The 60948-nt window shown below is 49.2% G+C and overlaps 3 long non-coding RNA genes across 3 annotated transcripts; 1 reads left to right on the top strand and 2 right to left on the bottom strand.

Moving 5' to 3' along the window:
* Positions 1 to 1323: 1323 nt before the first annotated feature.
* Positions 1324 to 9141, top strand: LOC112653825 (uncharacterized). The gene is made up of 3 exons (XR_003132559.3): positions 1324 to 1711; positions 2160 to 2278; positions 9017 to 9141. It is a non-coding gene; the product is annotated as an uncharacterized LOC112653825 (long non-coding RNA).
* Positions 9142 to 32480: 23339 nt separating this feature from the next.
* On the bottom strand, positions 32481 to 38050 carry LOC112654030 (uncharacterized). The gene is made up of 3 exons (XR_003132658.3): positions 36459 to 38050; positions 35953 to 36149; positions 32481 to 32617 (listed from the first exon to the last, which is right to left on the bottom strand). It is a non-coding gene; the product is annotated as an uncharacterized LOC112654030 (long non-coding RNA).
* Positions 38051 to 39507: 1457 nt separating this feature from the next.
* Positions 39508 to 60568, bottom strand: LOC118354290 (uncharacterized). The gene is made up of 4 exons (XR_004814532.2): positions 60319 to 60568; positions 58153 to 59154; positions 54423 to 54522; positions 39508 to 40761 (listed from the first exon to the last, which is right to left on the bottom strand). It is a non-coding gene; the product is annotated as an uncharacterized LOC118354290 (long non-coding RNA).
* Positions 60569 to 60948: the final 380 nt, after the last annotated feature.

Raw genomic sequence — 60948 nt, forward strand, 5'->3', positions numbered from 1 at the left:
CCTCCAGAAATGAACCCAAAATCCTTTCAGTGGCCTGTGGGACCCTATGTCATCCGCCCCCACTGTCTCCCCGCTCTTCCGCCCTCAGCCCCCTCCCCAAGCCAGTCCAGCCACACTGATTTCCAGATTTTCCTTGAAAATGGCAGGTGCATTCCTGCCTCAGGTATTTTAGTTTCTTTGGTTGAAACACTTTGTACCCAGATATTTGTATGACTCACTCCCTCACCTCCTTTAGGTCTTGGCTCAAGTGCCACCGTCTCTGGGAAGCCTTCCCTGCTTGCTCAATTGAAAATCATAACTCTCTAGCACATTCCAACTTAATTTTTCTCCATAGCCCCCATGATCATTGGACACACTGTATGACTATCTGTAACCTGTTTTCTTTTTTCTTTACTAGATTTTAAGCTTTACAAGAGCAGACATTTTCTGGTTAGTTTGCTTTCCCCCTACCTCCTGGCCCATGTTCTAATAAATAATATCTTTTGAAAGAACAAATTTTTGGTGGGATAGATAAATGGAAAGATGGGTGGGTACATGATTGAATGATCATTAATTAATGAATATATTAGGTCATTTCGTTTTAAATTATATGTAAAAAAGTAAATCGTGTCAAAATATCCTACCCAGATTTCAGGGCAAGTTAGTATAAGAACCAATCTCGATGCTAGGCTATCGGACCAAAAAGCCAGTGCTCTTTCTCTGATGCTAATTTCAAAACACCCTCTAAAAAAATAAAAAATAAAAAAATAAAAAAATAAAAAATAAACCACCCTCTAGATTAAACTTCAAGTTTGGGAAAGGATTAGGATTAAGTGGCTTGGGTGAATAATCACCTCTTTGTGCACAGAAGTTATGACAAGTAAGCAAGTAAAAATAATTAGGCCAAAATATGTATCCTAATCAGTACCAGGACACAAAACAGATGAGAATTCCCACCAACTAACTAGAAGAAAAGGGAGAGACATAGAAAAAAAAAAAAAAAAAGAAGAAGAAGAAGAAGAAGAAAGAAAGAAAACTACACCCTGAGGAATGAGTTTTCTCATTTGGCTTTCTATACCGATGAAAATTAATCGAATTCACCATGCTTTATTTTATTCCACACTGTATGGATGGAGACGGAGCAACTAAGCCTCATGCTCTCCAATTTCTGATCAATAATATTTCATGGCCTTTCAGGATGAAGTAGACTCCGCAGCTGGTTTCTCGGAGACGTGACAGATAAGGAAGAGAAGCGGACAGATGGCTTTAAGGCAGATGCCTGCCTGGGAAGACGTGGTCTGCAGAGAACGCGTCAGATCTTATCATTTCACGACAGCACGATCGTTCGTTATGGGGGCGAAAGGGAGAGGATGTACTGGTCTGAATCTTTTGCTCTGTCGCTCGGAGGACAGAGGCAGGAAGCCTGTAGCCGGGATAGCTGTGGTGTAGACAGGGATGCTACCCCTGCCCACCCGCCCTAGACATTAGTCTACCCTCTTTGCCGCCCCTACTCTCCCCAGAGCTGCTCTTAGACCCGTGTTAGCCTCGGGCTTGGAACCAGGGAGTTCGTCTGGTTGGGAAGGAAGCCTAGAAACTATGGAAACCACTACTGTTTCAAAACCAGGTGGAGTGTGCAAGGCCCTGTACTGAACAGGCACCTGGGAGGAACCGGACGGACAGGTTCGTGGGGGCGAGCAGGCTTCCAAGCCAAGGATGGAGAGATGGCAAGACAGTGAGTACGCCGACTGACCGTGTCGCGTTTCGTTTTTTTGTTTTTTTAAACATCCTGTGACTTTGTATTGGGAACTAACAGAAGTGGGGAGACCTGACCAAGGGTACGACTAAATTTTCTTATCCCCAAAATTTACTGAAAGAGCCCAAAGTTGAAAGGATACAGAATATGGCCTCTCTCAAAACCATGCTCTGGGACACCAACTTTAGTCCAAATTTCCAAATTTTCATTAAGAAAAAAAAAAAAAAAGCTTTTAGGCTATGGCGTTGGTTTTTCCACATATAAATGCACCTATTCTGTACTCTGTGTTGATCACCGAGGGGCGCTCATCTCCCCAGCCCCACACGCAGACGTGCTTCCTGTTGCACGTGGTTGGGTTCTGTCTTGTGCTCTGTCTGCATTTCCACCTCCCCCGTCACTCAAGACTCTCCTCCCACTACATCCACAGATCCGGAGCTCAGTTCGGCTGCGTCCTCACTCCCGTGGAGGAGTCCCATTTCAGGCGACCACTGCTCTTGCAGCTGTGACAAGGGCCCCCATCCCAGAGCTAATCGTTCAGGCATTAGTGTAAGTGTTTATCCTTCTGGAACATTCTCCATCGCTTTGCTCTGGACAAGGCTTCATGGTAGGTCTCCTCCTACCTTTTACCCCTGTGGGTGGCCCTGGCCAGCCCGTGGACCTTACCCGAAGGCCCAGCTGGTGGGTCATCCTGCTGGAAGCTGTCAGGGCTTCCCTGGGCTGGCCCTTAACCCCCCACACCCCTACCCCCCATCTCCTTTCCTACCTCCCCTCCAGGTGCCTTGCCTCTCATTCATCATTACGAGAGGAGGTGCGTTGCTTCCAAAAAGGTCACGTCTCATGAGGGAGGACAGAGGATCCCTCCTGCCCATAGTGTTATCATCTTTGTCACAAAGATCTGAACTCAGATGAGAAACGGGTGCTGCTCGCCAGGGGCAGCGGCTGTGGGGTCAGCCCTGGGCTCTCGGGCGGCCGGGCTCTCTAACCTCAGCCCGGGGGGGTTATCCCACAGGCTCGTGTTGGCCACCGCGAATGGAAAGCAGGCCTGGGTCAGGTTTCTCAAAGCAGGAAAGACCCACGCGGGCCCCCCGGGAAGCAGCACGCAGGACTCGGGGTGAGCCCAGCAGTCTGCACTTCCCCAAGCTCTGCGGGTGTCCAGGGGGCACATCACGCCGGGGACAGCTCTGTCCTGCGGCCCTTGCCCGACGTGGGCTTGTCATGGGAATGATTTTCAGTGGTGACGTGCCCCCAGCCAGAAGCACACGGGCGGGCATGGCCCCCAGAGCCAGGAAGGGGTGACAGCCCGGGCCCCCAAGAGAAGGGCCGCACGGTCCTTCCAGCAACCGGAGACGTGAGGGAGCCCAGGGCTTAGTCCTCTGCAGTCCCTCCTAGTCGCGTGGGTCCTTCAAGCTAGAGCTACGTATGGAGGTGCCGGGGGGCTCAGGTCATGACCCTGGGGTCCTGGGGTTGGAGCCCCTTGGGCCGCCTGCTGCCGCCTTGCCACTGCCTCCCCTGACTCACCTGTGCTCACCTGTGCTTGCTCGCTCTCTGGCTCTCTCAAATAAACAAAATCTTTAAAAGAAAGAAAAGAAAGAAAGAAAGAAAGAAAGAAAGAAAGAAAGAAAGAAAGAAAGAAAGAAAGAAAGAAAGAAAGAAGAAAGAAGAAAGAAAGAAAGAAAGAAAGAAAGAAAGAAAGAAAGAAAGAAAGAAAGAAAGAAAGAAAGAAAGAGCTACAGTCACTGCTATAATTTGTGTCTGGTAGTTGACAGAGTCTCGGCACACATTTCAGGCGCCTCTACACGTGAGTGTTCGCTACCCACACTCAGTCCCCAACGCATGCAGCCGATACGGCCATTTGTGGGTTTTGTTTTTTTTTTCTGTTAAAGAATTGCTTTATTAATACAAAATACACAAACTATTAAGTGCTAAGAAATTCAAACATCTAAGTCATAGCAAACAGGTGGCAATTCAACATCCAAGGGCACCGGGAAGCAATGTCCAGTTCCAGAAATAGGCTTGCTTGCCCTTGCTTGCCCAGTTTCTTCCTTCTAGAATGCATCAATGCCCTTGGAGGAAGATTGAAGTTGGGTTAAAATGCAGATGCCCCGGAACACCATCTAAATAAACAGGTCACCCACGACTGCAAGCGATTGTCTTGAATTATTCTCACAAGTCCCACATCTGAGAGGAGCAGGAAGGTGAGGCCGTGGGCACGCTCCCCCCCGGCGGCCTCGTCCTCCCAGGAACAGGGCGTGCGCGTCGGAGGAGCTCAACACGGCACAACCCACCCACGTCCCCACCTCGCGTGCGCGTGCAGCTGTCTGTGCCTCCGGCAAGGCCCTCCTGACCTCCACCATCTGAGGGTAAAGACCGTGGCATCAAGGGAACACGGCTCCATGGATCCCCATCTGCCCGGTAACGGATGGCGGGTCTCCAAACACCCGCGGCTCCCTGGACGCGGCCCCGGGCGACTGTAGAGCAGCGGATGGGCCCCGGCGGGCACCACAGACGCACCGTGGGGAGAAAGGGCGAGGCCGCTGGCTTCCGCAGCCCCGCTGGAGCGCCAGGAGCCCCGGCCGTCCCGCCGCACGCGGGGCCCAAGCCCTGCCTCCAGGTGCGCGAGGAAGGGTGATGAGCAGGATGACACTTAGCATCTGTGCTCCCCTGCGTGCTTCTTACCACCACCCCCTCCACCTGTTTCTCTCTGACTACTTGAGGCCTCCTGGGGCCTGCAGCGTCCCAGGCTACCGTACCCATTGGAACCCAAAATACGCTGCCCCATCACAAGGAAGGCAAATTTGTGAAAGGAGAACAAGCAAAACGTGGAACATAAGCGAAGCCGGGAGTGCGCATAATCAGACAACCAAAAACACGACTTTCCATAAAAATAACATCGCAAAAGCCCGCCTGTGCAGAGCCACCGGAGACGGCACTCTGTGATCCCGCCAGGACACTGTACCCGCTTAGCAGGTCGTCACCGCCAGGTAGATTTCCAAGATCACAGACCGGGCAGACATTTAACCGGATTTCAGTAAATATGGGCTAGAATGCCTGCTGCTGCCTAACTGCTCCGACGTTAGATGCCGGCGACACGTCCTGGGGGGGGCACGTCTTTCACTCTGGGAAGCAGAGCCCTTGGGTTGCGAGGCAGAGGGAACGCTTTCCGCCAACTGCCGCTTGGCTTTGCGCACGACTGTGTCGCCGTGACCTAAAGCCCGCAGGGCGACGAGCAGCCAGTCGGCCTCCACTGGACTCCTGGGCTGAAATCCTAGCTCTGCCCCCGAACGCCCCACTTCTTCGACTGTAAAACCGGGTAATGGTGGCACCTACCTCGGGGGGCATCGCAAGGATCAAGTGATTGAAAGACTGACACAGGGGCAGCCCCGAAAGCAGTGCCCGGTTCACAGTAGGTGCCAAATGCACATCAGCTGTTAACACTGACCATTCGGCTCTCTTCCTTCTGCGAGTGTATCCGCGATGACAAAGGCGCACGTGGGCCCCCTCAGGAATGAGAAATCTTTGTTTGGAGAGAAACCGCTCATTCAAAGACAAAACGAGGTCTGCTCGAGCACCATCCAGGGGGTTGCGGATCAACCTCATTGCACAATGTGGGTGCAGGGACACCGCCCTTGTGCCCAAATCCCAGACCTGCCACTTGGTCGTTCTGCGGCCTTGGGAAGGTTACTTCACCTCACTGCGCCTCAGTTTCTGAAGCTCTCGAGGGGTGGTGGTCACGACATGCTGCAAGGTCAGTGTAAGCGCTGGAGAAAGGCAGCGAGCACTGTGGAGCGAGCCCCATGGAAGCTCAATGCCTTTGTTCAACAGCCAAGGGGGGGGCCGCTTCCAGGGGACCTTCCGTGCCGCCAGCGTGTGAGTCAGGTGTGTGCACTAGGGCGGACCATTTCGCCTCTACCGAGGCCCCCCTCGGTGCGCTTTCCCCCTCTAAGTTTAAACCAACAAATGTCATCATTATTGTAAATAATAACAATAGTGGGGGCACACCTGGGTGCCTCAGCAGTTGAGCATCTGCCTTCGACCCAGGGCGTGACCCCGGGGTCCCAGGATCGAGTCCCACATGGGGCTCCCTGCAGGGGGCCTGCTTCTCCCCCTGCCTGTGTCTCTGCCCCTCTCTGTCTCTCATGAAAAAACAAATCAAATCCTAAAAAAAAAAAAAAACAACATCAACAGGAACCTGCAATTTAGTAGCTGCCATGTGCCAACGTGCTGCTTTGCTCCGTTGCTTGATCACAGGTGCTGCCGTACTGGCATCTCCACACGCACACATGCATGTACACACAGGTCCACCGGCACAATTTTCCAAGATTTTGGGATGCGCACCTCAAGGCCTACCCTTGGGAACCCAGGCCACCGCGGATCTCAAGGAAACCTCCCCGTCTGTGAGCTGGTGGTAAGAGCCTGGCGCTGCCGTCAGGAGCCACGCGTCTCCGCGGTCTCCGCCGGCTGCTAGGCTGCAAGGTCGCACCGCCTTGTTGACTCGGCTCAGTCTGTTCATTCAAGGTCTTCCCGTCGTTGCCGCTGACGTGAGTTTAAGCAAGAGCAGCTCAGACCCCGGAAGCTGGCGCTGTCCTGGGGTCCCTGGGTGGCCCCCACCTCCCGACCCAGCCCACCCCCTCAGTTCTAACAGGAATCCTAACAGCAGGCCCTGACGCTTTCTCCCTGTTAGTAACTCTCCTGAGTCACTCTTCACCGTGGGACGTCAGGGGCTCATGCATTAAAATCCAGGCCCCGTGGAGTCCACCTACCGGCAAAACTAAAGCCCATTAGCCTCACCTGAAATCCCAGCTCCGAGCAGGTGGAGAGAAGGCCTCGGCTCACTCAGAGCGAGCTAGCTGAGGTCCCCTGGGACAGCTCCCACATCGCCTCACGAAGCCTCCTGCAAAACCAAACACCATGCAGAGGCCACAGAAGTTATTTTTACAAGAATTATCTCCAGAGCTACAAGGTGCAATAATGGGGGAGACACAGGGGCTTGAATATTTTATGAGAAAAACGTCCTCCTCACAGTGACAGAGCTGCTCAAGCTGTAGGCCTGCACCTTCGTGGCCTCCGTTCCTCCTGGACGTTGCAGCTCCTGAGCACACGTGCAATTTCTATGTGCGCATACATATTCACGCATTCGAGGAAAATCCTTAAATAGGGAAAAAGTAGAAGAAATAATACAACAAACCACCCTGCAACGTATTAACTATTGGAAATGTTTTCCGTGCTTCAGGATTTTTTTGTTTTTTAAAACTAAAATAGATCACGTTGCAATCATCTTTGACCCTTGCCCTCTGAATCCACGAACATGAATTGGCATGTGTAGATGTCGGGTATACTCTAACACACATATATATGGCCATCAGAAAATACGTATGTATGTATGTATGTATTTATATGTATGTATATATTTATATATGTATACGTTTTTTAATTTTTTAATTTTTTTTTTATAAATTTATATTTTATTGGTGTTCAATTTGCCAACATATAGCATAACACCCAGTGCTCATCCTGTCAAGTGCCCCCGTCAGTGCCCGTCACCCAGTCACCCCAACCCCGCCCTCCTCCCCTTCCACCACCCCTAGTTCATTTCCCAGTGTTAGGAGTCTCTCATGTTCTGTCTCCCTTTCTGATATTTCCCACTCATTTTCTCTCCTTTCCCCTTTATTCCCTTTCACTATTTTTTATATTCCCTAAATGAATGAGACCATATAATGTTTGTCCGTCTCCGATTGACTTACTTCACTCAGCATCATACCCTCCAGGTCCATCCTCGTCGACGCAAATGGCGGGTATTTGTGGTTTCTAATGGCTGAGGAATATTCCATTGTATGTACATGTTTTTAAATATGTTTAGTATATATTACCATTAGAAAATATGATATAGTATATATATTTTTTTTAATTTACCCAGATAGTGTCATCCTGTACCTTTGTGCAAGTTGCTATCTCCACTCAACATCGTCAACATTTGGGTGACGTGTACATATTGACATATACAGATCTAGTTGATTCTTCTCAATTGCCCAAGGTCACAGGACACACCGGTGCTCATTTTACCACCCAGGTTCACGAGGCGAGGCACGCCAAACCACAATCAGCACACAGCCATGCCCTTGGGGGGAAAAAAAGGCGTCAGCTAGTATTTACCAAACTGTAATATGTCCACACGTGTTCATCGTGTCCCACAACTGAGCTAGATAAATTCAAGTCACAAAGGGGTTCTGACCATTGCTAAACTCATGAATGAGTCGGGAATGCGAACTTAACACTTGAAATAACTGAAAGATGATGGAAGATGATAGAATAGACTCTTAAGGGTGTTGTCTTAAGGGTGAAATCATTTCAAAGCTGGGAGAGATCACCACGGACAGGTTGCAGTTGGAGAAATCTTTCTGGAAGGGGCCGCAGTGGAGACAGGCCGTGAAGGGCAGCGAAGAGCTCGACTTGCCGTAAGAGACTAGGAAAGATCCTAGGGATTAGGGACATCATGAGAGAGGACTTGTGGGTTGGAGTAAGTATGGAGTATCCAGGCTAACCCTGAACGGAGGGGAAGACAGCTATCAGGGGAAAGGGGGGTAAACCTGGGGAGAAATCTGCACGTCGGGGGATAGAGCCTGCGTGTGACCAGTATGGAGCCTTTTCAGGATATCCACGTAGGACGGACTCTAATGGCTCTGCCTGCAGCCCCTAGAATGTTCCAGGCCCCCTCATGCCCCTGTACCCTTGGACACACTGTTCCCTCAGCCAGGAATCCCATTTCTGGTCCTTTGCCTTCCTTCCCAGGCAACTTACCCATGGAGGGAGCCTTCCCTGACAAATGCCCCCTGACGGGATGAGGTTCCCCTTATGCCTTGGGCTTCCTTCTAGCGTAGAACCTGTCGAAATGGGTTTTCGTTGTGTTTAGCTGTCTTTCTCATTCAATTATAGACTCCCCAGACAGAAAGACTTTGACTTCTTTATCTTTTTGCTCCGGGACGTACCACATTGTCAGCTGTGTAGATGTGCTCAATTATTGTTTGAACCAATGCCTTAATTAATGATTAAAGAATCATGTATATTCATGTAATTTCCCATATTTCCAAATATTCGTATGTAAATAGTACCTGCTCAGGCTAAAAAAGAATCATCATTTTGATGCCTCTTGGCTTTTAGAATACTCCCCCTTAGAAAGAAACCTATCATAAGCAGCAGCCACATAAAAAACCATAAACAATACATGAAATTAATGATGTAAATAATGGGAGGTACATCAAAGTCCTATTTGTCCCTTCTCATCTACAGAAAAGAAAAACCACGAACACTTTGATGTAAGTGACTGTGACTCTTCAATCAAGCCATCTCCAAATGGCTATATTGTTTAAAAAGAAAAAAAATTGAAATTTCCCATAAAATCTGCTCAAAAAATATTAATTTGTCCATTTATTAATTTATTCAAAAAAATACGTCTTGAGTGCTGGCCCCAGGAATACTTAGCCAATTGCGCCTACTCCTATGGAGCTTAGGGTCAAGGGGAATGGAGACACAGAGATAAAAATAATGAGTAAATAAACAAATGAAAGCATCGCCGGGTGAAGCGAGCCATGAAGGAACAAGAAACCAAGAAAGCAAATCACTGGAGGGTGGGCCAGCTCCGAGAAGTGGGGTGAGTAGGGCCGCCCGGGAAGAGCAACCCTGAGCGGGGCTCTGAGGGCCAAGAGCATTCCAGGCGGAGGCAGCGGCCTCTGCACGAGCCCCACGGACCCTACTGAGGGGTAGGGATATTTTCCTGGGACGCTGAGAAGCCGTCAAGGGCTTTGCTTTGTGGGTTCCCTTGTCCTTGGAGGTTTGCACACAGCGGGGCAACCTGCTTGCTGCGGGGCCCAGGCTGTGCCGAGGCGGCAGTGACGGCTCAGACCTGGCCCCGCTCCCGGCCGGCAGCTCACGCAGCGTCCCAGTCCCGGGCCCAGCTCGGGGCCGTGCGAGGACTGAGTTAGGGAGGCTCTAGGACGGAGCCGACACACACCAAGCGCCTTCTGTAGACTTTAATTCCGGCCTCTGCACATGTCAGGGCCTCGCATCCCCAACAAGGCCCTGCGTCAGCCGCCCCTCCTCGGGCCTCCTCTCCCACGACCCTTCCCTGTCCCACCGGCCTTCGGTCGTTGCCCAAGTGCGCCAAGTGGGCTCCCGTCTCAGAGTTTCCTCTGTTGTTGCCCCACAGCCTGGCGCGCTCTTCCCTCTGGGAGAGGCATGGCCTGTTCCCAGCGCTCATTCCCCGGCTCCCCAAACACCCCCTTAGTCAGGAGGCCCTGCCTCACACCCCATCACCGTGTCTCCTCCACCCGCTTCGGACGCTGATGAGGGCCTGACCCTCTCTTCTGTATGTCCACATCCAGCTGTCTGTGGTCTGTACCCTCTGTGGAGGCAGACTGTCCCCCGACACTGGTGTCCTCGCTACCCAAGGGGGACAAAGAGGAATGACTTAACGAATAAATCGCTAGGTGACCTCATTTAATCCCGCAGCTCCAAAGGCCATCCTCATCGTGCAGGCGAGACACCCAGGGCCGAGCGAGGCCACGCAAGTGGTGGGCGCTGGCTGCACCTGCTAGGGCCCTCACCCCGTCACCCCGTCACCCCATCACCTGCGGGACCCCCTGCACACCCACAGCGGGGAGGGAAGCTAGCCCTGCGCCCAGGCCCCGTGACATTTCTAGCACTTGACGCCGCTGGCAGGGACGGAGAGCAGGCCCTTCCGCCAGCCTGAGCCCACCCCAGGGTGGCATCCACGCCCGAGCGACCCCTCGCAGCCCCGCGGCGCTGCTTCCTTCCTCCGACGCCCGGGCCCCCGCCCGTCACCCCAGAGCCCCCGAGCCACCACTTTCACCCGCTCCCGGCTCCTCCTCTGGATCTCCTCTGCGTGCACACGCGGCGGGGCAGGCCACACTAGAATGGGGCGCCCGGAGGGGGTGCTGTCCCCCCAACCCCACCCCTGCCTTCCCTCCTCGCCAGCAGTCTTCAGGGAAAAGCCTCCCTCAGTCAGGGCCAGGACCCCATGGCGCTTCCCACCCTCCTCGGCTGCATCCTTGCTCAGCCTGCCTTGCAAGCCCCTCAGGCCTGGTTTCCCTTCCGGTACCCAGAATACGGATTTATTTTGAAGAGCACCATAGGCCGTGTCCTCTATGCTGCATCAGCCTGTCACCGCCGGCCGGGAGCCCCCGCATCCCCACTGGCCCACAGCCTGTGTACCTGGGGCCTGCGGGGGGGGGGGGCAGCCTATGCACCCGGGGCCTGCGGGGGGGGGGGCAGCCCGTGTACCTGGGGCCTGCAGGGGAGGGCGGGGGGGGGGGGACAGCCTGCAAGGCCAGATCACTCTACAGAAAGCAAGGGAAACCCAATCTCCTTTTGAGCGTAAACCTCTACTGTGTCAGCTCCTTGGAAGGAAATGTCGAAGTGGGAAATCCATGCGTCCCCCTCCCTGCATTTGCAGGAGCCAAGCGTCCTGCGGCCAGGGCAGCACCGAGGAAGGAGCGATCTTGGGCCCCGCCTCCCCCCACCTGGCCCAGCCTGTGGGTCCCCAGGCTTTGGGGCGCTGGCTCTCAAACCCAGAACTTCCTGTGTGCCTGCTCCACCCCATCCCCACCCCAGGTCGCAGCCCAAGCAGGTCCCCAGCTCTGTGCTTCTCTCGCTGCCTCAGGGCAGGTACGGGGCAAGGACCGAACCAAGAAGCCTGTGGGATTTTTGGAGTCGGGGTCCTTCACCCCGGGCCCCCTGGAGGAGGCCACCTGACAGCAGCTGCAGGGGAGCCGGGGGGAGGCGGCGCATGCAGGACAGGGTCCCCCTGGGCGGGGACCCACGCCGCTGGGCACCCGGAGAGGACCTGGGGCTGGCACCATGCAGTACAGCGGCCTCAGAGAGACGTGGCTCTGTGGGCACCCGAGGGCCCAGCAGCCTGCATCCGTGTGGCGTGGACACAGGAGCTGCCAGGTGCAGCCCCGGGAGAAGCAGGAACCCCAGGCATGGAGACGGCGTGTGCCACCAACTGACCAGGACGGGCCACGCAGGCTCCCAGATCAAGCTGGTCTTCAGAACACCCCAAGTTTCTTCTGCAAATGAGGTGCATTGGAATGAGCTCCCATATGGGTCTCGACACCCTGCTGGCCTTTTACTGTGCCTCCCCCCAGTCGTTAGTGTCTCTTCAGTGTCCCCGAGACATGCACACACCGAGTCCAGGCCCGGACAGCAACTGGCCTTGGGATCCCACGGCCACCCCCAGCCCGGAGGCTCAGTCCTGCTTCTCTGGGGGCCGAGGGACATCTTCAGGCCGCGGCTCCCTTCCATCAGGATACCATGCTCAACCATTCACTTTCTGTCACCTTCACATCACCTGGCACCTTGAGCTGAACATGCCCAGCGCTCCGTTAATGCTGTCTCCAAGAGGAAAAGCTCAGTTTTCCAAATCCTTCCGCCCCTACATGGAATCACTCTCAGGGGGCTCCTCTGTGGAATCCGCCCATCAGATCCCTCTTCCTCATCCCCACCACCGCAGTCCCATCTGAGAGGTGGCAGCCCCTGCTGCTATACCTGAGGGTGCTGCGGTGGGCACTCCGGGAGCAGGGGCGCCGACGCGCAACGATGGGGAGAACCACGTGGCCTGTATTTTATTATCCGAAATCCAGTCTGTAAGGTCCAATATTTATGATTGGAATTTATTCCCTGGAAAGAGTCTGTGTGTCTCCATTTCACCGTTTTCTAACACATACCTGTTGACTTTGCATGTAACATTGTTTTGTCCCAATGCTGACTTTCGTTGAGGCAAACCGGCACAGTCAAGAAATCTGTCACAACACCCAGCCCGTCAACCAGTCATTTGGACTCAGTTCAGCTTGGGAAGCCAACCGAGGTCAACGGCTGCCATCTAATAAAGTCAAAGGTCTCTCTAATTAACGCTGCCGCAATCCCTGATTTGCAAAAATGCACTCCAGGAGGAAAAAAAAAAAAAAGGTGGTGCTGGAATCGAGGCAGTTATTGTTTTGTGCGGAACTGCACTGGATCAGATAAGTTGCCACAAATACGTATTCCTTTTCCAGCATCGCCGCAGTCAGGGAAAGGGGTTTCTTTCAATGGATGTAAATTCATTAAATCCTATTTCAGAAACGTGAAGATGGTAGCCTTTGGTGGCTAACGGCGGGAAGCTCGGACACACTGGGTTGTAGGCACCTACACCACACGACACTGCCACGGAACAGGCATGGGAGCGTCGGGCGTTGCAAGCCTCGGAAGCAGCCTCCGCCAGCGAGGCGGGAGGCCGGCAGGGAGAGCAGATGCTGCAGGGCGAGCCGCTTCCCTCCGCTCCCCCGGGCTTGGGTGTAACAAGTGACATTTTCGATATCCATGGGGTGGGGAAAGGTAACCACTGCATTCCCAGAAGGACTCGCCACTTTTACTCATCTGCTGCTGCATACGTATGCTGTCGCAAGACGGTGCCAAAGCAGATTTCCTTGAATTTTACATGACTCCCAGTGGGGATCTATTTGCAATCCACCTTCTATTGGTTCTTCATAGTGACAATAGCTGGTACTCGTCAGTGCATCCTCCCCCCCCGCCCCCGTTGGTGCCCCCTCCCTCCCTCACCACCCTACTAGAGCAGATGCTGTATCTTGTATTTTATGTTACTCTAGAGCAACAAATGATGCGTGGGCTTTGCTTGCGGCGTGCCGCTGCTGGACCAGCTGTCCTCCGAGGGACCTCTAGCTGGACAGCATCCCACCTGTTCTATCCCAGCCCTTCGCCGCCCCCCCCCCCGACCCAGGCAGTTCACCCCCACGCCTTGTGGTCAGCATTCGAGAATCCTCTCCTGCGATTCTATTTCTACCTGTGTTACCTGAGGCAGAACCCATTACCTTAAAGTCCCATCATGTAAAACTTGCAGGTAGATGTGGGCTATCTCTTCTTTGAATGAGGTGAAGTGTTTCAGGCGATGATGGGGCCTCCACTGAGTAAGTGCTTTAACCTGGAGAACTTTTTTCTGTAGCTCATCCATTCCATCCCCTTAACAAAAGTGGGTCCTCTGAAATGATAAAACAAAACAAAAAGGTTTTGAGCATTAAAAGATGGAGACCCCCCCAAAAAAAAATAATAATAATAAAAAATAAGGACCCTGGCTATGCTAAGGGTCAGAGATCTTGATATATTATTCAGGGGGAAATTGTGACCTTTCTTCCCCATCCCTCCTCCACAATGCTCTCTTCCAAGCTCTCTTTCTTAATTTATAACTCCTGGAGTCAAATACTTTATTGTCCTTTGTCAGAGTGTCCCAGGCTTCTAAGACCATGAGAATAACAACCCTGGTCAGAAACTTGGCAGGGTTTGGAAAGGTACCTATAAATCAAGCTGCACATTTTTGATAAAATACATAAAGATAAATCGATTGGTAGACAAATGATGGCCAGATATGGATTTATTAGCAATGCAGAATTGCAAGAATATATAGCAAAACATTAGCAGCAATTGTCACTGAGGAGTATATTTCCAATGATTTTTATTATTTTATGTATGCTTTTAAAAAAATCATTTTTTTAGAGCAGTTTAAGCTCACGGCAAAATTGAGGGGAAGGTACAGAGGTTTCCCAGACATACCCTGCCTCCAATAAGCATCACCTCCCCCGATATCAGCAGCCCCCACCAGAGTAATGCAATGCATTTTTTTCTGATGACTGGACTTTAATACATGATAATCATCCAAAGTCCATAGTTTACCCCATATCCCCTCTTGGTGTTGTGCATCCCAAGGGTTTGAGAGAGTGTGCAATGACACATTCCTATCGTCATATTACATACAGGGTGTTTTTACTGCCCTAGAAATCCTCCAAGTTAACATTTCATCCCTCTCCCTGCCCCCTCCCATATAACTTTGGGGTTCCCCCCCCAATTTGCTCCAATGAGAAACTGTAGTTTATAATGAGAAAATATTTTGTAGTAAAATAAAAACAGAATTGGTCTGAAAACTCAGAAGGAAACCCCAGAGGGTGGATAAGATTCCAACCACCCCTCGGACTTCTTAGGCAATTATTCAAGAGCGATTGTAGAACCTGCTGCCAGTCTCAATTCTAGGTCTGCAGGTGGGCAGCGCCACTTCTGGGTTGGACAAAGCAGTCACAAGTCAGCCCAGATTCAGGCCGGTAGAGGCACACGCTCTGCCTCCCGAGGAGGAAGGACGTGCACACAGGCAGGGAAGGAGCTGAAGGTAGGCAGGCGTTTTTCAAGACAAGCACCGCATGTTCCCCGAGGGGTCTGATAGGGAAGGGTTGTCAGAAGTCTCAGGGTGTTGGCTTCCACCCGATTCTTTCAAGGAACTGTGGGGAGAAAGGCCTGCCTCAGAGTTGTCTTAGCCTAAGAGATTGCAGCTAAGCTTCACGTTCTCACACCCAACGGTGTCAACAGGGTGGGGGACCCCAACCTAAGCAGTAGGCAAAGGACCTCAGTAAACATTTCTCCAAGAAAGATACACATACGGCCAGTACGTGCATTAAAAAAAAAAAAAATACTGTTCTACATCATCGGTCCTCAAGGAAAATGTAAATTAAAACCACAATGAAAAAAATTTAAAAAATAAAGATAAATTAAAAAATAATAAAATAATAAATAAAAATAATAAAAATAATAATAATAAAACAATAAGATACCACCTTCCACCCACTCGGATGACGAGAACCAGAGAAAGCCACATAATAACAAATGTTGGTGAGGCCGTGGGAAAATCAGAACCACCATGATAGACACACTGAGGGTAGAAGAAGGTGAAATGCTGTGCCGTCACCTCAAAAAGTGGTCCTGCAAGTCCTTGTACAATTAAATTCCAGTTACCTTATGACCCAGCGACTTATGACTCACGACTTATGGCCTTATGGCTCCTACTCCTCAGTATGTGTACGAGGGAAATGGAAACACTTGTCCGTAGAAAACCACGTACGTACACGTTTATAGCAGCATTAGACGTGGCAGCCAGAAAGTGGAAATGATCCAAACAAAATGTGGTGTGACCGAAAGATGGAAGTTTATATGACCACAAAAAGGAATAAAGCCCTAAAAGGAATAAAGCACGCAACACGGTGGCCGAACCTCCAAAACCTTACGCTCGGGGAAGGCCGCCTGTCACCGGACACCACGTTTGACCCCGTTCATGTGGAATGTCCAGAATTGGCAAGTATAGAGACGCACAAAGTTGATTAGCAATCGCTCAGGGGCGGACGACGGATAGAAGGGTGGTGGCTAAAGAGTGCGTGTGTTACTTTTGAGGTGATGAAAATGTGCGAAAATCGTGGTGATCGCTGCACGCGTTTGTGAACATGTAACAACCACCGAACTGTACATTTAAATGGCTGACGTGTAGGATACGTGACTTACAGCTCAATTATTATCATTTTTTTTTTTAGAAAGCTGGTCAAAATCGTGAAAAATGAAAACAAAAACAGGGGGCGCGTAGTATAAATTGTCTAACACCTCCAGGTGTCTGTGGCTGGGGCAACGTGCTTGGCGTCGCCCAAGACTGGTCTTCAGAAGGATGAGCCTGGCTGGCCCTCGAGAACACATTAAAGGTAGAGGGCGCCTCCCAAGGTAGGGAAGGGAGGTGGTTCACGGAAATGGTGAAAAGCGATCTCAGGGTGTGTACACTGGACCCGCTTGAGGAACGCACCCTTCCGTAAGCAATCCCTGCGAGCAAGAAGACGCCAAATTCTGATTGCCGTGGTGAGGCCCTTTGCCCACCCTGAATCTAGACCAAAGACGGAGGAAGAGCGGGCCTCCGCAGGAAAGGTGAGGGACCAGCCCCAGGAAGGAAGGAGAAGCTGGGCGGCCACAAGCGAAACAGGCCCACTCTGAGAGCTGGTTTTGATTCCGTCTCAGGGATCTCAAAAGTCAAATGGAAACATTGGCCTCAAATTGACTAAGCCTCCCATAGGCGAGTGTGCAAGCAGAGACGTGGGTGCTGAGGGTCTCAGCGGGTGGGGCTGGTGGTCGGTGGGCAGCTTGGAAACAATCCCCGCGCCTCACCCCCTAGCGATGGTGCCAGCGATGGTGCCCTTGTGTAACCCCCTCTCCTTGACTCTGCCCAACTCGGGGACTCGCTCCTGGCGAGCAGGGCGCAGAGGTGAGGGGGGCGCCACCCTCAGGAGTAGGTGACTTCCGTCTTGGGTGCCTTCTTTGCCTTTCTTCACGTCTTGCTCACGAGCAGCAGGCGGGCTGCCGGCCCTCCCATGGGGGCCCGCGGAGGGGACTGCTGTCCCCGGCCCCACACCAGCCTCTGCCGACGCCTCCACCCCAGGCTTGGAAGACACCCCGAGCCGCGGGCCCCGGAGCCCACCTGGTCGGGCCCCGGCCTGGGGGACCCGCGCTGCCTGGGGAGCCCCCTGCAGCGCAGCACGCACTGGCGGGCCTCCAAGGCCGGGCTCCTCCTAAGGCCAGTTAGCGGGCGATCTGCTGACCCCCGGGGCCTGGGCTGCGGGCTGGGTGGCCATGTGCCCGCGAGTGCCCCCGTGTGCCCGCGTGGCCCTGCCTGCATGCATTTTGGGCAGGCCCAGGGCCTCCACCCCTCTGGAGGCTGACCTGTCCCAGCTCTGCCTAGCAGCGCACGGCCTCCTGCCCCCAGAAGCCGCTTCATCCTCCAAAGAGGACGCTGCTGCTGTGACAACGGGCCCTGAGGACGGGAGCCACCCCCCAGACCATGCCTGGTGCCCCGTGAGGCAGGAGTCGCCCCACACCACCACCACCACCGACGCGGTTATGGCCTCATCGGCATCATTTGGGCTCCCCTGTGAGCCGCCTGGCAGGGGTCAGAAGCTTCTAGAGGACCCTTCATGTCACTAATTCTATGCTTGCTCCACACCAGTAGTTGGCTCCTGTCGGTGCGCAACCCCCAGACACCAGCACCGGCTCGCTGCCGCCTTCTGTCGCCGCCCAGGCGGCCTGCACAGCCTCAGCCGAGGCCACCGCTGCACCCCTGGGACCTGGGCCGCCCCCGAGAACAGGAGCTGCCCGGAGACAGGTGCCCCGCGGCCCAGGAGCGAGCTCAGGGGGCACACACTGCACCCTGCTGCCCAGGCATCTGGGTGCAGCCCTGCCCTGGACCCGGACCCCAGACCCTGGACCCTGGCCCGGACCCTGGACCCAGACCCTGGACCCCAGACCCCGGACCCTGGACCCAGACACCAGACTCCAGACCCCAGACCCCAGACCCTGGCCCCACCGCCGGGCACCCACATGGCAGGCAGGGGACTGCAGCACCGTCCCGTCCCCCCAGTGACTGCAGCTCAGGGATCGGTAGGCCGGCGGATCCCCGGAATGACCTGTGGTCTGTGCCCCCGGCGCCCCCTCGACATAGCTCAGCTGTCAAGGAAATAGGTCCTCCCCGCGGTCTGGGGCTGGGGGACAGACACAGGCCCGGGAGGGGACAACAGGACCCCCTGGGGACAGACAGACGCCTGCTTCCAGCCCTGAAGCTTTCTCTGATCAGCTTGTCATGGGTGAGCCTTTTTCTTGCCTTTTTCTTTCTAATGGTAATTCGGCTAAACCCGCTCAATGAGCCCAGGCCGTCACATTCCTGGTCTTTCCTGGGAACCCTGGTCCCAAGGGAACCCAGGACACTTGGTCCTCAGGCGAAACTGGAACTCAAGCCTGGAAAGAGACCAAGACCCAAGACAGTTCCTGCCCCTCTGTCCTTCTGTCCTTTCCCCTCCGCGCCCTTCTCCCCCGCCCCGTTCCCCCCCCCCCCAGCTGGCCGCGGCTGTCATCCCCGCAGGGATGGGCCCCACGGGACCTGGCCCTCCAAGGACAAACATCCCCAGGTCAAAACTGCTGAGGTGACAACCCTTGCTGACTCGCATTTCCAAATTCCCGGGTGCTGGCGGGGGACACGGGGTCAGGGGTGCGGGCCTGGTCCCGGGGGCCCCGCAGGAGGGAGCCGGGGGCTGCGCTGCCCAGGGGGTGGCCGCCAAGCCCAGGGCTCTGCGCCGGCCCACAGCCCGCGTGCCCGCACCTCCTGGGGGAGCCCTGTCCTCCCTGTGAGTCCGGGGTCCCCCGCAGCCAGCGACCTCGGGGCGGGATGGCACGGGCAGGCCTGCCCTCGGGAGGCGCACACGGGGCCCACGGCGACAGGGGAAGCCCTGGCCCGACACACGTCCCCCACCTGCTCCGGGCGGGCGGCCGCCTGTCCCCGGGTCGCACGGAGGTGCCGCAGCTCACCTGGCGAGGCCCACAGGGAACCAGGGGATCAGTGACGGCGTGGTCGCTGCACTGAATGGATCCCAAGTTCCAAATGTCTTGCTAAGGTCGCTGGACCCCCAAAGGCCTAGCAAGAGTCGGTGTGCGGCCCTCAGCGGGCGGCCCGGACTCCAGCAGGCGCGGATGGGGCGCCGGGCGGGCGGGCAGGGCTCCGGGCCGCGGCGGGGACTCTTCTGAGGTCGGTGGCACAGGCCGTGAAGACCCTCTCCGGCCCGGGGGAGACAGGCACCCCACGGGGCACAGCAGGCCCTTCGAGGGATTCCTGACTCTAAGTCCTCCCATGTTGGTTTACTTCCCACTTTAGTCCACAAATCGTCTCTCTTTCACGCTCCTCTTCCTGCAAATGGTCGAGGAATTACAGGACCCAAAGTCACCACCCTTTGCACTAAGGTTTCCTTCAGTGTCAGTCACTTTTGAATCCAGTACATTGAGCTGCGGTCTTGCTATTTTTCTAAATTACCGTCTTCAACAAATGCTTCAATAAAACAGTCTTTTTATTATTCTGATGGAATTCAGCAAACAGTGTCTATGGGACTTTTGTTTTTTTGTGAAGTGCTGTGTTGCCAGGATACCCGGGGTGAAGATGTCAAAAGAAGACACATTGAAAGGACAAGCTATAGTGAATATCCCAGAATCGGCCCCTTGCATACTAATCACCCTGATGTACCCTCGGTTGTTTCTGTTTGCTATAGGAAAGATACTGGAGTCCACAGTTTCTAAATCATAAACCATCCAGAGAACAGAAAACATGTATTACTAAGGAGGGCAACACATCCCTAACGCCCTTCTTTTTCCTTTTTTCCCCTTTCTTTTAAAATGTGGCACTAAAAAAATAAAAAAATAAAAAAAATTTTAAAAATTAAAGAAAAAAATGTGGCACTAGGACCAGTAAAGACAAATTCTGCTGTTCAGTTAATGCAAGTAGGGAGATGAAAGAGAAACAGATTCCCTCACTGACAACTTCAGGAAGAATTTAAAATACAGTAAAAAGGAAAAAAAGAAAAGATGAGAAGAATTAAAGCCTTCTAACAATAGCAGAAAGACTCTGTGGTCACCTAATTACTGGAGAAGCATAGATTAAGCATTTTGTTCATAAGCATTTATTAAACACCTTCTGGGTACACAGTGTGATACTATAGCCTTAAGCTTGAACTAGATGTGTTTAAAGCCATATAGATGCACAGTCTTGTATCCAGATAAACAGAAAATAGAAGAGGCAATTCCACACGGTCAGAATAAAGAGGCTGTCGGAGAAGGACGAACATTATATGGTCTCATTCATTTGGGGAATATAAAAAATAGTGAAAGGGAATAAAGGGGAAAGGAGAAAAAATGAGTGGGAAGTACCAGAGAGGGAGACACAACATGGAAGACTCCTAACTCTGGGAAATGAACTAGGTGGTGGAAGGGGAGGTGGTGGGGGGTGGGGGTGACTGGGTGACAGGCACTGAGGGGGGCAATTGATGGGATGAGCACTGGTTGTTATGCTGTATGTTGGCAAATTGAACACCAATAAAAAATAAATGTATTTAAAAAAAAAAGAATAAAGAGGCTGGAGATTGCACTGCTAGCAACTCCCAAGGCTGTAGCAGACCACAGGCCTGAGAAGCAAAGAACAGGGTATGTGCATGTCTGTGAGGTGGGGGCCATTTAACTTTGCTCTGTTACAACACTAGCATCCTGATCACATGAATACATTGCACTATTAAATGTGCACTGGCCACACGAGGTGATGCATGAGGGATTTTGTTAATGTGGATACGATACATTAAAAAAAAAAAAAATACTTGAAGAAAAGTAGTTCAAGAAAAATTCCAGGTGAAACCAATAAGCTTGTTGGCCCTGTTGGAGGAGGCTGACCAGAGGCAAAGTTCTAGAAGCTGCTCCATGAGAATAATTATTGAATGTCCACAATAGCCAAACTGTGGGAGGAGCCTCGGTGTCCATCAACAGTTGAATGGATAAAGAAGATGTGGTCTCTGTAGACAATGGGATATTCCTCAGCCATTAGAAACGACAAATACCCACCATTGGCTTCGATGTGGATGGAACTGGAGGGTATGATGCTGAGTGAAGTAAGTCAGTCGGAGAAGGACAATCATCATATGGTCTCACTCATATGGGGAATATAAGAAATAGTGAAAGGGATTAAAGGGAAAAGGAGGGAAACTGAGTGGGGAAAATCAGAGAGGGAGACAGAACATGAGAGACTCCTAACTCTGAGAAACGAACAAGGGGTGGTGGAAGGGGAGGTGGGCGGGGGGTGGGGGTGACTGGGTGACGGGCACTGAGGGGGGCACTTGACGGGATGAGCACTGGGTATTAGACTATATGTTGGCAAACTGAATTTAAATTAAAAAAATTTTAAATCAAAATTAAAAATTAAAAGAAAGGAATAATCATTGAAGAAACTGAGGATGTTTACGCCAGGAGAAGAGAAGTTTACGGTGTTAGTGAAAATGCTGTTGAAGTTGTAGAAAGTGCCAACGTCAACTTTAAACACGTCCATCTTGACCAAAAAACGTCTGAGCTCAAAACTAGCACCGTCCTCTCCCTGGCCCACAGGGTAGACGTGTGAATGCTGGATTTTCCAAAGAAAGTCGGCGCACCGCCAAGTGGCAGCGCGAGGCCTGGGCCTGCCGGCACCCTTGCTCTCAGACGCGGCATCGTGATCCGAGGCCCGGGCCTGCCCTTGGTTCTGAGGGACTCTTCTCCCTCGGCCAGAGAGGGAGAAAGACGATCCAGAGGGCCAGTCTCTCTGCAGGGGCGAGGGTTCTGTCTCGCCAGGGACAAGTTCTGAGAGAGCCGAAGAGAGTCGGAAGTTGTCATCTGGGACCCGTGCGTTCACCTCAAGGAGACGCGAAGCAACCGCAGACCCCCAGGCCCCACGAAGTCCATTCCAAGGCTTCTGCCCGACTTGTACAATGCTCTTCCGCGGAAGCTAACAGAACACAAAAATCACTCCTTTTTAGAACTAAAGCATCTTTTCCACAATTTGTGCCGAAACATGCTGCAAATGCCAGAAGTGTAGCCCACCCGTGACTCCTTAAGCTGTTTCTAAAGGAAGAAATCTCTGCCCTTCCTCCCTTCCTGCTGCCAGCCTGGTGTCTAAAATAATTTGAATACAAAGATGAGCAAGCAAAGTTACCGTCAGGACTCCCAGAAAAACACGAGACCGTGAGAAACCATAAGAGCAATGGAATCAACTTCCAGTATTCTAGAATTATCAGTACTGAGTACAGAGGAAATCAGAATTTTTATACTGAAGTCTGGATTAACCTATATGCTAGCTTGACTAGCGTGTGCTACGCAGTGCTGTAAGGATTAATTACAACGATTATACTTTGCGCCTACTATACGTCATTAAAATGATTTTGAAAAGAATATTAAATTAGTTGTGAACTGATAACGGTGTTTTAATGTAGCTTCCCAGCTTTTCGATAAACGTAAAGAACTTTAAAAAGGTTCATACCTTGGTCCCTATAATTACTCTTTCTTAATTCTTACACTAAAGTAATAATCCCAAACGCCGACAAGGATTTGTACACAAACGTGTACTTCGTCAATTCGAAACAAACAAAATCCAATATTTGGAGAATAATTATGTGAATTTTGGAAAACCAATCCAGGGTAATTGCAACATGGTAACACTATAACATGGTGTGAGCCAAAAAATTTTTAAGAAAAGGAATGCAAAATGGTAGAAATATGACCAAATAAGATATGCCAAAACAGTGGCGGCCTGTGAATGGTACAAACGGAGACCTATTCCCCATAAAAAACTCGCACTACCTCGATGATGAGGATGACGTGTCGAAGGCTTTCACTTCTCAGGAGGTTATCTTCATTCTGGGTGAGGCAGTAAATGGGTCGTAGATACAGGAAAAAGTAGAATCTGGTTGCGTCCGGCCTGTGCATCGCGCAGACACGACACCTGTGCTGTCCTTGTCGTAATTCATGATTGAGCTGAAGCCGACTGCCTGGGAGGCGCCGTGAGGGTCACCTCTTCTCCTGCTCTGCCCAGCATGGCGATCTGGCTCATTCTGTGTGATCAGATTAATTTTTTTCCGTTATTGGAGACTCACGTCTCCCAGTACCCATAAGCCTTTGCACAGAAATGCCGTGTTTTCAGGGGAAGCGAGCTTGCTGCAAGAGAACATGAGAGAGGGGCCAGGACACAGAAAAGCATCCAAACCTCCAGACATAAAATACATTGAGAAACTTCCAGCACGCCTGGAGGAGCCGTGTGCAATCACCGCGGAGCCGAGTGGAAACGATCTCCACGCTGCGTTTAAAATCAACATTCTTGTGTCTTGCACGAGAATTACTTCTAATTCATCTCCTCTTTTCCCTATCGCCTGGCTTCTTTCACTCAAGTCTCTGCCCCATTTCCACCACAAGACTCATTTACACCACAACCAGGTATAATCCATCCCTGCCCTCACTCACCCCGGGTGAAAAACTGTCTTTAAACAGACATCGCCCCTCCTTATTGGGTTTCATGCACACGTCTGAGTGTTTTCATAAATATATTGAATTAACCCAGTTAATTCTCACGAAAACTACGAGGTGCTATTATTTCTATTCTCTGGATGATGAGACTAGGACTCAGATTTACATTGTCCTGTCGGCCACGGAAAATTCAGGGTTTCAAAGAAGCTGCTTAGCTCTAAACCTCATTGTTCAACTCTACCACAATGGGTGCCCATGGGATATTTGTTCTGGGTTCCCTAGAAATAGCAGACATCTGTCATTTACCATCTAAATTGGGACAATTTTAGAGGGAAAGGTTATTCATAATAATGCTGGAGCAATGGGCATAAATTTGGACTGGCCAAGGAAAACTGGGAATAGTTATCCTAAGTAAGGTGGGAAAAGTATGAAATATAGCCAAAGGCCTCCTACAGGCCACCCTACACACACCCATGCACATAAGAACTGTGTCACAACCTGACAAAGAAATAAAATGTTGTCAGCTGAGTGGAACTCACTTCACGGAGTCATTTTTGTGTCCCGGGAAACCATCCCTAAGAGAACACCAGCAGGGACAAGTTAACCAGTGCAGCGACTCAAAATGATTGTACTTGAGAGGAAGCCATGCTGTTGGGTTGTCATCAAAGACAGAAAACTTGAAATGGACTTTTAGTGATTTCCAAACGGGAGAGCAGGCTTCCACCAGTCATGCCGATTCCTGCTTCATAAAGCTATTTCTTGGTTAAGATTTAAGCGCTAATAAGTGTATCCTTCTGCACAAGTGGCATATACCAACCTGACATTTTTATTTGGTCCCTTCTCTCCATCACCTCTAGCTGAAAGCTCTGTGGGCAAACTGAAAACCACTGCTGGCTTTAGTGACTGGGGCCAAGGCTGGGGCCAACCCATGGCTGAGTTTCAAAGGAAAATTTGCATCTCTTCTCTTCTACCAGGAGATGACCCTCAGAGTGTCAGAAGACCTAGAATTAGCTAGAATATTACATCCAGGGAGGCCAACATCCACAAACATCAGCAACACAGTCCACCAAGAAGTCAATGGACATCTCAAGGAAACCCTGCCGTGGCCATTCCTCAAGAGGACACAGGATCCACCGGCCCCCACGGATGAGGGCCTCTGTGCTGAGCAAGCTTTGCCCTCCAGCAGAAGAGTCGAATGAGGTTTCAAGTTGAAACCTGTTCTGGATGGTCCTGCTTAGGAGGCAATAAACTACTTGCTGTTGGGCAGAAAAGGTTGAAGGCATGCCAAGGGACCACTTTAGAGATGACAAAGAGGAAGATGAGACATTCAAAATGCCTAAGAAAAGGTGAAGGCTCCAGGGAAGAGCATATTTCTTATCAGAGTTAAAAATGACCAAAAGAAACCCACAGAAAACTCTTCAAAATCCAACCAATCAACTGTGTTAAAGCTGGAATCTAGTTTTGTCAAAAAATTCCATCTCCTGGGCCTTAGGAAATCAGCTGGGTCGTATTTGAATCTACATGTATTGCAGCCCCTGGAGAGCAGCTGTGTGTAGTCCCCACCTTCAGAAGAGCCGGTCCGAAAGGGTTCACTGAGCACCAGTGGGTTCGTTCACGTGGCCACTCATCACACGTGTGACCGTTGCACCAGGAGAGGGAAAGTCACGTAGCAGCAAAGGCCTGGGGTCTGGACCAGAGTGTATGATTTCAAGCACTGCTTCCACTTCTTACATGTATGATCTTGCAGGGGCTACTTAAAGGCTCTAAGTTTCCATTTCTCCTCAAAATGGGAGAAGGGGGCAATAATGGGGCTCAACTCACAGGAGTGTTGGAGAATTGAGTCAACATACGTGAAATGGTAAAACAGTGCCTGGTACGTGGTATGTAGTATGTACGTGTTGATTATCATGAATAATAGAAACCCATTGATCACACTTCGCAATGGGAAAGACGGTTCGTGCTTGTTGTTTGAATCCCTCTCATTCTGGAAAGAGCATGGCACAGCCAACAAACATAAGTAAAATGCAGTAGGATGGCGTCACTTCCAAGTGGCAGCAAAAGAAGTGAAAGCAAGGGTGGAGCTGGATGGAATGCAGCTCGTATCTTCATCACTTGGATATTCTTTTCCGTCGTGAATTGACCTTTCAGAGGCGAGACAAGAGCAGGACGGAGCTACGGGGAAGGGGACCCGGCCTGCGTGACATGCCTGCTATCAGATGTCGCAGTCACTCTGAAATAATTTTCACGTTGATGTCTCATTGTTGCTCCTGGTTTCGTTGTCTTTCCTTCGCATCACTGATCCTCCCGGTCCTGCCAGCAATGGGCAGCAGAGAGGAGGAGGCCTACGGGAGAGGAGACGGGGACAGGCGGAGGCGGCAGCTTCCAACGAAGGCGGGCAGAGCAAAGGGAGGAAAGGGATCGGGGGAGGCCGAGGGGCTCAGAACACTCCCCGCCCAGCCCTCGATGGTGCCGCGTCTCGGCCAGCCCACGGGGACCTCCCAGCCCGCCCTCCGCTTCCAATTAGTGTTGCCCATTAACATTTTCATGAGGTGATGCATTTGTCTTCTGACCATGGTAATGATGTCAGTGTTCTTCGTAGTCTTGGGAGAATCGATTTGCCAAAAGTGCCTGCTCCGGGAAGCAATTAGGAGAGCACCGTCTTAGGAATTTTCCTGTGGTTTGAACTTCAAAGTTGTAGATCAACTTCGGTGTGGGCCATGTTTATGTGTCACATAAAGAAGTTATTGATATTCTAGAAACAGATGATTACAAATAACAGCTGATGCTTAGATACACGAACCTAGAGGGGACCTTTTAGAGACCAGGGAATCCTGCTTCCTTATCCTGCAGCCGCAATGAAGCGATTCTCCCCGGACCACGGTACCCTATTCTTAATAGAGCAAGAGCAGATTCACAAAAGTAAAAAAAGAAAAAAAAATGTCAAAAGAGATTAATACACAAGGCATGCTTCTCTTCTTGTTTCAGTTTTATCGGTGTGTGAATAGGTCTCTGAGCTCTGGGCTGTTGTCCCGAGGGCTGGGTGTGTCAGGACGTCCACTACAGCGGCCTTGGCCTGGCGGTGGGCCATCCGGGCCCTTTCCAGCTGTCCGGCTGCCCGGCTGCCCTCTGTCAGTGTGGCCACTGTTATTTCATGAGAATCAGCTTGATTGGAGACGAGTTGCCACCTCGTCGGAGGGGCCACATGACCAAGGTGATTATATTGCAAAGCATAATGTGGCTCGAAACGTAGCCAGTGGACTCTACTGGAGGCCAGAGGGGAACTCCAGGCTTACATACATGAGCTTTATGCCGCCTCTTTTGCTCACTTCTCAGGAAACACGGCGGCCAAAAGAGCGGCCTCTGGAAATAGACAGCCTCAGTTATTGGCTGCGTGATCTTAGGCCAACCTCTTGACGTCTGTTTCCTCCTGTGTGAAATGGAGACTCTGACAGTAATAACAATGACACAGGGTTATTGAGGGATGTGAATGAGATAAGCCAAGTAAAAGTGCAGGTGGGCATTAAATGAAGCAAAGAAGTGAGTCAAGGCCAGGAAGTAGACACTCATTTAGCATAGAAGGTGATACAAGGAGATGCCATGCAAGGAGGAGATTCAGCTTTGTAATGCAAGACATCTGATTGTGTTTTTGTAGTTATTCTACTGAGGACAGATATCTGAGGGTCATCCTCCCTCCCTTCTTTTATCCTCAGGATATGGTCTTTTTATAGGTATCCTTTCCTTCCCACCTATACCATTAAAAAAAAAAAAAAAAACTAAAACAAAAAACAAATAACTGGATGGACCCTTTCCTTCCCACCTACTCCATTAAAAAAAAAAAAAAAAAAACAACCCTAAAACAAAAAGCAAATAACTGGATGGACTGAACAAAAAGTGGCTAATCTCCCATGTTTCGAGGCTGGACAGAGGAAATGCAGAAACATAAAGGATTAAAACCTAAAACCTAAACAAAGGGGTTAAAACCACTGACAAACTGTAGGGTTTGCTCAAGGAAGGATGGGAGGAAATCTAAGGCTATGACATGCCCAAGAATCTAGAATGCCACTTGTAGGCACAGGGAATAGCTAAAGGAATACATTTTTGTTTCGTTGGCCAACTAGGGGACGAAGAAGTAGCGCATGTTGGTTTTCCCCATCCTCACCTCCAAATTCTAGCAAGTACTCGCATCTCTCCATTTACAAGTGGGACGGTAGAGAAACAGGTACAGCATTTGGCAATTTTAATAGTAATAACGGACTGGGGCAAAAATTATCACAGGATGATAAAACAGTTGGGTAAATGTTTGATGGGAAGTAGTATATTTATAGTTTCATTATGTTCAGTAGAAAGAAAAAAGTGGCAACTTTCCAGTGGATGCCCCCCAACTACACAATCCCAGTAACATCACCAATAACGAGTCAAACTGGCATCAGGTGCCTCCCGCTGTCACACATTAGGCTGGATGCAATATGACTTATGTAGTATTCCCGCCAAAAAGTCAGGGAAACAAATCACGGGGCGTTTTACAAAATAATGTCCAGGTACTCTTTCAGAATGTCAAGGCCATGAGAGACAACTAAAGTCTGAGGAGCTATTCCAGACTAAAAAGGCCCGATGAGTGCAATGAGTGATCTTAGATTTGATCATGGATCAAGAAAACATGATATAAGAGATGGGACTGAAGGGCGCCTGGGTGGCTCAGTGGGTTAAACATCCAACTGGTGATTTTGGCTCAGGTTGTGATCTCACTGGTCATGAGATCAAGCCCCGTGTATGGCTCCGCACTCGGGGGGGGGGGGGGCTCCTTGAGGATTCTCTTCCTCTCCCTCTCCCTCTCCCTCTCCCCCCCACTGGAACTTTCTCTCTAAAATAATTTTTTAAAAAAAAGAGATGCAATTGGGATGAGATCTAAATATGAGCTGTATATTAGGAGAGAGTGTATCAATGTTAAGTTTCCTGAATCTTAGGATCATTATATGATGAATACGTAAAAGAATATTCTTGTTTTTAAGAGATACACACAGAAGTATTCAGGGGTCAATATCATGGCATCTCAAGTCCTCTAGCAAGAAGGAAGAGGAGGGGAAAGAGGGGATGGGGAGATGGAGAATTGTGGTGGGAAGTTCTGCAGAAAGAGAGAAATGAAACAATTACTGCAAGACGTCAACACGTGTGAATCTAGGTGAAAGGTATACAAAGTTCATCACATCACACTTGCATTTTTCTGTTAAGTTGGAAAATTTTCCCAAATAAAACATTTGCATAAAACATTACATAAACAGAGAACAAGAGAGCAAGACAACAAGGTGATTGATGGCAAGACGGATTTGTTGAAGGCACCATCCCCTTCCGTGAAAGGCCACTGGGTGGGGTCACATTTCACCTGGGGGTGCTCGGCGAGGCCCCCGAATTGCTGCCGTCTCCAAGGGTGTGACCACCAATCCCTGTGGGAAATATCAGAAAGGGAGACAGAACATGAAGACTCCTAACTCTGGGAAATGAACTAGGGGTGGTGGAAGGGGAGGAGGGCGGGGGGTGGGGGTGACTGGGTGACGGGCACTGAGGGGGGCACTTGACGGGATGAGCACTGGGGGTTATTCTCTATGTTGGCAAATTGAACACCAAAAAAAGTAAATTTATTATTAAAAAATAAATAAAAATAAAAATGGAAAAAAATTATTATTAAAAAAAGAATAAGTATATACATTTAAAAATTCAAAAAAAATAAAAGAAATAAAAGAAAACTAAACACAGGCTACTGCTGCTTGTGTGGCCTTAATTTTCTTGAATTTATTATTATTATTTTTTTTTTTTAGTAGAACTCTTATGCTGTCTACCGGTCAGGAAAAATCATTGAAAAAAAAAGGTTTGGGAAGGCAGCAAGTCATTTTCAAAAAAAATCTACGTATGTGGCTTAAATTTTTTCTTTTCCCTTGAAACTTCCCGTGTACTTTCCTCTGCCGAGTGGAGTTACACACTGTGTTTCTTGCATCTCGCGCACTCACGCCACCGTGCATCGCCAATCACCTCCAGACTGAGTTTCTTTAAAGCTAAAAGCGTCTTCCTCCTAGATGTTCACTTCGTTTCGGTCATTTACGGGTTTCTTGCCCGCTGATTTCACATCGACTTTTAAAGCATTTGACTTTATGGAGTTCCTCCAAAGCACACAACTTATTTTCATAAAGAAGACTCTCTTTCCTTAAAGGTATCATCCGTTCATGTCATATTTAATTAAATTCTCAGCTCAGCCAAGGAGCAGAGGCCCACGGCCACGAGGCCGAGCAGCCAACTGACCCCCTGGATTCGGGGGTCACGAGCCTCAGTCACCATGTGTCAGGGAAGGAGTGGAAGACCACCGGTCAATCCCATGGGGAGTTGGGGGGTCAGCGGAGCGGAAGTCCTTACCAGATCTTCGATATTTACTTGTTTTCAACAAGCAAAAAATGTGCAATCCTCCAGAGTAGAAGCACCTCTTCCGATGATGAATACTGCTTCTCTCCCAGGTTTCCCGCCTCTTCCAGAGACTCTGAAATAAGCTGTGGGGATTCCGTTGTCGGAAAGCAGCCGAGCGCCCACGCTGTGCCAGGGGCTGCTCGGTGTCCGGGGTCCAGGTTTCCCTTCCCGAGCTGCCACCCGAGGGGGGCTCGTCCTGGGGGTGCTGCGTCCCCCTTCTTTACTCCGGTGGAGGCTGCAAAAAAATGTCTCGGCAAGTGAGGAATTAATTCCAGGCTGTCTTTTTTCTCTTCCGAGGGGCTGGAAGGATAAAAACGTGGGAGTTTTCTACCCTGTGTCGAGTCAAATGATGTTATCATCTGCCACGTGTGGGACACGTTGTTTATGGTACAGTCGATTGATCAGGACGCCCGAGAGCCGTGATGGATGGGCCGCGGCTGCAGCAGCGCCGAGGAACAAGGAAAAATGGCCCTAATTAACATAGGGAGGCCCGCTGATGCGATTTTGTGTCTTCCTTTATTTAAACAATTTTCTAAATTTGAGATGATTCCTTTAATTAATCAGAGTGAAGGCTTTTTAGTTTCCAGTATTTCTCTCTGCCTTCAAGTGACTTTAGAAAGACTGCTGCGGCCCGAGTGGGAGGGAACGCTGCCTTGGAGCCCGAGGCGACCACCGGGAGGGCGAAAATCTGGGTCAGGGACCAGGCCCCGGCTCCAGCGTGACCTCCCCACGCCCCCAGCGGTGCGGCCTGTCGGCCTGCGGGGACCCCCCCGGCTCCCCTCGGGGACCCCTCCTCGGAGCACACAGGACCTCCAGGCCCCATGTCCCCCGCTCTGAAACGCTCAAACCCGCTGTCCTGTCCTCTGGGCAACTCACCGCACCTGCTCCCCCCGTGGACACTCGCCGCACCCGCTCCACACGTGGACACGTAAAGGCACATCCTGTGAACACTCTGGCAACGACACGTTCAAATTCTTACTTTATCAACAAGAAAACCAGGCCGAGGAGACATTGAATAAACAGCACAGACAGTGTCACTGGTACAACTGGAGCAAAACCCAGTCTCCTCTGTCCCCACGGAGGACCCCTCCCACGCCACCACAACCACGCTCTCTGATTTTTACCGCCTTAGTGCGGATCCCAACACACTCTGCATAACTGCCCTGATGCTCCCTCCCTCAGAAGCCCCGGGACTCGGGCCCCTGGAGCACGTCCCCCCCCTCGGGAGCACCAGGCCCTATGACTCGGGCCCCTGCAGCACGTCCCCCCCCAGCACCAGGCCCTGGGACTCGGGCCCCTGGAGCACGTCCCCACCCCCAGCACCAGGCCCCGGGCCCCTGGAGCGCCCCCCCCCCCCGGAGCACCAGGCTCCTCAAGGGCCAGGTCCCCAGATCCGCTTCCTTCGCCTCCTCTGCAAGCACCTAGTGAGGAGACACTGACTCAGGGCCGGTGGGTTCGATGAGCTAAACCTCACATCAGAGGGTCGGGGGCTTCCTCCCAAGAATCGCAGGTCCCCCAGTAACTGCAGAGGGCACACGTCTTCTGATGGCACTTCCAGGCCCCCCTGTGCGTTTGATTAACTTCTGTATTTTCCAGCCGTTGTGCTGCCCAAGCATCCGTTCTGTTTCCCCAGGTGGGACATAGAGCTGTAGGTAACAGGCAGTTAATAAGCTTAACAGGTAGGGACAGAGGCTCATTAATGGTTGCTCGGTGATTTGTGGCCAGTCCCCCCAGCACCTAAATCTTGAAATAAATATATTCAGAGACTCCGTTATCCCAGAAGAGGACATGGATCATTTTTCTTTCATTAACAATGGAGCCGCTACAGCAACATTTTTATTTATATGCACATTTCCAAGCCTAAAAGCTTGTCCCTTTAAACCTGCTTGCACTAAATTTTGATCAGCCCTTGATGAAAGAAGACTTATGGATCGGAGACAACCTGGTAACCATCTGTGCCCGATGCATATTAAAGGAAATGTAAATTCACAAAAGGCTCCCCGGCATATATCAGTTTATCCACCCGGGGAAGACAGAGGATGATTACATAATCTGGGCCCAAATCCCCAGATTCAGAAGGGCCATGTTAATGAGGAACTTTGCTCGTGTGCAAAGCAGCAAGGTGCCTTCAGAAAAAGAAATTTCTAGACAAAACGGGGATCCAACCTTCCCCTATCTGGTTATCTATCTGATGCGGTAGGTGCTTGGGAGGTTTGCATCCAACCCTAAGACCACACGTGCACACACACACACACACACACACGTGCACACACATGCACACGCACCTCTGAGCCCTAATGAATGAAGGTCCAGGCAGGCACAGTAATCTTTTATGACCATCCCCCCCAGTACCACCGCCCTGGGCCTCCCACCCTATCTCCTGCCTGGAGGGTCCCTGCCCCGGAGGGTCCCTGCCTGGAGGGTCCCTGCCCCAGAGGGTGCCGGCCCGAGATGCTCCACGCACTGTATGACCCGAACCAGGGTGGTCATCACATCCTCTGTCCCGACCCTTTTCCCTGCACTGACTTAATCTAAACGAATCAGGTTTCTCTCTGCAACTTTGGAACTGGCTCCCAGGGGACCGGCTCACCCGCTCACCCGAACGAGGGTCCTGCAGAACCGGGAACCCACTTCCGCCATGTGCTGAAGACACAGCAAAGGTGGGTGTGGCGGGGGACAAATCTAAGGCGGAGACGCAACGGCGGCCAGAAAGCCAGAGCCTGGCAAGACCTGCAGTGAAACAAGGAGAGAAGGAGGTTGTGCCCTTGCTGAGCATCCTCGGGTGGGGGGCCCGAGCCCCGCCAGTGCCCTCCCACCCCCCGCCTGCAGCCACCTCCTGCCCGGGCGGGGGCCTCCGCGCGCTCCGAGGGGCCGGGCCGCGAGCTGCCCGTGGTGGCCTCACCAGGCCTGGCCTATTCCCGAGCCAAATGCTCTTGCCTCGGCCGCTGGCGTCTCCCGGGCGCTCGGGGACCGGCAGCACGTGGAGCTGGGGCCCCAGGCTGAAGGGGACGCCAGGAGCCCGCGGGTGACAGCGGCCGGGTGGCCGCAGCAGGGAGCCCAAGGCACCCAGAGGGATGGTGGCTGGGAAGCTCTCTTGCTCCCCGCCCCCTGCCGGCCTGTTCTGCCGTCCAGAACCATCTTTTACACTCTCCGAGTCTTATTAAAAGCTCCATCCGCACCCGGCCACAGCGTCGTCCTCCCTTAGCCCTAACACGCATTCCGGGCCGTGACCACAAACTGGAACCTCCGAGGGGAGCCACAGAGGGGCCCTTCACTGAATTCCCTGGAGCCACCCAGGGGCCCCCCGGCGTCGCAGGCTCCTCCAGCCCAGACTCTTCAGCAGACCCTTGGGTTCCACGAGGGACGTAGAGAAAGAGAAGTGCAGCAGGGATGGTGCACGTGTCCGGGCACGGCTTCTCACTCCCGTAGCACGCGGCCGCGTCAGGAGGACACAGCACCCTGTCATTCCCGAAGGTCAGAGAGAGGTGACGCTGCTCGGCCGGCGGAGGCCCGGCCCGCCTGGTCCCCGCAGATGTCCCCGCAGATGTCCCCGCAGATGTCCCCGCTAATTCGGTGTAATCCTCCCCTCGGTGAGGGAGGCGGTGATGCGAACAGGGGTGCCTTCCAAGCCGTAATTGCAGCGTCTTTCTTTTGTCCCAACCGTGGAGCGGCTCGGGGTCGCCCGCCTTGGCAGCCAAAGGCCTCATCTGGCCCCTTCGAATGGCAAGAGCCGGTAGCCGGACCAGGAGCCCCCCGCAGCCGCAGGGAGGGACCGCAGGTGGCCAGTAACCCCGGGGAGGAGCAGGCCCCGCCTGTTCGCTTCACCTTGGGTGTCCTTGCAGCACTAGGCCGGCTGAGAGAGCTGGGGAGGGTGGACGTGCAGCTTTGAAATGAAACTCAGGAAAGCTACCCTCACACGTAACAAGGCCTAAACAACAAAGACAGCCCCCCCACCTCGCGCTCCAGGGCCCCCGGCCGTGGCCCTTCCTTCCATACGGCCCAGCAAGCAAGGGGCAGGGACCCTCGTGGGCCCTGGACGCCCTGATCACTCTCAGCGGCCGATGGGGAAGACAAAGAGGAAATCCATTCAGAGTCAGATTCCAGCAGAGTTCAAATAAGAGGACTTAGGTCTTCTTTTAAAGGAAACGTAGAAGGATCTCGGACCTCAGTCACTGGCTAATTTCTCTGCACCCAATGCATCACGGACAATAATAAATGTTTAGGTTCAAGTGGTTCTAGATTGGGGTATGAAGTGGGGAAATATTACGTCTTGTGTTTCACGCTGAAGAGGAGAAACCAGTTTCCGGGGCAGCATTATTGGGGAAGAGGAACGTAGGCATTAAAAAAGAGAGAGAGAGAGACAGAAAAAAATAGAAATGAACACATCTGAAACTGCCTCTAAGGCTTCAATAATAATAATAATAATAATAATAATAATAATAATAATTGCACGTACGTTGGACAGAGCTTTGAGCTCTGGGCGCCCTGGGCCTTGGTCCTCCAGAGCCGCCTGCGCCCGCCTGGGCTGCCCCTCGCGCACCAGCCCGGGCTGCACGGCTGTCGAGAGGATTGCCCGGTGGCAGGCTTCTGTGAGATTAAACTCAGTCATTATCTCAGAAGCCAGTTATCTCATGTTGACAAAATCCCTTGGAGTTCACTGCCGAAAACCTTAATTTCCACATTCAGACGAGATCTGGACGGGAGCAGCCATCAGTTCAACACTGCGCAGTGCCCGGGCCCCCGCCGCTGCCCCCACTCCCCAGCCCGGGGCCTGCCTCCTCCGGAATTGTCCTCTGAGGCTGTAGGTCAAGCTGGGGAAGAACGGGCGACGCATCCGCCACCACCCGTGGGCCCGACTGCTGCCTTCGCCAAGAGCCGCGAGCGCCTCCGTTACAGGCCCGCCTTCCTGGGTGGCCTCGGCCCCCGAGGACAGGCCCCGCGCCATCGGACGGAGACCCCACAGGCCTGACCCCAGATCGGGCTCCATCACATGAGACGTGTCAAACCCGCAAGGCAACGACCATGGCACGCTTGGTTTCCTCATCTGTACAACACGGGGAACGACCAGGACAGTGACCCAACGACTACAAAACGCTGAGTGCAATGGACGACTGCTGCCACTTCCCAGGATTCAGCATTTTCTACAGTTAATGAGTTATTTATTCAATCAGCAGATATCTGTTGAGCACCTCCCGAGCCACGGGGGAAGACGGCAGGAATAGAGAAATAAAAATATGCACGCTCCGCTCTCGAGGAGCTTGCGGCTTGAGGGTGGGACATAGTCCTCAGCAAGCCTACGGGGCGGTGCACACAGCATGTTGAAGAAGGAGCATCCAAATTTGGCTGGATGCATCAAAGAGGGCCCAGATCTGAGGGGTAAGTGTGCGGTAGGGACGCAAAGGCCAGGAGGCAGCTCCCTTCCACGGACATAGCTTGTGCTGGGTCTCAGGACAGGGAGCGTACGGCTCACCCAGGTAATCCTAGACTGGTCTTGCCACACCTGGTGAGGAGAGATGAAATAAAGGGGAAGGAGGCTCCTTGAGGGGAGAGATGATTGTAGTGGTTTTGTACATTGACAACAAGGCCCAGCTCTTACTTCTTGGTACCCAGAGTGAAGACCTGCTGTGATGGCTTAATTTCACTTGTCAACTTGACTGAGCCCCAAGATGCCCGGGGACCCGGTTAAATATTATTTCTGGATGCATCTGCGAAGCTGCTTCCAGAATAGATTAGCTTCTTTTTTTTTATAATTATTATTTTTTTAATAATAAATTTATTTTTTATTGGTGTTCAATTTGCCAACATATAGAATAACACCCAGTGCCCCCCTCAGTGCCCACCAACCAGTCACCCCCACCCCCGCCCTCTAGATTAGCTTCTTAACTGGTAGACTGAGTAAAGCATGTTGCCCTCCCCACAGAGGGAGGGCGGCAACCCACCCACTGAAGACCCAAAGAGAACAAAAAGCAGAAGGAAATTGAATTTCTGTCTCTACCTGACTGCTGAGCTGAGACGACAGTCTTCTCAGACTGGGACTTAGACCCTCAGGTGTTCCCAGTGCTCACCTTTGGACTTAGCGTGGAGTTTACACCATTGGCTTTCCTGGGTTTCCAGCTTGCAGACAGCAGATCGTGGGATTTGTTAGCCTCCATAATTATGGGAAACCAATTCTTTTTTAGGAATCATGTGTGTGTCTATATCTGTATCTTCTGTTTGTCTGGAGAACCATATTTGCATGTAGCAGATGCTCAGTAAATGTTACCTGAAAGACATATTAATGAGTGGAGCATTCTAGGATTATTGTCTTATTTTCAAGAATCAGGTCAAACTTTGAAGGAGAAAGGAGTAATAAAGAGGAAATGGAAGTTCCCACATACATCTGGCCAAAGCCTCTGTATTTTCCACTGGGAAAACCCCAAGACCCTTCTGACCATCTCACGCATGTTAGGTCACAGGACACCCCTGAACACACCTTCTAGCTCTGTGACTAGCACAGAATCAGTTTATACTCGGGTGACATTGGCTCTTGTTGAGCATCAACATTTTCACCCCCAAAGCAGGGAGCACTTACCATAGAGTTTGGGTATGAATCTCTGTCTCTTGTAGAACCACCCAGTGCTTTTCAAAACAAAGAATCTAAACATATGGTTCAGGGATTCAGAAGAGCTGGAGCCAGTCCTCAAGTCTGTAAGCACATCTGATGTGGGAGCAAAAAAAGGGTTGGGCTGGTGGGTGGGGGATGGAGGAGGACATCTGTGAAGAAAGAAGGCGTCTGGCAGGTTCCTCTAGGGAAAGGGAACTAGAATGGACCAGGCACTTGCCTGATCCTCCAATCACTGCATTCCTTTAATCACCGTTTTGCTTTCCCCTCACCCTGCACGTCCTTAGGGGGAGAACCATTATCTAAACGTATGTTCTATACTTTGCTTTGGGTTGACACTCAAATAAATATTGAACAATAATGAAAATCGGGCCCCTAGAAGCAGCAGGTAGTTGGCCAATCAAGAGGAAATAAACATCCGGCAGGGCAGAGGCCTGGCGAGGTTAGTCCGTGGCTGTTCAAGACCGCACGGTGAAGGGGGGGCACCAGAAGGCAGGAGCTTTATGTTCTCCACGCTCATCGTTGTTGGTCGAGGCACTAGAAGGACCTTGAGGATCTAGGTCAAGGGGCAGGTGACATGCCTGCTTGTCATAGCTCAGGGAAGCGTAACCCGTTCATGAACGAGGGGAGAAGAGCAAAAATGCCTTGCTCAGTGGAGTGTCCCAGGACGGGTTTGTCAAGAGCCCCTTCCCAGGGAAAGCGCAATCCAGAGGCTATTGCCGTTGATTCTATTTTGTGTTTTTGCCAAGCTCTCCCATGAAGAGGGTTCCCAACTGGAGTTAACCTCCAAGGAGAAAAGTAGCAGCACTCATAATAGATTCTTTTGTGACTCCATGTGTAATTTCGTCCTTCCTCTGACCTTGGGCCTGAGTTAGGAGAGAGCTCCAGACAGAAGAAATGCATTTTGAAAGCTGGAGAGTCCTTTGTTGCTCACTTGAAAGCGTCAAGTCTGGGTCTCTCGGGCCGCACAGATGTCCCTGCCTGTGCTCCCTTAGAACAACCCGGCGGCTTCTCTCTGTGAAATGACCACTTCTGTCACTCGGTGAGACTCTCTTTTCCTCCAAAAGGTCTCGCTGGCGATGTTAGCATGCATGTGAACTCTTATGCTCATGTGCTGGTCAAGACCACGCTTGTTAATTAGATTCCACGGTGACTTGGATGAGTGGTCAAAACCACTTTGCATTTGTCTCATTAACAGCCTCACACGTCGAGTCAGGCTTCCTGTGAGTCTCAGCTGCCTGGGGAGGCTGACATGGGAAGAAGCAGAAAGAGCCCACCACCCTTGGCCAAAGACATCTGTGCTACCCAGGAACTATGGGGCCTGAAATCTTGCCATTTTCAATTTGTTTTTTGCAGAGTTAGCATAACCTTTCCAAGGATTTTTATATTTTGTATTCAGCAAATATATATAGGAAGCATCTTTCTTGCATCGGCACTGGGGGAGATCAAGCAATACAACAGCCTGTGCCACACTCTACATGAAAGATGGATACATATCAATTACCGTAATCTAGGATAAAAAGTATGACTATCTTAAGAAAGTTTAAGATAAGATGCTATGGGAATCCAGAAGAGGAAGTTATTGATCACTTTGGACTCGGAGGCTCTTTGGGCATTGGAGCTGGGCCGTAAAGTGTAGGTATGATCCGGACCGAACTGGAAGGCATTCTAGAAGCACTGAAATTTGCAAGCTTTTTTCCTATTTTTTTAACAGTAAATATTTAAAAATAAATAAGTGATTTAAAAGTAAATAAGTAATAAATAGATAAATTTTCTCTGTGGCAAGAGCGGTCTGAGCGCAACCACTGTTTCACCAGGTACTACTCCAAGCCCTTCAAATAAAAGGGCACCGAGTCAATGGGAAAATACGAGCTGGACTAGTGAACCTTCTAGATTCACGTTTTTCCTTGTACTCGGCAAAACTTTGATATAAGTGATAGAAATGGATTTGTTTCAGGGTTTATGACCAATGGAGATACATTCAGACTTGATTCCAAAGTAGCAGGGAGCCCAAAACCCTGCCTATGGCTGAGTGTGGGGCTTAGGGAGGGACCATCCTCAGCCTTGGAGGATATGTGGGGAAAGTAGAGGAGCTTTGGCCACCAGTCCAGCCCTCTAGGACTGTCAGCCCAAAGAGAGCAGGTAGATGTCACGGAGAATCTGGGACATGAGGTCAAATCTGGCAGTTTCTTGAGACACTGGGGCTGGCCACATAGCTTTTTTTTCTTTAATCTTTTTAAATTTTCTGGTTATAGTAAAACATATATAACATGATATTTATCATTTTAGTTATTTTTAAGTGTATAATAGCGCTAAGCTTGGGGTCCCTGGGTGGCTTAGTCGGTTAAGCTTCTGCCCTCAGCTCAGGTCATGATCCCGGGGTCCTGGGATGGAGCCCCACAGCGGGCTCCCTGCTCTCCTCCCCTCTGGTTCTCTCTGTTGCTATCTCTGTCTCTCTGTCCCAAATAAATAAATAAAATCTTTTAGAAAAAATAGTGCTAATCTCATTCACACTGTCATACGACTAGTTTTCCAGGACTCTATTCATTTTGCAAAACCAAAACTTTATACACATTAAACAACTCTCCATTGGATAAATATTGTATAATATTTGTCTGCTTTGTGGCTGGTTTATTTCACTTAGGACAATGTCCTCAAGTTTCATCTGTGCTGTAGCATCTGTTAGAATCTCCCTACTTTTCAAGATTGAGTACTATTCCATTGTATGTATATACCACATTCTGTTTATCCCTCCATTTACCGATGGACACTTGGGCTGTTTCTACTTTTTGGCTATTGTGAATGTTGCTGCAATGAATGTGGGTGCACAGATCGTTTTTCCAGATCCTGCTTGCAACTGTTTTGGATATATATCCAGAAGTGGAATTATGAGATCACATAGTAATTCCATTTTTAATTTTTTCAGGGATGACCATACTATTTTCCACAGCAACTGTGCCATTTAACATTGCCACCAGTAGTGCACAAGGGTTCCAGTTTCTCTACATCCTGCCAACACTTATTATTTTCTGATTTTTTTAATAAAGATTTTGTTTAATTTAAATATCTTTAATAAAGATATTTATTGATGAATGACCCATACAGAGAGAGAGAGAGAGGCAGAGACCCAGGCAGAGGGAGAAGCAGGCTCCATGCAGGAAGCCCAATGTGGGACTTGATCCCAGGACCCCGGGGTCACGCCCTGAGCCAAAGGCAGATGCTCAACCACTGAACCACCCAGGCATTCCTTTGATTTTTTTTAAGTAGCCATCCCAGTCAGTACGAGGTGCACAGGGACTTATAAAGCAGTGCCCAGTGGACAACCCTGCTCATTCAGGGAGGGAGCTCTTAGAAGTGAAAGTTGGTGCAATGCCCCTTAGCAAGCCTACAAAATAAGGCAGAAAGGAGGCTCCCCAGGGAAGTGCTGCCTGCATGGGTAAGACACACTGGGTCTGCTCTGAAGCTCCTGAGATATGCATGAGCCACCCACAGTCTGAAGCTTTGTGCAATTCAGTGGAACAGTTTCATCAGGTAACGCCTGCATTTGGCAGGATGTGGAAAGGAAATATATTGCTCAGAGGCAATTGTTAGGAGGTGAAGAAGAAATGCCTAACCCTTTCTCTTAGGCTAGATATCCAAGTAGGGGGGGTGCCACAGTCATTGTCAAAGGAATCCCGATGAATGGGAGGCAATGCGAGAGACTGAAGGTAGAGCTGGTTCTGTCCTGAATCTAAAACATTCTTTAAGTCACGGAACAGAAACTTTTTCAGTAACATTGCACAATACAATTAGGCCATCCTATTATACAACAAATTCTTGGTACTGAAGATTTGCTAGAACACTGATGTGGGTGTTTGGGGGGACCATCTGTTATTGAACGGCTTTGCTGGCCCATTCAGAGAAATCCCCAAGACTCCAAGTAAAAGCTTCAAGTAACTGAAGCATGACTCCTTGCAGTGTAGCTGGGCTCCTTTCTTCCTGGCATCTCTAACCCTGAGATCATATTAAAATTCCCCCCAAAGGTCACATCTTCTGTTAAATAGCTTGCCATGTCTCAGGCAACTTGAACTCTATCTACCCATGGCCACCATGTCCAGATGCTAGGATCCCATCAGTGTAATCTGAAAACCTAAGCATCCAAGCAATTCTTCCCTTCGTTCATAATGATATTTTGGGATACAATCTGCTATTTAAAACAGCTGTTGTTGATTTACTTGGGACACATGCTGATTTTACGTCAAACAGAATGTCATGCAAACTTCTCCAAGGAGTCCTGGGGGAAAAAAAAAAAGAAAAAAAAATAAGAAGAGCACAGGAGATAAGAACAGCATTTATACACGTTTGCCTACATCTAAAATTCTCCTGTATAAAATTTTTCAGACACTCCTGGAAATAATGTGCCTATCTAACTGACTTCAGATTTCCTATTTCATCATCCTGGCTCTTTTGCTGATGTGAGCTAAAGAAAAAGGGAAAAATCTCCCTGTTGACAGTGAAGCACTCACTAGATACACCGAGGAAGCCTTTGATAAATACTGAAATAATAATGAAAAACTAAAAAGGAGATTTTTTTTTATTTTCAAGGAGGCACCTTACCTCTTCAAATTTTCTCTCTTCGGTTTAACCTTCTTTTGTCCCCTAACCTCAACCAATTTCCATTATCTTTATCTTCTAAAGTTAAACCAAATTTACTTAGTTTAATGAAGATTTGTTATGCACATGGGTTTATCAAGGTCAACGCACACATCAGAGTGTGAGCCCTTGGAAGACACAGAACGGATCTTTTAGCCTCTAATCACAAAGCTTGGAAGATGTGGGCTCTTTGTAAATGATCAGTTACATTGGATGAAGCATGTGGTTAGTGCTCCAAAGAGCTCCAAAGCTCCAAAGAGCTATCTGGGGGACCAGACAGCTATCTGTCCCCCACTGGGGGACACCAGTGGAAGTGTGTTTTTCCTCTGCCACCGTGTCCTCTGTTCTGCAGACTGCTTTGTACTCCTCTGGCTCAGTCCCATGATCACCTCTCCTGCCTTGCCATTGGCCTTCACTAGCCTCCCCGCTGTGCAGCAACCAGCCTTCTTTGGTCTGCCCCAAGGCATTATATCAGTCTGTGCACCAGGCCCTCAGTTCTGCGTTCTTAGCTGTGCTGGGACCAAGCATCAACCTGGCTTACTCTTTTGTCAGCTCACTCTCCTCTACTCTCAAGTCTAATTGCTTCAACCCACCTCCCCATACTGACACATGTGTGTTTCAAGATGACCAAAAAAATAAATAAATAAATAAAAATAAAAATAATAAAAAAAGAAAAAAAAAGATAACCAATAAAAAAAAGAACCCAGATTTTTTTTATAGTTTCATCAAAAAGCCAATTCCAAAGCACACACAAGTGGTCATTTCCTCTTGTGATCTATGATACACTGACATATCTAGGAGTCCTCAGGGAGGAAAAACACAGGAGTCATAAAGAATCAGCCACCAAACAAATACTGCTACTCAACCATGAGAATAAAGAACAGCATGTTGAAATTAGCCAGTACAGCAGGCATCTTCTGGCTCCATAAAGAAGGCCTGGTTTCCTTATGCATCAAAAGTCAAACATAACAAAAACAATTTTTAAAGAAATGTAAAAGATGTGGTGAATTAGCAAGGCGCAAAGAAAAATAAAAATCACTACGGAGCACATGTTAGTCTGTTCAGGCTGCTGTAACAAACCCCACGGGCTGGGTAGCTTATAAGCATGGTCTCATTCATTTGGGGAATATAAAAAATAGTGAAAGGGAATAAAGGGGAAAGGAGAAAAAATGAGTGGGAAATATCAGAAAGGGAGACAGAACATAAAAGACTCCTAACTCTGGGAAATGAACTAGGGGTGGTGGAAGAGGAGGTGGGCGGGGGGTGGGGGTGAATGGGTGACGGGCACTGAGGGGGGCACCTGACGGGATGAGCACTGGGTGTTATTCTGTATGTTGGCAAATTGAACACCAATAAAAAATAAATTTAAATTAAAAAATAATAAGCAACAGAGATTTCGCATAGCGCTGGGGGCTGGGAAGTTCAAGATCAACTAGCCGACATGGCCACATTTTGGTGAGGGCCCTCTTCCTGACTCAGAGCTGGCATCTTCTCTGTATGTCCTCGCACAGTAGAAGAGGTGAGGGAGCTCTGTGGGATCTCTTTTATAAGAGCACGGATTCCATTCATGGTGGATTTACCTACATGACCTAATCACCTCCTAAAGGCTCTCCCTACTAATACCATAGTTTTGAAGAGTTAGGATTTCAACATATGAATTTGGTGGGAGGGGCACAGGGAGACGGGGACAAAAGCATTCATACTATGGCAGAGTACTTACTGTATGCCAGGTTTAGTCTAGGTACTGGAGATCCAGTGGTAAACTTAATCAGGAACTTATATTTATTGGTCAACAGAGAAAAGCAAGGGAAAACAAAAAAGGTATAACTTCGCGGACACCGATAAATGCCCTGCAAATAGAATCAGGTTGAGGGGTTGTGGTAAGACAGTGGGGGGCAAGGACTATCTGAGATAGGTTGGTCAGGGAAAGAGTCTGCATGAAAACTCTTTCGAAGTTCTGGAAGCAACCTTCAGACAGAGGGAAGAGAAATTGCAAGGATCCTATCCAAGTGAGCCTCGTGTGTTCGCGGAACTAAGAAAGCTCACATGACCAAAGAGACCATATAATGGGCAGAGAAGTAGGAGATCAGATTAGAGAGGTAGGTAGAAGGCAAATTATATGGGACTCGTTGGCTCGATAAAGAATTTGAATTTCGTCATTCATTGAATTTCGTCATCCTCTCAGAATGATAGTAATGCATTAGAGACGGAACGAGGGGATGGACGCTTTGATACACCTCTGCTGTCTCGGCCGCCAGGTCACGAGTAATGCATTGGATTTGGGGCCGCCTCAAGCTCAAGCAAGACAATGCATTAGGAAGCTTCGGCACTAAATGAGAGCAGATGGTGAAGCAATAGAATGGTAGTCTTCCAACTGAGGAGTGGTTCGATTTGAGATGAAATCTGAAGAGTGGACAGGATTTGCTTATGCGCACAATCTAGGAAATGGAGGAAGCAGAAGATCAACAGTCTACTGTCATTTTGACCTGAAAAACTGAGTAGATTTATTGTACGTGCTGAGTTTGAGAAGTGATTAGATGTTGCAGATGCCGACAACGTACCTCGATGTGAGTCTGGAGCTCAGAGGAGGGGCTGAGGGTGGAGACAGGAGCACATAATGCTGAGAGTCATGACACTAGATGCAATCACCTGTGGACAGAGAGGAGACAGAGATCTGAGACGTGAGCCCCGGAGCACCCCAGAATAGTGGCCAGAAGGAAGAGATGGAACCGGCAGAGAAGCCCGAGAAGTAGCGGAGGTCCTAGAATGAATATCAGGCCCTCGTGATGGCCAGAAGCCAAGTGAAGAGGGTTTCAAAAACCAGAGTGAAGGTGGATGCCAACGAGGCCAAAAGTTCACGGAAGTTCATGGGCTGTAAGGCGGCCAGTAGATTCGGTAACAGGGAAGTGATTGAAGACTTTGCCATGATGGTTTCAAAGACTGGGGAGGACAAGACCCAAGGGAATGAGTCCAACACAGCACTGACAACTGATGGAGTGGAAGCAGGGTATACAGACAACTGTTGGTGTTGTGTTAGCAAAGAGAGTCGTGCAAGTAGGCAGTGGGTGGAAGGGCGGGAGAAGACATGACTCAAAGTATTGTTTTGGGCTCTATAGTTTGTTTTAGGATTAGAAATATTGTTAAGTGCAAGCCTGTGGGACTCATCCAGTAGAGAGGAGAAAATCGGTGGCAAGTGCTATGCACTGTATGTGTGTGTGTGTGTGTGTCTCCAGAAGATGTACGTTGAAGCCCTATTCCTTAATGTGATGGAACGAGGGGATGGACACTTTGAGAGGTGACTAAGTCACGAGGGTGGAGCTCTCATGAATGGGATCAAGGCCCATTTAAGAAGATACAGGAGAGAAATCCCGTCTCTCTGCCATAGGGGAATACTGCAAGGAGTCCAGCGCAGACCAGGAGGGCCCTCGGCAGAAAGCGGACCTGCCAGCCCTTTGGGCTTCGACATCCCAGCCCCTTGCCCGTGGGCAATACACCTCTGCTGTCTCGGCCCCCAGGTCACGAGATCATTGCTGCAGCCTGAACTAGGACAGTCAGGGATGGAGAATAAGGAATGCCGGAGCCTAGGGGAAGAGGGTAAGCTCTAGTCCCTAAATGGAGAGAGGACTCGGCTTCCATAGGGCAAGTTTTTCTAATCTAAGTGCTTTCCTCTCAGAATAAATATACTAATTGCTTCCATTTTTTTTTCTTCATTTAGCAGAGCTTAACCCTGTGGGCTATGGATGAAACATCGGGATTTTTTGTTGTTGTTGTTTTTCACCTTTTCACACACCAGGAAACTAGACAATATGGTTCAGCAACGTGTCAGAAATCAAGCAGCTAATACAACTGTCAGAGCCAGGACTCCTAGCCTGAGCTCCTGAGGCCCCTTCCCCGCTCTTTCGGCTTTTCCACGCAGCGGCCGTGTCAGCATAGGCAGGGGAAGCACCACCCTGGGGACGCCGATTCAAAGCCACCGGTTTGGTGGCATCTGGAAATTAAGGAAGGCAAACTTGTGACAAATCCATTCAAAAGGAACGTTTTCAACTTTGATCTGCACCCGCCTTTTCCCTGGCTAGGCTGGCCCCGAGCCCGAGCTGACGGGCAGCCTGACTGCCATGCAGGCTGCGTGGGCCCCTTGCCTTCGGCCGGTGCCCCCAGGCATGGCCCCTGTCCAGCGACCGTCCTAGAAGGACAGTCCATCCTGCAAGGAGGGCCACCGGGGAGCGAGTTGGGCGGCCGGGGGGCCTGGAATCCCAGCTGGCGGGGCCCGGCCCGAGCGCAGGCCGCCCTGGACACCGCTGTGGGGCGCGCACGGCCCACGACGCTCCCCGGGCCCAGCCCGCGGCACCTGCTCTGGCACTGGCAGCGCTGTCCCTAACGTACATCAGGACGTGGGGAGCTGTCTTTCTTCAACAGAGTTTTCTCTTTCCTTTTTTTTTTTTTTTTTAAATCTCTGCCACTACCTGACTTGTTCTTTAAAAATAGGCTCATCGCACTGGGTGTTATGCTACATGTTGGCAAATTTAACTCAAATAAATAAATAAATAAATAAATAAATAAATAAATAAATAAATAAAATAAAATAAAATAAAATAAAATAAAATAAAAAAAAATAGGCTCATCTTCTTCCACGGATGAACCAGAGGGGGAGGGGAGATGAGGAGGCCGGGGAGGCCGGGGCGGCCGGGGCCAGGGGATGGCCCCGGCACTTCCCAATGCAAGGAGGGCTCGGGAGCCCGGACATCGGCGCTGGCCACATCTGCAGGGGCCCCTCCGGAGGGGACCCCGGCGGGCGCTTCAGCTGGTCGGGCTTAAATACCCTCCACGATGCCTCCCCGCCCCTTCCCGCCAACAGGCTATCTCACGGTCCAGGGGGCTTACCACCAGGCTGTGTCTTCCAGAAAGACGCCTAAAATTCATCCTTTGTTAACTTCCTAACCTAAGTCATGTCCGTGCGCCCTGGCACGTCCCTGGCAGCAGCTCCCCCGGCAGGTAGGCCAGCAAGCCCCCTGGAGTGATGGCCCGCCGGCCGCTGCCCTCCGTCCCTGCTTCCTGCGGGACAGGCGCGGCCCACGGGCAATCCAGGGCCCCGGCACCCAGACGGGCTCCCTCCTCCCTCGGCTGTGTCTTCAGCTGCCCCCGCTCCACCCTCGGCAGCTGTGTGGACTGTCCCCACCCTGGGCCCTGGCAGGGGGTCCCGGCTCTACACAGAACAGAGGTGCCCCTGCTCCTCCCGGGCCTGGCTCCCGGGGTTCTGACATCCCACTGGCCCTGATGGCGGGGTGGTCACCCCCAGCAGCAGGTGCACGCCCCGGTCCCCGCGCCCACGCTGCACTCGCCCGCCAGGGCTTCCCCTCTGCACATGCTCCTCGCAGCCCCTACGCAGGGCCCCCGACTCTTCACCCCCAAATCCCTCTCAACCTGCCTCCCACCGTGCACATTCCCTGGGCCCCGGAAATAAGTCGCCACGTTCACACCTTCCCCCTCCGATAAAGCCAGGCTGTGGCCTGCATCCCACACGGTACTCCTTCCACCTCATCACACGGCCACACAGCTAACACCGGCCCCAGAGCAGAACTCACACCCTGAGCCTCTCACGCCCCATCTGAGGGTCTTCCTGCTTTTCCACACAACACGTGTGTCAGGGAGTGACACACAGAGGAAATAGGCTTTGCTCTGGATTCCACTGCTTTTCTAGGCAGGTGCCTCCTACCTAAATATTGTATGCACCGTCAAGAATCAACTTTGCCATTTCCCTTTCATAAGAACTGTGGATTGTGGATGTTGTTTTGAATGAAAAACAAAAGAATCTGGGTTGGTTTTTGTTTTTATTTTTGTTTTTTTTTTTTGGCAAAATTAAAAATTTTTCCCCTATTGCACTTAGGCCAAATGTGTCTAACTACCTAGAAACACTTAAGTACATTATAGGATAACTGAAAAGCAAATGAATACAACTTATGATCTGAAACCAAGAAAATTACATTATTTATAAAGGATTTATAAAGACAGTTTTTATTTTGCTCTGTTCTTCCCTGACCTAAACACCCACCCAGCCACGATTTAAAAAAAAAAAAAAGCTTCTTTTTATCATCACGAACTGATGTCACTTGAGTTGCTCAGCTGTAGAATCCACAGAGCAAAAAAACAACAGAAAGAACAAGCAGTAACTGGAAAGTGAGCGAGTTGGGAAGATGTGACTAACATACCTGCACACTGCTTACTAAATTGCTTTGCATTTCCACACAAGATGAATTATGGTCTGCTTCAATTTCCACACCGTATTTTTAGTTTTTGCTTCGCTACTCTGCTTTAATTTCTAAAAAAACACAGGGTTGCACAGTTATAGCCAACTGCTTATCCCAGGCAAATTAAATTAAGCCCCTGGCATGCAACTAAAAGTTTGTTGCGCCTAATTGAGCAGCTAATGGGTATGGATGAATTTGAGGTACAGATAAAAATACTGTTTTCAAAGAGCCTTTCTGATTAGCATGCGCTGAAACGGGCAAAGAAAAATATTTATGCAGTCATTTTGATAAGCATGTTCAAATCCATTGGTTAAGCTCCAGGGAAGATTTTAGAGGGCTCCGGCCTGCCTTTACGTGAAGGGATGAGCTCATTGCTGAAAGAAGGCCGAAGCCCTCCACCAAGGACGTCCTGACGTCCTGCTGTGTCAACACCCAGCCATCCTCACCAAGGCCTGTGGGGCCCGTGCTTTCCCCCTTCCCAGCCTGTGTCTTCCCTCAATGACCCAACGGGTCCCTACTCCGAAGAAACTTCACTGTTTCATCTTATAAATGGCCTCATCTAATAAATGGCCCTTTGCCACTGCGCCACTGTGTTAGTGGGATGGAGGAGGGAAGAAACAAATGGTTGGGGAGGTTGCTCTGAAATATCAACGTTCTGGAACTTGTTACATTGGTTCCCTACCCCTTTGCTGCGTTGGCCGTTATTAAAGTGTTGAATGTCGGGCACTTGGCCATTTCTCCCCAAGAATCTCCTTCCTCGACATTGTGTCCTTTTTAACAATGTTAACAGTAAAACAAATCAATGTATTATTTCCCACATCTTACAATCATAAAAGAAATGCAAAAAAAAAAAAAAAAGAAATGCAGAAGAATCCCACAATGCCTATCCAGTTCACATGCCATTTAAAAGTCAATTAAACGACACTTTAAAGAGCTCTTTTCAATGAATAAATAAAGAGCTATTTTCAATGACAGCTATCATTCAAATTCCATCTATTATTTGCCTCAAATTCCTTCTAATATTCCTGGACATATATGATCTTCTGAGGGTTTTATGTTTGTGTGTTTACTGTAGTTTGGGTTTTCTTTTTGGATCTCTTGCCCATTTATAATGAGAGAATGGAGGGAATGCTATAGGTAGAGATCGGCTTATGCAAGGCCCACAGATCAAGCGCCAGAAGCATCATTTCCTGGAAACTGAAGTCAGGCTGTTGTGGGAATAATCCCCTGGTGGATGCATGCCTCGGTGGTCCTCTGTGCACTTGCTTCAGTTGGTCCCTATGTGAACCTGTCGCATCACATCTACTGGTCATATCACATCATATTTACATTTTCAAGTACTCCCTCAACCTTCAGTGAGTCCCTCCTACAAGTTTTCTGTATCCAAGTGATCTTGTTTTCCATACCTGTGTCCGGAACCTAATCATCAGAGACACAAAAATGACCATCCTGTGACTTGATCCCTCGTTTGCTGAGCTAGGAGCATAGCATCTAGCAGAGACTTTCAAGTTTTAGAACTGTTATGAAATTCAACTAAATTGGACAGCGCAGGTGGCTCAGCGGTTTAGCGCCACCTTCAGCCCCGGGTGTGATCCTGGAGACCCGGGATCGAGTCCCGCATCGGGCTCCCTCCATGGAGCCTGCTTCTCCCTCTGCCTGTGTCTCTGCCTCTCTCTCTCTCTCTCTCTGTCTCTCAGGAATAAATAAATAAATAAATCTTTAAAAAAAAAAAAGAAATTCAACTAAATTGTATCCTCTAGCCCTACCCCTAATTCCTATGTTGAAGTCCTAATCCCCCCCCCCCCCAATTCCTCAGAATGTAACCGAATTTGAGATAGGGGCCTGACAGAGGTAATCAAGTTAAAATGAGAACATTAGTGTGGGCCCTAATTCCTTATGACTAGTGTCCTTATAATGAGGGGCCGTGTGGAGACAGATGCACATAGAGGGAAGATGATGTGCAGGTACAGGGGGAAGACAGCCACCAACAAGCCAAGGAGAACGGCTTGGCATGGATCCCTCCTTTACAGGCCTCAGAAGGAACCAATCCCACTGACATCTTGATTTCTGACTTCTAGACTCCAGAACTGTGAGACAATAAGTGCCTGTTGTTTACGCCCCCCAGTTCGTGGTACTTGGTTATGGCGGCCCTAGCAAGCTAACACAGGTACTCACTGAGACACCCATTTCCCATGCTCGTTTAATAAATATTGGAGACTGACGTGAAAAGCTTTCCACATCTACCAGTGGAAATTCCTCACTCTGGCTATTGAGCAATCTTTAAACAAGAAATTCTGATTTTTCTACTGCGGCTCATCTGTCTGCCTCAGATTAAGTACATTCTTATTCTTGGCTTGAGTAAGAACGTTTATTTTTGTTTGCCCTCTTATGGTTGTGGAACTCTTCTCTCTATGGGCTAACATCAGTCTGGCAACTCATCTCTATCCATTTTGAGATCAAGATTCCAGTCACATTCTCTTGTGGGTGCAAAGGTCACAGATGCCGATTGCACATCATTTTGCTGTCCACTTACTATATCAAAATGCATACCAAATAAAAGCTTCCCTTTATATAACATATTTATATGAGCCACATGCAGACACACATCCATACGTATACATATCAGTCTACTATTCCCCTTTCCACAGATTCCAGCTGCATACCCCGAAGTGGTCCACCCTGGAGGTCACAGGTAGAGCTCTCCAATGGAATGGAAGGGGAGAAAGGAAGGAACTTAACATGTACGTACCACCTACTCTAAGTATATAAGGTTAAGACATATTATCTTAACTGGTACTCCCACACCCTGTGAGTTACATATCGGTACTTTTACAGATAAGAAAAAAAATGACCTCGAAGTGGTAATGGTCACTCACATCTGAGTGTTCTGGCCAGAATAGACACCTTCCTGTTTCCCTAAGTCTTCGTTACAATCCCACTCATGCACATACGTGCTGGCTTCCTCCTCAGTTGGAGGGAACTTCCAAAAGATCCAGAAAGAGGCACCACTCAGTCCTCATGACCACGGTGGTTTCCTCCTTGAACGTATCCATGGCAGGGCCATTAATTGAGGCCAGGAACAACACCTGGAGGCAGGAGATGTCTCCTCCCTACCTGTCAGGGCTCGGTTCACACGCCATCCATCTCTCAGGCCCAGGGAGTGTTTAATGAAGTTGATTTGGATCAGTGGAGATTGGTGTTTAGGCTATCCTCCAAGACCTCTAAAACGTCTGGGAAGCATGCCCATTTTTGGCAAGGAGTCCAGGGCTTATTGTAGTTTTATTTTTAAATAAACCTCTCTGGCATTTTTTTTGTTGTTGTTGCTTCTTTTATTGAAAGTCCTCTCAATTACTCAAATCAATTCAATCAGAATTTACAGAGTACCTATTTTGTGCCGGGCATAGCGGGGGCATAAAAAGATCATGGAGGGCAGCCCGGGTGGCTCAGCAGTTTAGCGCTGCCTTCAGCCCTGGGGTGTGATCCTGGAGTCCCAGGATCGAGTCCCGCGTCAGGCTCCCTGCATGGAGCCTGCTTCTCCCTCTGCCTGTGTCTCTGCCTCTCTCTCTGTGTGTGTCTCTCGTGAATAAATAAATAAAATCTTAAAAAATAAATAAATAATAAATAAATAATAAAAAATAAATAAATAAATAAATAAATAAATAAATAAATAAGTAAATAAAAAGATTATGGAGATACAGCTCCAGGAACTCGAGGAACGAGGAAGATACGATACACCCACAAATAATGCTAAGAAACAAATGTGAATGCCAAAAAGGAGTACAGCTAAAGAGGTCCTCAAATTTAAACAAAAGAGACTCACTTCCGATTGGAAAAGGTCAGGAAAGACACTATGGATAGGAAGCGTTTGATATAGACCTTTAGGGATTCAGTTGGTCAGTCATTGAGTCAGTAAACATTCAGGGAACATCTAGGCATGTGCTAAGAACTGGAGACACAAGAGGGACATAATCCTTGCCCTCCAGGCGTCTGCAATCTAGAGATAAATTAGACAATGAACAAGTAAACAATTAATTATGGATCATTATGGACTGGGAATTGAATGAGCAGTAGGCACTGAGGTAGCAATCTAGCTGGGGTGGGCATGGTGGGGGTAGGTGAGGGGATCTATCTAGCTTGGCAAAGCAGTCAGAGAAGGTCTTACTAAGGAATTGGCTTTCAGCACAATCTGAGGAATGAGGAAGAACCAGTCACTTGGAAAGCAGGGGTTGGAATGTTCAAGATACCATGAGCAGTAAGTAAAAGTTCCTAAAAAGAAAAAGAATGTGGGATCATCAAGGAAGACTCAAAAGGTCGCTGTGCCTGGAGGATGAGAGCGATGGACAGGCCAGCTTGAGAAGAGGCTGGAGAAGTAGGTGAGGTTCCGGTCTTGTCAGGTATTTGGCCTTGGGAAGGAGTCTGGATTTTCTCCTAATTGTAACAGGAGTTTTGAAGAGGGTTAAGCTGGGCAGGGGCATGAGGTCAATTTACATTTTGAAAAGAGAAGTCAAGTCAGGGTGTCACGTGGAGCATGTGCTGGAGCCGGGAGGTGAGTTAGGAGACAATAACATCAGTCCACCTGTGATGATGTATTTTACGTAAGAGTGAAGCTGGGAGATACAAAGGTAGATAAATTTGAGATGTATTTTGGAAAAAGGAACAACAGTAATTTCCTAGAAGAAGGGAAAGCAGAGCGTTTAGGCAGACAAAACAACATAAGCGAAGATTCAGAGGAGGAAAATGCTGGGTTTACATGGGCTTTGGGGAGATTAGAAGAGTGTAACTTTTCCTTGCAAAAGATTTGTGGGGCATGAAATAGCATATCCTCACTCCTTGGTTCCAGTTTTGTTTCCTACCCTCCCATCTCCACTCTCCATACATGACTCATAATAATAAAAAAAGTCAAGGTTGCTAGAGATGACGGCCCGCCACGCGAACACTGAGGTCAGTGTTCCCCAGGATGTATTAGGTGTAACACTTGGTATGTGAGACACTTGAAGAAAAAGTAGAGGGGCTTTGTGGCCAAATAGTTGAGAAAATGACTTTCACATCCTCTTCCTGGAAATGACAAAGCACATAAACATACTAAAGACGTTGAGATGTCCTCCAACACACAGGCCTCCTTTTAGCTCTGTTAACAGTTAACCTATTTTTTCCTAAACTGAAAGGGCTCTGAGTCCCTCATTCCATAGAAGAAACCCAGGGATCCGATGGAACCACCGACCTGGCCCACTGGGCCAGCTACATAATTTGCAAGGCCTGGTGTAAAATGAAAGTGCTGGGTCCTTATTCAAGTCATTAGGTTGGGTGCCCGGGTGGCTCAGCATCTGGTGCCGCCTTCGGCCCGGGGCCTGGTCCTGGAGACCTGGGATTGGGTCCCACATAGGGCCCCCTGCATGGGGCCTGCTTCTTCCTCTGCCTATGTCTCTGCCTCTGTCTCTCTCTCTCTCTCTCTTTCTCTCTGTGTGTCTCTCATGGATAAATAAATAAAATCTCTTTTTAAAAAAAAGTCATTAAGAATTTCAAGACAGGGAGAGCAGAGCACCATCCCCCTCTGGGGCCATCCCAAGCCTGGGGTTGGAGGGACGGCACTGAGCTAGCACAACCATGAAGTCAGCCTTGAGGGCTCAAGCAGACTCCGAAAAGTGATCCTCACATTAGGATCATGGTGGCACCAGATCTGATCCTTTCCAGCATGCCAGACTGGCTTCTACGAGGTAACCCAGACTTTTTGGGGGTGGGTCTTACTGCTACATTTGTAATTGATGTCACTCCTCAGCCAGGCACAACACCATCTCCGGTCTTGACCCTACTTTGGGGGTGCTGACCACCCAGGGGGACCAGCTCTCACCCTGCTTCCCACTAACTCACTACTCAAGCTAATTCCACTGTTCTTTCTAATTATCACTCGGCTTTATTCCAGCTGGTCATGGCACATAATTACTACCCTAAAAGCAGGACTGGGGACAAAATAGAGCTTTTAAAAATATCATGAACTGTCTGATCAGAGATGAATAAGAAAGCAAGGTTAGGGGCACCTGGGTGGCTCAGTGGTTGAGAATCTGCCTTTGGCTCAGGGCGTGATCCTGGGGTCTGGGATTGAGTCTAGCATCGGGCTCCCCATAGGGAGCCTGCTTCTCCCCCTGCTTCTCCCCCTGCCTCTCTCTCTGCCTCTGTGTCTTTCATGAATAAATAAATAAAATATTTTAAAAGGAAGGAAGGAAGGAAGGAAGGAAGGAAGGAAGGAAGGAAGGAAGGAAGGAAGGAAGGAAGATAGGTAGGTTAGCAGAGGGGAGAAAGGAACCATGATTATCTGACTCTTGTCTTGTTTGTGAGAAAGAACCAAGTACTTCTTATCCATATTATATGAAACATTTAAGAGTATTTTGTACATAGTGGGTACACACACACAAAAAGGAAAGTGTGCTTTCTTCCTTAAAGATAGAGAAGCTAGAGAAGTCTATGTGGAAACAGAATGAGTCGATGTGAGGAACGCCAGTGCCTCGTGAGACTATAACATAGGTGATTCCTCGTTCTTCAAGAATAAAATAAGGGAGAACTCCAAAGGAAAGGTTAAGGATGAGCTCTGGACCAGGCCAGCCACATATTTCGGGGATAGGAAGGAGATGATGCAGGTAGATAGAACACAGGGCCTAAAAAAAAAAAAAAAAAAAAAAAAAACACAAGACAAAAACCAAAAACACACCACCAACAACCAGAGGGGTTTAGAGAGGAGATGGAGGGTATAGAGAGTTTCCACTGTGTTGCCTGCTTTATTAACCAGGGTTCTCCAAAGACACAGGACCAGGTGGATATACATATAAATATAAAGATATTTATTACGGGGCACCTGGGTGGCTCAGTCGGTTAAGCGGCTGCCTTTGGCTCAGGTCACGACCTCGGGGTTCTGGCATCAAGCCCTACACCATCCTCCCTGCTCAGCGGAGTCACTTCTCTCTCTCCCTCTGCCCCTCTCCCTCCTCTTACTTTGCGCACTCTCTCTCAAATAAATAAATAAAATATTTTAAAAAAAAATACTTATTACAAAGCATTGGCTCACATTAATATGGAGGTTGACAAGCCCCAGGATCTTCAGGGTGAGTCCACAAACTGGAGAGCTAGGAGAGCTGGTGGTGTAGTTCCAGTCTGCGCCTGACGGCCTGAGAAAAGCGAGAACAAATGGTCTAAGTTCCGATCCAAAGGCCAGCAGCCTTAAGACCCAAGAAGAGCTGATGTCTTGGTTTGAGTCTCAAGGCAAGAAAAAGCCAATGTCCTAGGTCAAATGTATTGGGATAAGGGGCATTTTTTTTCACTTGGGGTAGGTCAGCCTTTTTTTCATTCAGGTCTGCGACTGATTGGGTGATGCCCACCAACATTTGGGAAAGCAGTTTGCTGTATTCAATCTACTAATTTAAATGCTAATCTCACCCCAAAACACCCTCATAGAAATACCCAAAATAATTTGACCAAATATCTGGGCACCCTAGGACCCCATCAAGTTAACATATAAAATTAATTGTTATATCTGCTCAACACCCACCCCTTCTTATTTTAACTCCATGACTCCAATCCCCTTTTGGTAGCCACCTCTTGTCCACACTTGATCCATGTAGTTGGGTCAAGGCTGACCTCTACCCTAAATTTGTAGGAATGGACAATGAAAGCATTTTAACCCCATTGATAGAGTGAGTGATTCTGAGACAGGCCACTGAGTCTCCCTCAGATCCTGGGACTTTGGCTATAAGCTATTTGGAGAGCAAAAAATAAAATGAAAAGGGGAGCTTTCTTCTGGGGTTCATGAGTTGGTAGGATCTAGAGCAAGAACTGCTGAAGCCCTGTGGAAAGGACCCACCTAAGACCGATGTCAATGCACAAGAACGGAGCTGAGAGGTGAAGAGAGAGAAAAGGAGAGAAACTGAGGCTTGGTGACAGGGTTTGGTTTGAGCCCTGAGACAACTTGCCTAAGACATCTTAGTTGCACGAGTTACATGAGTTAGTGGCTTTGAGTTTCATTTCATGCTTAACTTGATTTAAGGGAAGTCCTTTTCTTCTGTAAGCAATGAGTCCTGACAGATGCTGTGAGCACATTATGGTCAGAGAATAAGCGAAGGGAATGGGTCTCTCTTATCTGAGGAGCAGCGAGCAAGCAGCTGGTAGCTCTGCTTTCCAAACAGTCCTTTGGAACTAAGTTATAGCGTCGCCGAAGGCAGCAGAAGTGAGTTGAACTTAGCTTCTGAGGCTGAAGCTAAATCTATCAGTTACTAATGTCACACTATTAACTGGAAATGATTCCGTCCTTAAAATTCCATCACTTTGACAATAAAAATCATCTGGTGCCATTAAAATGAACATATACAGTGAACTGTCGGGCTGGGGTGGGGGAGAGTGGGTGAAGAGCTTAAAACCCCTTCCTACCGAGCTGAGTGATGGGAACAGAACGTGGGACCCTGGATGGTTCCAGCGACAAGTTAGAAGGACAGGCTGGGGCTCCCTTGACATCACGGATGGTGGAATTGGAAGCCCTGAACACGCCTTCCTTGCACAGACACCGTGATGCACAGCAGCACGTGGCTCAATACCCTTAGTGAGAAGTCCAGAAGCCAGGTGAAAGGTTCCCACGTCCCGGGCAAGTGCAGATCCGGCCACATGAAAGCCGGGGTCTGGCCATCATCCCCGCCCCTCATACAGAGCCATATGTCGAAGAAGGAACAGCTCCTGCTTTCTCCCCAAGGAGCAAAGGAGCTGGAACACAATCCAGTGTCCCCATTTTGCCAAGTGCCACCCAAGGGCCTGGCTTGTACCCTGCCAGTCTTGGAGACCTGCTTTGTCCTGGGGTTGTAGAGAACAAAGTGGTGGTTTGAACTGGGGCGCGGGTGCTCCCCACGGCTCTTCTCTCAGGCTCAGTGCAGAGTGAAGGCCGCGGGCCCCAGCTGCTCCCTGGAGGGAGAGCACTGAGGGCACAGCTCGGGTCCCAGCCTTCTCTCGTGCTACCCGAGGAACCGGCTTTGGTCTTGACCCCGTCAGGGCACTGACAGGGCCCGACGGACACTAGACCCCTGGGGGTGACAGCAAACAAAGACAGCGACTTGATCTCACACACAGCTAGTCGCCACTGCTGCTCCTGCCAATCCAGAACCGACAGGCTAAACCTCTCAGATCCCAGCTTCTCTTTGGGGAGGGAAAGAATTGCACAGGGTGTTCAACAATCCAACTTTTCTGGGTGCTGCCTGAGGAATTGGCTTCAGACTCATCTGCCTCGGAGTCCTGACAGGACCTGGCACACGCTGGATGCCTGCCTGGGGGCTGCTAAGAACAAAGAAAACAGGCTGGCTAAGCACAAAGCTTTGGGAGGGCTCCAGAACCTCTGACTGGACATATTGCTGGGGGTCTTCTCCTTTACAAGGTCAGTCCACGAAGACCAGGAGGAGTGGTTATTTTAGCACCTGCACGGACACCGACATACACAGTCAAGGAAAATGGATAAAAGAAACAGGGAAATAGGCCCTCCCCCGACCCCCACAAAAGGAACAAGATCAATCTCCAGAAACTGATCCCAATCACATGAGATGTACGATTTACCTAGCGGAGAATTCAAAATAACCATGATAACGATGCTTACTGAGGTCAGGAGAACGATGCATGAACAAAGCGAAAATGCCAACAAACAGAAAAGATTTTGGCAAAGTATCAAATTAACAAACAGGCTGCTGAAGATAACTGAACTGAAAAATACACGCGCCCAACAAAGACACTGCAAGGAAAGAGAACTACAGGCCAATATCCCTGATGAACATAGATACAAAATCCTCCATAAAATCCTAGCAAACCAAATTCAACAGCACATTAAAGGGATCATATACCATGACCAAGTGGTATTTATCCCTGGGATGCAAAGATGGTTCAGCATATGAAAATCAATTAATGTGATATGCTTCATTAACAGGATGAGGGGTAAAAATCACATGATCATCTCAAAGGATGAAGAAAAGGTGTTTGATAAAATTGAACTGCCTTTCATGACAAAAATGCTCAATAAACTAGGTATAGGAGGAATGTACCTCAACATATATAAGCCACACATGAAAAGTCCACAGCTAATACCAGACTCAAAGGTGAAAACTGGAAATCTTTTCCACGAATACCAAGAGCAACGCAAAGAGGCCTGCTCTTGCCACTCCTATTTCACACAGTCCTGGGGCGTCCTAGACAGAGAAATCAGGCAGGAACGAGAAATGAAAGCACGCAAATCAGAAAGAAAAAAGTAAAAGTGTCCCTGTTTGCCAACAGCATGGTTTTCTATATAAGAAACCCTAAAGGCATCACAAAAAATCTTAAAACTAATAAATATAGTAAAGTTGTAGCACACAAAAATCAACATATAAAAATCAGTTGTCTCTCTATATGCAGATAACAAACTCCCTGGAAAGGAGATTGGGGGCGGGGGAGGGGAACAAGTTCATTTACAATAGCATCAAAAAGAATAAAATATGACGGTGCTAACTTCAAACAACGCGTGTTGATTACAATGACGTTTCCTTCTTTCACTCTCTCCTCCCCCCTTTCCTTCCTTCCTTCTTTTTTTTCAATAATTTTCGAGCCCTTGGCTGTTCCAAGCACTATGCCCATCACAAGGGTTATGAAAACAAGCCCTGAAGAGGTTTAGGGCTGGGTTTGGGAAGGTCGCGGTGGTGGGAAGGGAGCAAAGCATGCATCACTGTCACAGTGCTGGACGAGAGTGTTGCGAGAGTGACACAGAAACATCTCGAAAGCACACGGAGGGAGGGACTCACCCATGGCCGCCCTTTGTAGGGATGTCATCTTGAATGTTTGCCACCAGTGTGGGTCTCAGGGTTGGGAGAGCAGAACATCTGAAAAGATCATTTCTATCACTTAACCTTGGAATCTTCTAACTGGTCACATTTCCTTCTTTGCTTTTGGCCAACCAAATGCTTAGAGCTGATAATACAGGGCCGATTCTCCTGTAACTCTGGCTCACTAGGACAATTATTTCATATCCTAACCGACCCCTGAGTTTACCTTATTTGTAAATGTTTTCATTCTATCGTGCTATGTTACATTCATCTAAAATATCCAAAAGCCTTTGATAATGAAGATGCATGGATAAATTATGTACATATACATCTTTGTAAGTAATTTTTCAGCTCCTTACAATAAAACAGGGGTCTTTAAAATGAAAATTCCAGAACAGACAAGAATTCTTTTACAGCAGCCCTATGACTCTGACTTTAATAAAGAAAGTGGCACGTACTGCTTCAAGGAAATACAGGTACATCAGTTGGACAAAACGAATGGCCAAGAAACCAATACTTGGTTTGTATTCATAATATTTAGTGTTTGTATATATAACGATTTAGTGCAAGATAAATGTAGTGTAATTAAATGTATCGTAATTTAATGGGGGAAAAAGAGCAAATATGCAATAAACAGTGCTGGAATAACTATAACACTATTTTGAAGAAAAAAATGTTACCTTGATCAAATGAAAGTTCTGATGGCTTAAAGAGTGAAATGTTAAAAATTAGCCTCAAACAAATGAGAAGAAAGCATATTTAATACTTATCAGATATTGATGTTTGGAATGTCTTATAAAGAATTAACCAATGTGAGGAGCCTGGGTAGCTCAGTCAGTTGAGTGTCTGCCTTTGGCTCAGGTCATGATCCTGGGGTCTTGGGATCAAGTCCTGCTTTGGGCTCCTTGTTCAGTCGGGGGGGGTCTGCTTCTCCTTCTGCCTCTGCCTGCTGCTCCCCCTGCTTCTGCGCGCTCTCTCTCTCTGTAACGTGAACAAATAAAAATCTTCCTAAAAAAAGAATTAACCAATATAAGAATCAAAATAGAAAGGGGCAGTAGAAGCGGCCATAAAATGGAAAAAATTTCTATATAAAAAAATACTAAATCTCAATTGGTAAACAATATACTGGCAGATATTATTTGATATGAAACATGCTAGTTCAATACATAACGTCTTTTAATATAAAGGTGTTAAAGGAAAAAAGTAAGACAAGCACTAACGTGATTATAACCATGGGCCGAGGGCTATAACAAACTAGAAAAATAAAAACCACAAAGGGCCATTAAGTACAATCTCTCAATATTCCTGGTCTGTAAATTCGGTTTTTAGGATTTTCCCTAAGGAAACAGTCTGTGGTGAGTCAGAGAGTGTGGGTTTAGATGGAGCTTCCTGCAGAACAGTGAAACACTGGATGTGTCCTCAATGACCAACAATAAAGGAAGTAATCCAATAAATTTCAAAGGTAATGTAATAAAATGGGGGAGAGTTTGTAAAACTACTTCCAAATTGCTTTAAATAAATTAATAATTTTTAAAAACAACCTTAAAACGCTAAGTACGATTCCAAGACCATGTATGTAAATAAATAAAATAACAGGCAGTAGGATCATAAGTAATCTTTTTTAGCATAAGTATTTTTTAAAACTGCCTTCTATTTTTTTTCTTGTCTACAACGAGTATATGGAATTTTATAGATGACACCAAAATTTGTTGAATTTCAAGAAATTTTAAAAAGAAAGAAAATTCATTTCCTTCATACGTTTTCACTGAGCTTCAGAGAGAAAAGTGGAGGAGGAAAACAGTACGTATAATGGGAGGACTCTGTTTAAGCCTCCCATTCCCAAAGGAACCTCAGAAAAGCCGGCCCCTCAAGCTCCCAGGTCTTAATCAGGAACGCAGCCCCGGAACGGGGTCTTGCACAGCCTGAATACAGCTGCTGCTGGAGGTAGGGTGTGGGGCAGCGACCCCATGTTGTTTGTAGGATCTCAGTTCCCGGGTCTCCTGGCAGCCTTTTCCAGGCAGGCCCACTTCACAGACTGAGGGAGCATTGAAGGACACACCTAAACCTGGTTTGGCATCAGACTTGACACTGAGGGGCTGCTGAGAAATGCTGCCTGGCTCGCGGAGAGGCTACATGGAGTCTTACCAGCCTGAGCGCCCTCCGGGGCCCTCCTCCTTCCTCCCTGTCACCGTCTAGCTGAGTGACCACGGCAAAACACACCTAATCTTCGGAGTCTCCGTTTCCTCAAGTGTGAAATAGAGATTATAATCTCTACCTCATGGTGCCGTGAGCAGGGCTGCACGTACTGTACAACTATATTGGTTGTGAAAATATTGAACTTCTCAGTACGAGCTGGTAAACAAGCACTGCCCTAGGCCCTTGGGGTTCCTGATGGCCCCTCCTCGCCTCATCTGCAATCTTCCCATCAAAGACAGAAAGGCCTCCAGGACCCTGCGCCCACACTATTCCACGATGCCATTCGAATTATCCATCAAGGTGACTGATTGTCAAATAGTTTGAATATCTTCTCGGGTTGTGGTAATTAAATATGAATGAGGTGATTCACATGAGTGAGATCACAGGCTGAGGAGATCTGGAGCTTTTTTTTTCCAAGAAGCATATACTTGCGGTAATCTCCTCAGGTCAACAGGATACTTCGCCTGTTGGGATGAAGCTCCTTTCCCTACCAAGGTGAGGAAGCCTTGGGGGAGAGATGGAGAGTCCAGCCTGGAACGACCCAGCTGCAACCCTGCAGCCTCTATGTGCTGCCTGCCT

This window comes from Canis lupus, chromosome 3 (genome assembly GCF_003254725.2).
Source record: "Canis lupus dingo isolate Sandy chromosome 3, ASM325472v2, whole genome shotgun sequence".
In the NCBI taxonomy this organism is placed as follows: domain Eukaryota; kingdom Metazoa; phylum Chordata; class Mammalia; order Carnivora; family Canidae; genus Canis; species Canis lupus.